This window comes from Kogia breviceps, chromosome 9, assembly GCF_026419965.1.
Source record: "Kogia breviceps isolate mKogBre1 chromosome 9, mKogBre1 haplotype 1, whole genome shotgun sequence".
NCBI classification, from domain to species: domain Eukaryota; kingdom Metazoa; phylum Chordata; class Mammalia; order Artiodactyla; family Physeteridae; genus Kogia; species Kogia breviceps.
The window spans coordinates 84881721-84953809 of record NC_081318.1 but is presented as its reverse complement, the minus strand read 5'-3'; the positions used below and the strand labels follow the sequence as shown (position 1 = coordinate 84953809).

Genomic DNA, 72089 nt, shown 5'->3' with positions numbered 1-72089 from the left:
TAAAAGTAGACATTGAGTTAAAATTGAATGTTTTTTGTTTTTCTTTTTTTTTCAGTTTTTGCCACACCATGAGGCATGTGGGATCTTAGTTCCCTGACCAGGGATGGAAGTAGCGCCCCCTGCAGTGGAAGCAAGGAATCTTAACCGCGGGACCACCAGGGAAGTCCCAATTACTGACTTCCTGATGTTTTAAGAATGTAATGTTTTCATATGGAAATAAAATAAAATAAAATAAATCAGTCATCTTGTAAGACTGTTCAAGAATGTTATCATTTCAAATATTTTTAGAAAAAAAGGAATAACAAATTTGTAAGAAATGGATCAAAGTATGAATGAAATATTTATAGCACTCCTCTCTCTTACCCCTTTGTTTTGCACCAAAAGGGGTGATGAAGTTGAGACATTTGCCTCTAGCTAATGCAGTAAATGATGTGGTCAAGCAGGAGGCCCAAGGAAAACCATGTAACACTATCTATGGTTCTTGGAAGTGTCTACGTGTATAGGGTGATAAATACACAATTTCATCACAGCACTTTAGAAGAGAAAGAGAAATTAGAGAATCTGTTTCCACACCCTCATTTACCCATGAAGAAACTGAAGCCCAGAGCTAATAACAGGACTCTTTGTAGGTATCCTTTTCTCATATTTGCTTGTAGTATACATAGCACATCTGGTGTTACTTTCTCATGTGGTCTAGTATAAACTAGGGGAAAAATTGCTTGGGGGCTCTCAAAATTTCAGGGTGCTGGTATTTGCTGAACGTGCCCTGCACTCAGAGATTCAATTAAGTCTAAATGAAGCCTGGCTGTCTGCAATTTCAACAGTGATTGTGATGAAGTTATCTTTGGTTAGTTAGTCATTCTAAGAAATATAGAACCTAGGATGCAAAAGTTTTAAAAAGGGATGTTTTCCTTTCCAAACAAGTGAGCACACTTTCCAAACAAGTTATAGCTTTTTCATTAAAATATAACTGTTTTTCCCTTCCTTTGCAACTATAACAAAAAGGGAATGCTGTTTAAACAAGAAACTGGGGAAACCACAGAGCAATACTTGACTAACTTCCCACAAAAGCAGAATCACCTGGGATACTTGTGCAACTACAGATTCATGGGACCTTTTCCTGTAGAGTGTTATTTATAGGGAGATACTGGTGGGACCCAGGAATCTGTAGTTTTCAGAATCACTCCTGGTAGTTCTGATAACCAAACCGTTAGAAAACTCTGTCATGATCTGTTGTATTAAAACAGGCTTCAGCGGTTCTCACTCTGGTTTATAGAATCAACCAGGGACTCAGGAAAACACTTACCTCCAGAGCTTCTGAGCGGGTAGGTCTGGAGTAAGTCCAAGAATTCGCACTGTTTCAGGCTCCCGGGTGACGTTGACACATTGCAAACCTCTGGGCCAGACTGTGCTGTGCAAACTGAGGCAGAAGATTCACGGGAAAATGGCCAGAGGCTGCGGCAATCTCTCTGCTGGAACTCGTACCTCCGCCTCCTGCTGCCCGAAGAGCAAAACAGTGGCGTCCGCGGCTTTTTCAAACCTCAAGCAGGTGCTTCTAATTAGTGGAACCTAAACTGGAACCTCCTGCGAGAGAATCTGGCCCAGGTAGTTCCCAGGCGTCTAGGTGTTACACTGGGTGGGGTCAGCCCGGGATGGCCGTGGAGAGGGGTAAGGGGCGGGAAGTAGACGAGGGGAAATAGTGCTAACTCCCAACATGTAAGGTAGAGCAAATGTCAGGTAAGTTGTTTTTTTTTAACACCTTTATTAGAGTATAATTGCTTTACAATGGTGTGTTAGTTCCTGCTGTATAACAAAGTGAATCAGCTCTACGTATACATATATCCCCATATCTCCTCCCTCTTGCGTCTCACTCCCACCCTCCCTATCCCACCCCTCTAGGTGGTCGGTCACAAAGCACCGAGCTGACCTGATTTCCCTGTGCTATGCAGCTGCTTCCCACTAGCTATCCATTTTACACTTGGTAGTGTATATAAGTCCGCAGGGTAAATTTTAATAGTAGTTTTTCCCAAACCGTGGAATTCAGTTAATCTCTGAACATATTCAGAATTTGAAAGGTTAATAGGGTCCGAGGGCCTAGGAAAAGGAAAAAAGTAAGACACCTAAAAGAGAAAAATATTTGAAGATTTAGGTGATCAGGATGAGACCAGACTGTACAATTCAGAGAAGATCATTGCTGTTTTGGCAATGCACCGAATGTAGAATCCCACATGGACATCTGAAAACTATCCTTATATGTGTAAATGATCGATAGAAAGAGTAGGCTTTGGAGGCAAAAACAAAGAGATCATGAGGAGAGCCACAAATATGTGCTGGGAAAATAGAGGCTTACAGAGAATAAGGCATACTTCAAATGAAAATGCTAGGGAGAAACAAACACTAAAATCTGTTCTAATTATACAAAGGTAAGTCTCACACTCACTAGGCAACTGAATGCACTTACATGCAATGATAAAAATAAGAAGAAAAAAAGAACTTTAGGAACAGAGAAATAAATGAATATTAAAGGTATAACCATAGGGTAAAGCAGTAGCTAAAGCAAGAAGCATTGTGTTAAAAATTAGAGTTCAGAGAAGGGAAAGACGCAAGTTATTAAGACTGTAGTTAACTTGACTGCATTCTGCCAGGTCTGCATTTGTACAGACGCCACTGTAAAATCAGGCACTAAAACAGAGAATATCCTTGGTATAAAAGATTCAGTTTTACAAAATGACACTAAACAGGGACGTTGAAGCTGTCACAGATTTTGGGTGGCTCAAGATAATCAGATAATCACATTAGCACAGAAGCAGACTTTAAACACTATGTTCTTTTCAATTTCCTCTTGAATCCTTATTTTAGGGAAATGAAAAAGTAATATTCTTTGCTCTCAGTAAATTAAATACCCCACATTGCTGCAATATCTAAATGCATTTTAGGTTCCATTTACACATTTAGCAATGCTTAAATAGAAGAACTCATACAGATAATAAACCAACATTAAATTAAACATAATTTAATTTGAAAAAATTAAAACCTCTTTATGTAAAAAAATGTATATTGTAAATAAAGAGCGCCTAAGATAGATTACTGAATGAACAAAAAATTGCAGTGTAACATGCATGCTTATAAGCACATCTTATAAAATAAATAAATGAATAGGAAGAGAAATACAGTAAACTAGCAAAGTGGGAACATCTGATATACATTAAACTGGTACAGTAGGATTGAGGAAGGAAAGGGAAAAAAGGGAACATATATATATATATATATATATATATATATATATATATTTTTTTTTTTTTTTTTGGTACGCGGGCCTCTCACTGTTGTGCCGACGCACAGGCTCAGCGGCCATGGCTCACGGGCCCAGCCGCTCCACGGCATGTGGGAACTTATATTTTTTATTCAAAACTCAAATACACTAAAAAATGATAATGAACCTTCTGTTTTATAAACATAAAAGATTTAGCATTTAAATAGTAAAATACTGGATTTAGAAAAATTGATTACTTGCGCATTTTCTTGACTCCCCTGGCCTCAGAGATCTTCTCAGCAGCATTTTATACCAGAAATCAACGAAGTGATATCTGCTGAGTTGTGAGAAAAAAGTTCGTTTCACAAAAATATAATAATAATTTAAGGTGTCAGAAAGACATTCTCCAATGAGCAAGTGCCCAAGAATACATTCATGTCCTTCTAAGTACATACATGCATATATACATAAACTCATTAATCAGAAGTCACTGTGTAAAAGACCAGTTATGAATATGTAATCCATTGAAACACAGAATTAATGCTAAAATAATGTGGAATATGATTGCAGACAAGAACATAAATCTTGCAATTCTTGAAATAAAAGCTGCACAACAAAACTAAAAATCTCTCTATGAAAGACAAAAACAAAAATTCTGCAGTATATGCCCTAAATAGAAACGTAGAGATTGGGGGATTCATATATGCAAAAAACGTCCTTGTCCTTCATGGAAGTTGTGTAGTGAATTCTGTAATGTGCTACCCAGATCCCTCTTCAGGACAGGTACACTTACTTCCTTGCTGCTGGTGAGGGTGCCAGGAGCACTGCCCGGTCAACAGCCCTCAGCGCTCAGCTCTCTTCAGGAACTGCATCATTTGATGTGAGTCACCTGGCCTAAGCCCCTGCCCCCTTCAGGAACCGCCAGCAACCCGTGACTGGACATCCGGGGTCCCTGCCAAAACTCTGAAGGATCTTGTAAGCTTTAGAGCTCCATGTGGGTTGCAAAGGAATATTTTGGTTGCATAACAACCCACCTTCTCTATTATCTGCCCAATCTCGTTTCCTTCTCTTCCCTCTCACAGGTATTGACTCTAAGAGAACTACTCCCAAATCTTCCTGCATTCAAACGTTCATCTCAGAGGATAGTACGGTAGGTTCTAGCTAATAAGGTTAACAAGAAATAAATTAGATATAAATTGTTGAAAAAAGAAAAATTGCTATCTGAAAAAAACCCTAAAGAAAATGAAATGCAAAAACTCATAAAAATTCCATAAAGGAATTAATAAAAGATCAATACAATAAAATCTGTAACCTTCCTCATCTCAACAAACACAAATTTGAAAATACAATGTAAAAATTCTGACTAGCAACAAAAAGATAAAATATCCTGGAAATAAACCTAAAAAGCAAATTAAAGTTTGTGATATATATGAAATATATTTTGAAATATTTGAAAAGGAGAGCACTGAGGAGGAAGGTTTGTCCTACCATTTATCAAAATGTTGTATAAACTATAATAATTGTATCAATCTAATATTAGATGAGGAATAAAGTTATGAAATAGGAGTCTAAAACCAGGCTCATGAATATATGAAGATTTATTTTGTGATAAAAGTAGCAATTTATGTAGGTGGGAAAAGAATGAATTAGTCAAAAATAGTGTTGAAATGAGTGACTATTTGCAAAACCTTAAGTCAGATTTATGTCATACTGTATACGAAAATAAGGTTAATTCTTTTTTTTCTTTACATTAGAAAAAAATTCTTTTTTTATACAGCAGGTTCTTATTAGTCATCAATTGTATACACATCAGTGTATACACATCAATCCCAATTGCCCAATTCATCACACCACCACCACCACCACCCAATGGCTTTCCTCCTTTGGTGTGCATACGTTTGTTCTCTACATCGGGGTCTCAATTTCTGCCCTGCAAACCGGTTCATCTGTACCATTTTTCTAGGTTCCACATATACGTGTTAATATATAATATTTGTTTTTCTCTTTCTGACTTACTTCACTCTGTATGACAGTCTCCAGATCCATCCACGTCTCAACAAATGACCAAATTTTGTTCCTTTTTATGGCCGAGTAATATTCCACTGTATATATGGACCACATCTTCTTTATCCATTCATCTGCCGATAGGAATTTAGGTTGCTTCCATGCCCTGGCTATTGTAAATAGTGCTGCAATGAACATTGGGGTGCTTGTGTCTTTTTGAATTATGGTTTTCTCTGGGTATATGCCCAGTAGTGGGATGGCTGGATCATATGGTAATTCTATTTTTAGTTTTTTAAGGAACCTCCATACCATTCTCCATAGTGGCTGTATCAATTTACATTCCCACCACAGTGCAAGAGAGTTCCCTTTTCTCCACACCCTGTCCAGCATTTGTTGTTTGTAGATTTTCTGATGATGCCCATTTTAATTGGTGTGAAGTCATACCTCATTGTAGTTTTGATTTACATTTCTCTAATAATTAGTGACGTTGAGCAGCTTTTCATGCGCTTCTTGGCCATCTGTATGTCTTCTTCAGAGAAATGTCTGTTTAGGTCTTCTGCCCATTTTTGGATTGGGTTGTTTGTTTTTTAAATATTGAGATGCATGAACTGTGAGATTAATCCTTTCTCCATTGATTCGTTTGCAAATATTTTCTCCCATTCTGGGGGTTGTCTTTTGGTCTTGTTTATGGGTTCCTTTGCTGTGCAAAAGCTTTTAAGTTTCATTAGGTCCCATTTGTTTGTTTTTATTTCCATTACTCTAGGAGGTGGATCAAAAAAGGTCTGGCTGTGATTTATGTCAAAGAGTGTTCTTCCTATGTTTTCCTCTTAGAGTTTTATAGTGTCCGGTCTTATGCTTAGGTCTCTAATCCATTTTGAGTTTATTTTTGTGTATGGTGTTAGGGAGTGTTCTAATTTCATTCCTTTACATGTAGCTGTCCAGTTTTCCCAGCACCACTTATTGAAGAGACTGTCTTTTCTCCATTGTATATCCTTGCCTCCTTTGTCATAGGTTAGTTGACCGTAGGTGTGTGGGTTTATCTCTGGGCTTTCTATCTTGTTCCACTGATCTATGTTTCTGTTGTTGTGCCAGTACCATATTGTCTTGATGACTGTAGCTTTGTAGTACAGTGTGAAGTCAGGGAGTCTGATTCCTCCAGCTCCATTTTATTCCCTCAAGACTGCTTTGGCTATTTGGGGTCTTTTGTGTCTCCATACAAATTTTAATATTTTTGTTCTAATTCTGTAAAAAATGTCATTGGTAATTTGAAATGGATTGCATTGAACCTGTAGATTGCTTGGGTAGTATAGTCATTTTCACAATATTGATTCTTCCAATCCAAGAACATGGTATATCTCTCCATCTGTTGGTATCATCTTTAATTTCTGTCATCAGTGTCTTATTGTATTCTGCATACAGGTCTTTTGTCTCCCTAGGTATTTTATTCTTTTTGTTGCAGTGGTAAATGGGAGTGTTTCCTTAATTTCCCTTTCAGATTTTTCATCATTAGTGTATAGGAATGCAAGAGATTTCTGTGCATTAATTTTGTATCCTGCAACTTTACCAAATTCATGGATTAGTTCTAGTAGTTTTCTGGTGGCATTTTTAGGATTCTCTATGTATCGTATGATGTCATCTGCAAACAGTGACAGTTTTACTTCTTCTTTTCCAATTTGTATTCCTTTTATTTCTTTTTGTTCTCTGATTACCATGGCCAGGACTTCCAAAACTATGTTGAATAAACATGGTGAGAGTGGACATTCTTATCTTGTTCCTGATCTTAGGGGAAATGCTTTCAGTTTTTCAACATTGAGAATGATGTTTGCTGTGGTTTTGTTGTATATGGTCTTTATTATGTTGAGATAGGTTCCCTCTATGCCCACTTTCGGGAGAGTTTTTATCTTAAATGGGCATTGAATTTTTTCAAAGTTTTTTCTGCATCTATTGAGATGATCATATGGTTTTTCTTCTTCTATTTGTTATTATGATGTGTCACATTGATTGATTTGTGTACATTGAAGAATCCTTGCATCCCTGAGATAAATCCCAGTTGATCATGGTGTATGATCATTTTAATGTGTTGTTGGATTCTGTTTGCTAGTATTTTGTTGAGGATTTTTGCATCTATATTCATCAGTAATATTGGCCTGTAATTTTCTTTTTTTGTAGTATCTTTGTCTGGTTTTGGTATCAGGGTGATTTTGGCCTCACAGAATGAGTTTGGGAGTGTTCCTTCCTCTGCAATTTCTTGGAAGAGTTTGAAAAGGATGGGTGTTAGCTCTTCTCTAAATGTTTGATAGAATTCACCTGTGAAGCCATCTAGTCTTGCACTTTTGTTGGAATATTTTTAATCACAGTTTCAATTTCATTATTTGTGATTGGTCTGTTCATATTTTCTATTTCTTCCTGATTCAGTCCTGGAAGGTTATACCTTTCTAATAATTTGCCCATTTCTTCCTCATTGTCCATTTTATTGGCATAGAGTAGCTTGTAGTAATCTCTTCTGATTCTTTCTATTTCTGTGGTGTCTGTTGTAACTTCTGTTTCTTTTCTAATTTTATTGATTTGAGTCCTCTCCCTGTTTTTCTTGATGAGTGTGGCTAATGTTTTTTCAATTTTTTTTATCTTCTCAAAGAACCAACTTTTAGTTTTATTGATCCTTGCTATTTCTTTTGTTTCTATTTCATTTATTTCTGCTCTGATCTTTATGATTTCTTTCCTTCTGCTAACTTTGGGTTTTGTTTGTTCTTCTTTCTCTAGCTCCTTGAGGTGTAAGGTTAGATTGTTTGAGATTTTTCCTTGTTTCTTGAGGTAGGCTGTATAGCTATAAACTTCCCTCTTAGAACTGCTTTTGCTGCATCCCATAGGTTTTTGGACGGTCATGTTTTCATTGTCATTTGTCTCTAGGTATTTTTTGATTTCCTCTTTTATTTCTTCAATGATCTCTTGGTTATTTAGTAATGTATTGTTTAGCCTCCATGTGTTTGTTTTTTTACGTTTTTCTCCCTGTAATTGATGTCTAATCTCATAGCATTGTGGTCAGAAAATATCCTTGATATGATTTAAATTTTCTTAAATTTACTGAGGCTTGATCTGTGACGCAAGATGTGATCTATCCTGGAGAATTCGTGCACACTTGAGAAAAAAGTGTAATCTCCTGTTTTTGGATGGAATGTCCTATAAATATCAATTAAATCTATCTGATTTATTGTGTTATTTAAAGCTTCTGTTTCCTTATTTATTTTCATTTTGGATGATCTGCTCATTGGTGTAAGTGAGGTGTTAAAGTCCCCCACTCTTATTGTGTTACTGTTGATTTGTCCTCTTTTATAGCTGTTAGCAGTTTCCTTATGTATTGAGGTGCTCCTGTGTTGGCTGCATATATATTTATAATTGTTATATCTTCTTCTTGGATTGATCCTTTGATCATTATGTAGTGTCCTTCCTTGTCTCTTGTAACATCCTTTATTTTAAAGTCTTTATTATCTGATACGTTTATTGCTACTCCAGCTTTCTTCTGATTTCAATTTGCATGGAATATCTTTTTCCATACCCTCACTTCAGTCTGTATGTGTCCTTAGTTCTGAATTGGGTCTCTTGTAGACAGCATACATATGGGTCTTGTTTTTGTATCCATTCAGCAAGCCTGTTTCTTTCGGTTGAAACATTTAATCCGTTCACGTTTAAGGTAATTATCAATATGTATGTTCCTATGACTATTTTCTTAAGTGTTTGGGTTTGTTTTTGTAGGTCCTTTTCTTCTCTTGTGTTTCCCCCTTAAAGAAGCATTTTTTGTAGAGCTGGTTTGGTGGTGCTGAATTCTCTTAGCTTTTGCTTGTCTGTAAAGCTTTTGATTTCTCCATTGAATCTGAATGAGATCCTTGCTGGTTAGGGTAACCTTATTTGTAGGTTCTTCCCTTTCATCACTTTAAGTATGTCATGCCACTCCCTTCTGGCTTGTAGAGTTTCTGTTGAGAAATCAGCTCTTATCTTTATGGGAGTTCCCTTGTATGCCACTCCCTTCTGGCTTGTAGAGTTTCTGTTGAGAAATCAGCTCTTATCTTTATGAGAGTTCCCTTGTATGTTATTTGTCATTTTCCCCTTGCTGCTTTCAATAATTTTTCTTTGTCTTTAATTTTTGCCAGTTTGATTACCATGTGTCTTGCCATGTTTCTCCTTGGGTTAATCCTGTATGGGACTTTGTGCACTTTCTGGACTTGGGTGGCTATTTCCTTTCCCATGTTAGGGTTTTCGACTATAATCTCTTCAAATATTTTCTCGGGTCCTTTCTGTCTCTTCTCCTTCTGGGATCCCGAAAATGCTAATGTTGTTGCATTTAATGTTGTCCCAGAGGTCTCTTAGGCTGTCTTCATTTATTTTCATTATTTTTTCTTTCTTCTGTTCCACAGCAGTGCATTCCACCATTCTGTCTTCCAGGTCATTTATCCGTTTTTCTGCCTCAGCTATTCTGCTATCGATTCCTTCTAGTGTTGTTTTCATTTCAGTTATTGTATTGTTCATCTCTGTTTGTTTGTTCTTTAATTCTTCTAGGTCTTTGTTGAACATTTCTTGCATCTTCTCAATCTTTGCCTCCATTCGTTTTCTTAGTCCTGGATCATCTTCACTATCATTATTCTGAATTCTTTTTCTGGAAGGTTGCCTATCTCCACTTCATTTAGTTGTTTTTCTGGGGTTTTATCTTGTTCCTTCATCTGGTACATACTCTCTGCCTTTTCATCTTGTCTTTCTTTCTGTGAATGTAGTTTTTGTTTCACAGGCTGCAGGACTGTAGTTCTTCTTGCTTCTGCTGTCTGCCCTCTGGTGGATGAGGCTGTCTAAGAGGCTTGTGTAAGTTTTCTGATGGGAGGGACTGGTGGTGGGTAGAGCTGACTGTTGCTCTGGTGGGCAGAGCTCAGTAATAGTTTAATCTGCTTGAGTGCTTATGGGTGGGACTGTGTTCCCTCCCTGTTGGTTGTTTGGCCTGAGGCAACGCAACACTGGAGCCTACCTGGGCTCTTTGGTGGGGCTAATGACAGACTCTTGGAGGGCTCACGCCAAGGAATACTTCCCAGAACTTCTGCTGTCAGTGTCCTTGTCCCCACGGTGAGCCACAGCCACTCTCGCCTCTGCAGGAAACCCTAACACTGGCAGGTGGGTTTAGTTCAGTCTCCTCTGGGGTCACTGCTCCTTCCCCTGGGGCGCAGTGTGCACACTACTTCGTGTGTGCCTTCCAAGAGTGGAGTCTCTGTTTCCCCCAGTCCTGTCAAAGTCCTGCAATCAAATCCCACTAGCCTTCAAAGTCTGATTCTCTAGGAATTCCTCCTCCCGTTGCCAGACCCCCAGGCTGGGAAGCCTGATGTGGGGCTCAGAGCTTTCCTTCCAGTGGGTGGACTTCTGTGGTCTAAGTGTTCTCCAGTCTGTGAGTCATCCACTCAGCAGTTATGGGGTTTGATTTTACTGTGATTGCACCCCTCCTACCATCTCATTGTGGCTTTTTCTTTGTCTTTGGGGTATGTTTTTTGGTGAGTTCCAGTGTATTCCTGTCGATGATGGTCCAGCAGCTAGTTGTGATTCTGGTGTTCTCAGAAGAGGGAGTGAGAGCATGTCCTTCTACTCCACCATCTTGGTTCAGGGCCTCCAGGTTAACTCTTAACTTGCTACTTAAGCCTTTGATACCCATCCTTCCTTTCACCTCCACAAATTCATTCTGTTGATTTTCCTCATGTCTTATATATGTTCCTCCTCTTCCTCTCTGTTCTGTCAACAATGAAGGATATGTAAGTCTATCCTGTCTTAAACAAACAGCCAGTAGCAACAAAAGAAAAACTCTCAACACCACCGGCTTCTTGGAGCTACCACCATGTTTCTTTCCTCTTGATTGAAAGTGCTACCCCTGGTACTGTGTGTGCTTCGGCCTCTCCCCCTTGCCCTCCTACAGCAGCCTGCCTTCAGACCCAGGCCTCACACTGGGTCTCTGGAAACAGAGTCTGGGACCAGAGAATTCTGGACTGAAGGGGTTTGAGGACATTCTCTCAGGAGATACACTAGTAAGGAAGTGAAGGGGCAGGATTAAGCAGAAGGAGAAAGTGACCTACAGAATAGTTCCTGCTGAGGCCCCAGTTGATCCTGATGGGAGCACAGGAATCCTTCCAACTGAAACAAGGGGGCTGGGCCTTTAACCCCCACATCAGACAGTCACTGGCCTGGGCTGCCTGTGCGAGGCAGTGCCCTGCAACTGAGGACAACTGCCTATGGGGATGGTGACTCTTGGCTGAGGATGGAGTAACTGGCCCTACAGAAGGGATCTGGGTGGAGCCATAATATCTGCTACATCTCTGCTCTGAGGGCCTCACAACCACTTGCTTCTTAGCCAATTTCTCCCCATCAGGGAAAAACTTTGCCAGGATTCTGGTTGGCCTTTTTTCCTGGAGGGAATTTGTTTTTCCCACCCATACCGTTGTAGATTCTACAGATCTAGAGACTCTGGCTCCCCGTGACAGTAGCACTGACATTTAGACTCCTGCTGCCACCAGGTCTTCCAGGATCCTCATGCCAAGAGACCAGCAGGAAGAAGAGGAGCCGCCATCCCAGCAGCAGTGATCGAGCCCATCTTCAGGAGGAGGCAGGGCAGCTGCTGCCCAGTGTGGGGAGGGATAAACATGTTTGGTTCCCAGGTGGATCCACTGGGTTGCCCGGGGCACTGCCATGCCAGGTTTAAATGGTGTGTGGAGAAGCAGCTGCAGCTTGGAAATGGCACAGTCACCAGGGGCTCCGACCCTTCAGGAATGACGGTGTAGGTCATCCAAGGAGGTAAAATGCCTGGACCAGCAGAGGTGTGGGCCGAGGGAAGTCTAGAATGGGTGGTGGAGGAGAGAGATGGTGAGTATCAGTTGTAGTTCTGAGATCAGGCACAGCAACGGGGGCTGTAGTTCATTCTACCAACCCTTCTCTCACAATTTTCCCCAGGAAGTCAGGCCAACCAGAATCCTGGCCAAGCCTTTCCCTGATGGGGAGAAATTGGCTAAGAAGCAAGTGGTTGTGAGGCCCTCAGAGCAGAGATGTAGCAGATATTGTGGCTCCACTCATATCCCTTCTGTAGGGCCAGTTACTCCATCCTCAGCCAAGAGTCACCATCCCCATAGGCAGTTGTCCTCAGCTGCAGGGCACCACTACACACAAGGCCGCCCAGGCTGGCGACTACGGGTTATGGTCCACCCTTATGGGAGGACATAATTCTCAGTAGGGCAGTTCCCTGTGGCTGAGTGCAATTCCCACTGAGGGGCACAACTGAGAACTAATAACCAGAGATATTTGGAGCAGGTGGGGATGGATGTTTTGGCCTTGGAAGGGGATCTGGGTGGAGAACTTTACTCCTCACTGGTTTTCACTAAATCTATGCCTGTCTTGTCCAAATCAATGAACACTTTTTAGACTTTAATGTGATTTTATTTCAGCATTAGATTCTTTGGTCACCACTCCCTTCTTGAAACACTCTTTCTCTGGCTTCCTTGAGGTTATTCCCCTGATACAAGAATCTCTTGTTTTCCCTGTTTGGCCACTGCTCAGTCTCTACTGCAGGTTCTGTTTCCCTGCCCATCCTTTAGAAGTTGGTTTTCCTCAGGGTTCTTCCCAAGGACTTTCTCATCCCCAGCCAGCATCACACAATTGTGTAGGATCAATTACAGTCCATGTAATGATAGTTTGTTAATATAGGTCATATCTATATGCTGATTTTATCCTAAATTTTTGGATATTTGGAATGGCCACATCTAAGCTTGACATGTCAAAAAAGGAAACTATGTTCTCTTCTTAAAAATGGGCTTCTCCTCTCAGGTTTCCTATCTTGGAGAATGACATCACCTTTCAACAGAGTCAGAACCTAGTAGACTCCTTTCTCACTCTTTCTCATGTTCAGTATTCGATGTCACCAGCTGCAGTTGACTTTACTTCAAATTCATCTACTTTACCTCTTTTGCCCCATTTTTGATCAGACCATATCAACAGCCTTCTAATGGCTTCCCATTGCTATCATGCTGAAACGCAAACTTCTTGTAGGATTCATCGGTCCCTTTATTATCTGACCACTCCTCCTTGCAGGCTCATTTTTCACCACTCCTCAAATTCTATCTTTTCTATTGGCACTTGGCCTTGGACTAGATAATCTCTTTGCAGCTCCAATATCTTGGCTGATACAAACTATTGAGGAAGTGCTATCAAATGTAATGAAATAATCTAGTGTATTGTTTAATAGAGTATGTTCTGAAGCCAGACACCCATAGGTCTGGGTGTTGGCTGTGAATCCTTGAACAAATTACTAAATCTCTTTGTGCTTCAGTTTCCTCCCCTGTAAAATGGGTACAAGTTTTTCCTTCATAGTTTTGTGGTGAGAATTAAATGAGATAACACACATAAAGTATTTAGAATATATGAGACACAAAACACTGAATAGATATTAACTATTTAAAAACTTTCCTAAGTTCTATAATTACTCCTACCAGGCTTTGCATATGGTATTGCAATCACCTACTTTTTCCCTTACATACTTCTCTAGATTATAAATTCCTTGGGAGTCTAATATATTCTCTGTTCTATCACAGATTCTAGTAATGATTACACAAAGTTTGTGCAGAACACAATGGCAATGATATGAGGGTGTATAAATCATTCTGCGGGGTTAGGGCGTGTTCAGGGAAAGAAGAGGGGACAACTTGAACTCAGTCCTGAAGAATAAACAAGAGAGATCCAAGTGGACAAGGAAGAAAAGGGCAATTTCTGTAGAGAAGACAGGATTGGAGAAGGTTTAGACTAGGTAACTGGCATCACAGCAAGTAGCTGATAAGACTGCTGCAAAAGGGTGAGCAAGGAAGTGGTGGGAGGCAAGGCCAGCGACTGGTAGTGAAGAGATGATTACACAAGTAAAGCCCTTGTTTCCCAGGTACCGTAAACTTCCTCAGTTCACTGTGACCCTGGGAACCATGGAGCCCTTAGAAAAGCAAAGATTGGATTTCCCAACATCCTGGTGGTTGGAGACTTAGAATTGTATGTACTCATCCTTGAGCCTATCTTACACCCAAAAGTTTGTACCTTCTTCTCCCCCTCTCCCCACTGGTAACCACTAGTTAGTTCTCTATATCTGTGAATATGCTTCTTTTTTGTTATATGCACTAGTTTGTTGTATTTTTTTAGATTCCACATAAGTGATAAACAGTATTTGTCTTTCTCTGACTTATTTTACTTAGCACAGTGTCCTACAAGCCCATCCATGTTGCTGCAAAGTGGCAAAATTTCATTATTTTTTATGGCTGATTAGTATTCCATTACGTATGTACCACATCTTCTTTATCCACTAATCTGTTGATGGACACAGGTTGTTTCCATGCCTTGTCAGTTGTAAATAATGCTGCTATGAATATCGGGGTGCATGTATCTTTTTGAATTAGTGTTTTTGGGTTTTTTTTGATATATGCCCAGGAGTGGAATTTCTGGGTCATATGGTGGTTCTATTTTTAGTTTTTTGAGGAACCTCCATACTGTTCTCCATAGTGGCTGCACCAGTTTACATTCCCACCAACAGTGCAGAGGGTTCCCTTTTCTCCACATCCTCGCCAACATTTGTTGTTTGTGTTCTTTTTGATGATAGCCATCTGACAAGTGTATTACTCTTACTGACAGAAAATAAGAAATGTTACCATTTTTCCATGTGTGTGTCTAGGCATAAAGTCACACCTGCTGGGAGTTTCAGTGAAGTATTATTAGCTACATTTTCTTGGGTTCTAGATTAAACTTAAGTTGATCTAGTGATGATAATAGCCAATATTACTTCTTCAGGAAGGTGTATAGTAAAATATAGAAGAGAGATAAGCAGTTAACTAAGGATTAAGATGGGATGAAGGCAAGCGTTTTTTGTTTAAGAAGGCCAGGTCCTGTCAGTGTTTCTATGTTGCACAAAGAGGAAACTAGAGATCACTGATGAATCACAGTTTCTGATGAGCACAAAGCAATAAATCTAAAGAACAGGAGGAAGAGTTAGACTTGATCTGAAAGCGAGAGGCACTTCTTCCATTAAGAGGGAAGCAAAAAAGGAAGTGTACAAATTCAATTAATTTTTTACCTGGGGTAGAGGAAATTTAAGCACCTGAGAGAAGGAGGTGGATGTTAGTGGAGGGAGGGCATTCACCAAGAAGAGAAAAACCTGGAAAATCACCTGAAGGGAAAAGAGAAATGAGTGGACTGGGGATATTTAGAATTATACCTAGGTAGCCTTGAGGGTAGGCATAATATATTAGCACAGTACACATCTTAAAGAAAGAGATTTTTTTTGAGACTGGGAGAGTGATGGTCTTAAACCGGAGTGGAAGGCAAAGAATCATGGTGTCAATTATTATTCCCTTTAACCTCATTACATTAACATTATCTACTTATTTTCTGTCCCACTTAATGGCCAGGCTGTAAAATCTTCAGAGATAATGAGCACGTCCTTTCATATTTTTGTGTCCTCAGCACCAGAACAGTATCTTCCACATAGTAAATGGTGAAATGAACTGACCTTTTGAGAGCTCTGCCTGCGAAGGGAACACAGTGTTTAAAAAAAAGGTTGAGGGTACATTTCCAGTAAAATAGGGGTTTCAGGAGACAAGATGGAAAAGATGTAATAAGAAAGGTAAGTTGTGGGGACTGGGATGGGGGGGAAAAGGAAGAGCAAAGGTACAACAAAAGTACGGTGTAGGAGAGAGGGATGGCGGGATTGGCATTGAGGACAGTTCAGTAGGACAAGGACAAGAAGCAAAGTGGGTTGACGCTACCTCAAGCTGAAATTCAGGCCTCAAAGTTGTTCCCATAATAAAGCAGTTAAAGACTCTTGAGCTCTTTAATGATAGATTGTGTGTTTTGTTTGGGGCGTAATCAGGAATGTGCAGGCTTTGCTTAGGAGTACAAACAGAATAGTGGGGACAATTTTTATACACTGATCTCTCAGTGTATAAACCATTATCCTAGATTATAGTGAGTTTATTTAATTCTGAGTACTTCAGTGTCATCTCTGCCTGTACCCTCCCCGTCCTTCACTTTTTCTTTTCCCTTTTCCCTGTCATTCTCTCCCCCATCCCTTTTTTCTGTTATACCTCTCTCTTGTATTTCCTTGCTTTACTATCGACCCTTTCTTTTTCTCTCCCTAACCATTTCTCATTTGTGAGGAAGGGGGAACGTTTATCAAATGGGAATTAAAACAGAAAAATCAAGATGAAGGAAAGAGAGGGGTTTGGAAGTACAGTGAGCATGTCTTCCTCTTCCCTGTTATAGAGAAAAATGTTGTGTTTGATTATGCATCATTTGTCCAAGGTGAACAGTGGGCAGGAATGTAGGTATTTCAGGGTCAAGGGCAGTACTGAGCCTAACACAAACACACTTGGCCTTTCATTCTAGCTTTGCCATTTATGATCTGTGTCATTTATGGCAAGTTCTTTATCCTTTCTAAGTCTCAACTTTCTTATTTCTAAAATGGGAAAGTTATTATCTAACTGTGGTAAGCAGAAATGTAGCCCTCATGATTTTTGCTCCCTGGTGTTGCACCTTTTACATGACAAAAGGGACTTTGTGGGACTTAACGTGACTAATATGTTGAGTTCAAGATTGGGAGATTATCCTGAATCATCTAGCTTGGGCCACTGTACTCACGTGGAGCCTTAAAAGAAAAAGAAAAAGGCAAAAGAGTGAGTCAGAGGGATTTGAAGCCTGAGAAGTGTTTGATGTGCTGTTGCTGGCTTGAAGATGGAGGGCCCACTTGGGAAACAAGAGAAGGAAAGAGTTCCAGCAATGATCAGTTATCTTCCTAGAGGACCTGGAGTGCAAGGTGAGGACTGTAGCCCCAGTCAGTACTTTGATTTCAGCCACTGAGACGCTGAGCAGAAAATCCAGCCACATCATGCTATGCTTGTGACCTACAGAAACGATGAGATAATCAATTTGTGTTGTTGAAAGGTGCTGTGTTTGTGGTAATTTGTATAACAGCAATGAAAAGTAACACGGATACCAATAACATTGCAAGAGTTAAAGGAACTGACACATGGATTAGGGCTGTAGGGAGTACATAAATCACATCCCTTTCATCTCTAAACATAGAAGTGACTGAGAAATAAGACACGAAAGACAAATGGAAAATGAAATGCTAGTATTATTACTGATAAAGGCTGAATTGGATGATATGACCTCAATGTGCGGCCACCATGGGCTTTCTAATACTTCACTCAAGGAAATAAATTCACACTTTTAGTTATCCACTCAGTAGAATGATCTTAGCCCCTACCCACCCACCCCCGCTTTGTAGGCACACACCACTTAACCACGCAGTTGAGATCACAGAGTAGCTCTCTCCAAAAGTAGGTAGACCTGCGAGACAGAGACCCCATGTTTTTTGGGCTGAGCATGATTATTTCCTCCTTACAAACTTACTAATCATACAAGTCATACTTGTCCAATTGGTAGAAGGAGATTAGAAGGGCTAGTCCAACTAAAATACTTCCACACTGAAAGACAGCTCAGGAGCATGAGATCCTTGACAAAGAATCTGGCATGAAATAAATGCCTCCTATATAGCTGCCAAAAGGTGGCAAGGATTTGGCTTTCCTGACACATCCCATTCCAGGATGGCTCTTCTTCCAGAATCTGACGCTACTCTCTGCACTGAGTCAAGGCCCAGAGGTCTTCATTTTGGTGCCCGGCTGAGGTTGACATCTCTTGCTTGTACACTGTCATGTAACTGCCCAGCTCCTGTTCTGCTGCCCTTTTGCACTGGCTGGTTGAATGTCATGATCTTGGGGCCATCAGATTCTCCATGCTTCTGTGAGTATTAACTTATAAAATATATAATGCAGTCACTGTGGATGGGCTCTCAGTAAAGAGAGACAGAGTAGGACTCTCTTCTCTCCCCATTCCAGATTTCCTGCATCCACCCTGGGAACTTCAAAGATCTCCCACTGAACTTGACTGTTCCTGGAATTAATACAATAGTGGCAGCCTTTTTCTAATTTTAAGAGGCAAATGAAACTGATAAATCAAATTTTATATTTTTAACCCTTTTTCTTAAAACCCTTCTAAGGATATGTCCTAATCTAGTAAGCACAGAATCACTGGACAAAATCATTGCTGTAATTTCATGGTTAATATTAATCAATAATTCATGGTGCTACACAATGAGTGTGATTTCTATGTATTTTATCAAAACAAATTTGATAAAAAAATGATATAACATAGAAGTGATGTTGGTGGGAATTTAAGATTAGGTAATAAAAGGTGTAGGTGTAGTTCTCTGGTGAAGGATTCTGAGGAAGGAGCCTCAGAAACCACAAGCTTAAATAGTCACTAACTTTAAATCTAGTCTGGCTCTGACTGTAATACTATTTTATGCTCCTCTTTCCCAGCCAATTAAAATTCCAGCAATTACATGGCATTCCAGTTGGCTATTTTTGCTATCTGCGTAAAGGCAGGCAATCATCTTAGAGTCATAGGATTTGGAAGAGAAGTGAGAATAGTACAAACTCCACTTAGCTAAATCAAATGCATTTTTTTGAGCTTCATAAAAAGAAAAATGTATATTTATGTCATAGCACTATCAAGATGCAGGGTCAATTCTAAAATATTTGTGAATATTGGTATGTTCATTAAAAAAAATCTTTTGTTCTTGACACATGTCTGCAAAATACCTGTGAAAAATTTATGGGATCTTTGACAGGTTATTTAACTTCTATGTGCCTCAGCTTCCTCATCTGAAAAAGATCAATTTCATAGAGTGTTTTTGGGTATTTAGTGAATGTTTCTTTTTCTCTCTCTCCCTACACACACACACACACACACACACACACACACACACAGACACACACAGCTTAGAATAAAGCCAAATAAATAAAACTATATAAACTACTGTTGTTTTTCTTGTTATCTCTTAATACTATTTAAATTGAATGTCATATTTATATAGTATTTATCATTTTCTGTTTGTGAACTGCTTTTATATTGATAGTTTACAAAATCTAATCTTGTCTTACATAATCAGGCCAGGTAGAATTATACCCATTTAACAGATGAAAAAATTGAATCCTTAAATTATAAGAATAAAAAAAAGTTAGATTAGGGATGAAAACTTATATTTTCAAGCTCCAGCCAGGATTATTGTTATTATATAGCTATAATGAAAACTATGAATCTTAGAACAAATGTTTTGAGTTTTTTTCTTCTACACAGAAGTTCTACTTACAATAGTAAATGTACAGTTATTTTCAAAAGAGAAAAATTTAATTTCAATTTGCTCTGAAGATGTTTCCTTCTCAGTAGTCAATATTTTTGACAGAGTAAAAGGAAACACATTTCTGTGTTCTCTGAGACACTGAAGCAGTAAATATTTATTTTTCAACTTAAAACAGGACTCCTTGGCAACTGGTTACTAATGAAAATGTTTACCAATCCCCAAGCTAAGAGGAAGGATTCTTCAGAGGAGCAGAATTTAAGTTGTCTCAGTAGAGCAGTGATTAGACTGACCTTTGCAAAATGCTCTGAAGTTGATTATAAGAAGCTAGACACTTCAACAAAATAAATAAACAAGCTTTAAATGGTAACAGGAAATTCACAAGAAAGCACAGACAAATCAGAGCAAATTGTACACTGAAGGCCAAAGAAATCACATATTGTTCAAGAAATCACTCAGTGAGGTAAATATGAAGGAAATATGAAGTACATGATGACACAGGGGACCATCCAGATGTGGCTCTTTTCTTTCAAAGCCAAATAGACGCAGATGTGTTCACGAAATAGAATTCTAGTTCCTTAGATCTGTTTAACAGGACTCTGTTTCGCTTGTAAAAAAATTGCAAATTCCCGGGCTTCTCCCATGCTTTACTTTTTGGTAAGTGTGGTCTCTGAGACCCCACTTTTCACATACACAGTGTCAGATTCTAAGAATACTAAGTTTAAGAATAGCTGCTCTAGCTTTGGCTTCACACTGCTCTTAATAATCTTTGTATCCTGAGGGGAGGTTCTGAATTGGAGGAAAAGTGTAAGGCATCTTGGTGTTTGGGGCTATGGTTGGGGGAACCATGCACCTTGGGAAGCCAGCAGAGACTTTCACTGAAGGCGTTAACAGGACTGAGCAGAGTTAGCTTGGAGGGAGTTTGCACACCACGGAAAACAGATTAAATATTTCCTGGGTCAGTGGTAATCACATTTCTGGCGTTTGAGTGTTAGCACCAAATTCTGGCTATTCTAAGCAAAAAAAGAAATTTTATTAGAGGGGTGTTGGATGCTCTAAAAATTCATGACAGCCTGAAGGATTTGATTTGGGCAATGGGCAAAGACCAAGGGAGCTCTAGAAAGCTAGTTAATGGAAGTAGGACAAGGTTTATGCAGCAATAAGAGGCTGGTCCAGACTGCCACTTAACGTCAAAACGGCCAATCCTAAATCATGTGCTATCTCCCGGCTATGCTGGAATGGAGTGAGAAACATCACCCCCTTTGGTATCTATGGGCTGGCACTATCTTACATGAAAGCTGCACAAATGAGGGCTTTGACAACAGGGAGATAAGGTGCTAATAGGAAGTAGAAACTTAAATGCTAGGCAACCACAAGAAAGAACAGCATTAAATATCTACCATGAGCTCCAGTGGGGTGATCATTTGAGGCCACCTACATCCCATTGAGCTGAGTTTAATAACCGTTGATGCTAGAGAGCATACTTTTCCCAGCTCTTCCTAATTTACCCCTGCTCCCATTCGCTTTTGGGCTCACATGTCTCTGATATATTTTTTCTAATCAGAACTTTCTCCTTCCTTGCTAGTCAGTATTTCCCACTTATTACCTACTAGGATTATGTAATTTTCTGAACAGGTTAGAACAGATTGAATGCAACCTGGCTCACTTCTGTTATTGAATACTATCTGTTTTTGTTAGCGGTACCTTCTAAGGACAGATATTGTCCCAAAATAAATTGTCCAAATTCTCTGTTTTGCTTCCTGGGCTACTGCAATAGTTTTAGTTTTCAGCAGGAGTACACATTCAGCACATAAATGACATAAAACTGGAATATTTTTATATTTTGTTAAATGTGAGCCAAATTTGTTTAAGATTGTATGTCCAGCTAGCTCATGTCAAATGGATCAATCAAATATTTACCAAATTCCACCTCGGTTGCCCATTAATCTTTTAGACCTTATTCTAAATGAAATTTGAATTTAGTGGTGAGATAAAAATAATTATTACACACATTTAATAATACAATATTGCACTCTGTGATAATCTTCGTAAACACAAGAGAAGCCTTCATATAGGAAGTGAGACCTGACTTTAATCTTAAAAGCAGAGGGGATTTATAGATACAGGCATGCCTCAGAGATACTGTAGATTAGGTTCCAGACCATCACAATAAAGCAAATATTGCAATACAGTGAGTCACATGAATTTTTTTGTTTCCCAACGCATTTAAAAGTTATGTTTGCACTATAGTGTAGTCTATTAAGTATGCAATAGCATTATGTCTATAAAACAATGTACATACCTTAATTTAAAAATACTTCTTTGCTAAAAAGTGCTGATCATTAACTGAGCCTTCAGCCAGTCATATCCTTTTTTAAAAGTAATTAATTAATTAATTTTTGGCAGCTTTGGGTCTTCATTGCTGCGCTCAGGCTTTCTCTAGTTGCGGCGAGCGGGGGCTACTCTTTGTTGCGGTGCACGGGCTTCAGTGGTTATGACGTGCAGGCTCAGTAGTTGCGGCTCACTGGCTTAGTTGCTCTGCGGCATGTGGGATCTTCCCGGACCAGGGCTTGAACTCGTGTGCCCTGTATTGGCAGGTGGATTCTTAACCACTGCGCCACCAGGGAAGCCCAATCTTTTTGCCACAATAACATCAAACATCACTAATCACAGATCACCATAACAAATATAGTAATAGCGAAAAAGTTTGAAATATTCTAAGAACCACCAAAATGTGACAGACACACAAAGTGAGCAAGTGCTTTTGGAAAAATGGTGCCGATAGATTTGCTTGATACAGGGTTGCCACAAACCTTCAATTTGTTAACAGCATATTATCTGCAAAAAGAAGCCCAAGAAACTGAAACCCAATAAAATGAATTATGCCTAGTTGCTGAAAGTAGTTGAAAGGGAGTAAATCAGACTTGGGGAAGCTATGCTGTGTTCTTCATATAAAGACAAAATTGCCCTGGTTAATGCATTTGTAATTTAGGCATTGTTTCAGCCTTATTATTTCTTTGTCTAATAAACTGGTCTACCCAGTTGTAATGGAACTTCCTCTTATCCTAGAAGATTTTTCCCTCTGGTCTGTCTCCTTGCATATATACCTTTGGAATGTTTGGTAGTCATTTGATTTCCGATGTTGAATGTGGGATACTCTGCAGCCAACACCTTTGGTGCTGTCAACAGAACAAGGGTCTACCTAGAACCTTCTTGATAATCATTAGCAGATATTAAAAGCCACTTTATTCCAAAACTCATAATGTTTTTCCAGAACCTACCTCTGAAATAGGAGCAATGGGAGAACAGATATGCTGCCTTCCCCCTTCTCTATGGAGGGAACAGAGTAATCTTGACATGGAAATTGGATGTCAACCCTGTGTGCTAAAATCCTCTAGTGGCCTCTCATTTTACTTTCAATAAAATGCAAATTCCATACTTTGGTCTACAAGGTCTGGATGCTTGGTCCCTGCCTCCTTCGAACTTGTGCCATTTTCTCCCTTCCTCACTATGCTGCAACCACACAGTACCCTCTTGTTACCCCAATATACTTTCAACCTCAGGAGTTTTGTTCTTGTTGGTCCCACTATCTGGAATCTTCTTTCCCAAGCTCCTGAAATGCTGTGTCTTTTTATCAGGCCTCAGCTCACATTGCACAATATCAGAAAATCTGCCCTGATGACTCAATCTATAGTTGTCTCTCGTTTGTCCAATTTACTGTCAGATCATCCTGTTTTTTGATAGCATTTATAACCTTGAAACTATCTCATTTATGTATTAATTCTCTTCATTAAGATAGAAGTTCTAAAAGAACAGGGAAGATCACCAATGAGTTGTCAGTGTCTTAAGATCACCTGGCATATAAAAACTATGGATAAATGTTTTGAATGACTAGTGCTGACTCGTTTGTAATAGATGAGATATTACAGAGGCAAATACAGAGGGCTCACCTGTGATGGCAATAAAAAAAAGTTGTCGGGCTTCCCTGGTGGCGCAGTGCTTGAGAGTCCGCCTGCCGATGCAGGGGACGCGGGTTTGTGCCCCGGTCCGGGAGGATCCCACGTGCCGCGGAGCGGCTGGGCCCGTGAGCTATGGCCGCTGAGCCTGCGCGTCCGGAGCCTGTCCTCCGCAACGTGAGAGGCCACAACAGGGAGAGGGCCGCGTACCGAAAAAAAAAAAAAAAACAGTTGTCTTTATGCCTTATAAAGGTGTGTTTAAGCTATAGCTGGGTCATAGTACCAACTGTGTTGCAACATCTCTTGATGGTGACAGTCATCATGAGATCAATTAAATTATCGAATTCTGGAAGCCAGACTTATGTCTTCATTTTCTTTCTTTATCCCATGACTGAAAGGGCCTATAGTCACTGAGAAGGGAAAGTTTTTATAGTGGTAACATATTTAGAGGTAGGAAGGAAAAAAAACATTCAACGCAGAGAAAGCAGCATTACCCTGAGTCTGTAGACATAAAAAGAAGAGAGTTAAAACTCTCTGACCAAAATGGATATTGTTTAGGGCAGTTGTAAAACATAAGATTCTTTGGCAGCAAGGTTAGAGTATTGTTAAGGTATGGTTAAAGAGTAGATCATAAATCCTGGAATAAGACTATAGAGCTGATACTAAAAACTCTTGGGGACAAATGTAAGTCCTGGTACAGAAAAGTAGCCCAAAGATAGCAATATTTATGAAGCATAACCTGTCGGTTATAAATATGGCAAATTCCAAAAGGGAGGAAAGAGAGGTTAGAAGGATACTTAAGATGCCCAATTAATGTTTCCATATCTGCCAAGAAGCTAATTACTTTTACTTTGATAAGTCTAAATTTTAATATAGGTTTCAGATCCTTTGCCAGAAGAACATAGATTTTTCTCTTAACTGCATAAATTATTGGGATTTTGTTACTTAGAGAAAAAGCAAATAGCTCTTCACAACTGTGTAGAGAGAGAACAGCAGATGTGTTGGTCTGAATTATTTTTTTCTTCTTTTCTTTCCTCTTTCCCTCTCACATGTTCCATCTCCCATCCTCATTGTCTTTCTCTTTAAAAAGACATTTATTTTAGAGAGTTTTTAATGTGTGTTCAACAAGATGCTAGATGCCGTGGGGATACATGAGAAAAAGAAATCTAGACTCAGTTTAGGAATTTGGAGGAGGAAGTGATGCGTGTGGGCAGGAGATGGAGAAGGAGCCACAAATGTGTGACTGACTACAGGTCTGCTTTGACTCACTCACAGGCGCCTTTCACTTTTTAAGGGCAGTGATTTCTCTCATCTCCTCCCAGTCTGAATTTATTAGCCCCAAGAAACTATACCTCAGAATAGTTTAGAAGAGAGAGGAGACAGAATTTACCTACTCAGTTTCCTTCCATCTCTCGATTCCCATTAGTCAAGAGGATACAACGTCCTGCTTTACTGTATGTTATTGTTCAGCTCCTTGGTGGTCAATAAGGAAGACAAATCCCACACCCCATTTTTTTCATTGAGGTTTGCAAGTGGACGGGGATTGGTCTGTGGGACATGAGAGGCGTGAAGGTCTAGGACTTCACCTTGACCTCCAGCCAGTTGAGGAAACTTGGCAAGGGCACTGGCAAAGGCAGCAGCAGTGTAGCCCACAAGGAAGAAAGCATTTCTGTAAATAAAGAGGTGGCCAAGGGAATTTGAGGAAGCACAGAAGATTTTTGTCTAATGATACAGCAGTGAGTGATTAGGACACTGGATATATGAGTCCAGTTTAGGAGAGTGATCTGATCTGGAGCCAGGTATCTTGGAGTTATCAGCCTACAGATGCTGTTTAAAGCTGTGAGCCATCTGTGATAATTAAGAAGGTGACAGGGGCTGAGCCTGGGGCTACTCCAACCTTACAGGATCAGCAAAGAGAGAAAACAACAGTGACGAGTGAGGAGTGAATAGTGACAAAGGAGAAAAAACAATAGCGTGTGATGTCCTTGAAGGCCAATAAACAAGTTACATTAAGGAACAGCAACCTATGAGTGTTTACTTTGACATGCATGAGTAGATCGCTAAAGGAGGTACCTAGAAACAGAAATACTAAGTTATAGAGCATGCACCTTTCATATTTGCAAAGACAGTCTCAAATTGCCCTGAAAACTGGCTGCCCCAATGTAAACATCAGAACTCTGAGAGTTTATGTTTCCCCAAACTTAAGCGACCTTTAAACCATTTTTAATTTTTTTCCTAATTTCATGAGGGAAATATGATGCATTTCTGTTCTTTCAAATCGCATTTGTTTAATTATTAGTGTTTGGATACTTTTTAATATATTTTTAAGACAATTTTTTCATTTTTTGAAAAACTGTCTTTTTCCAGTGTCCCACTTAGTTGTTTGTGCCTTTCTTGTTGACTTGTATTCTTTATGCTACATACTAGTCCTTTACTTTGTAATTTGTATTTTCTATATTTATAATATTTTATTTATATTTATACATAACTATTTCTTCCAGTTTTTCTCCACCTGTTAATTTTGTTGATGCTGTCTTTCGTCAAATGATTATTAGTACTTTGAGATAGCCACAACATTTGGCAATCTTTTTTTTGACTAATTTTACCTTGGAAAAATGTTTAATTAAAAGGCTTCCCTACCTCAGTATCATAGAGACAGTTTTCTTTATTAAAAAGTCATGTTTCTGTTTTTATTTAGGTCTGTTCTCCATCTGGAATTTGTGTTTGTGTTTGAGGTAAGTAATAACAAATATACATTCTATTTAAATATATTTCTGTGGAGAACCAGAGCCAATATTGATTAGTTGGTCACTCCAACCGCTAATTTGTCATACAACCTCCAAATATATCAAATTCCCACTTACGATTGATCTTCTTCAGAATTTACTATTGTCTGTCTTTACTACCTTGAACTTCCCTGATGCCGTCTGTGTTGCAGAAGCAGAACTCTCCCTCAGTAATTTGGAAGTATTGCTCTATTGATGTCATGTATCTAATGAACCTGATAAAATAGCTCATGAAAAGTGAGTTTTACACTTTATTACATTGTTTTTTCCCCTCTGATGGCTTTTGAAGTTTCACTTTATCCTTAGCATGCGGAAGCTGCTTTGCAATGTGTTCAGGTGTGAAGTTTTTTTGTTTCTTGCTTTTTAAATGTTATGATATTGCTTTGCATTAAGTGGACTTTTGTAATATGTGGAATCATATATTTCCATAATTCTGAGGTATTATTTCCCATTATTTCTTTAAATATTGGCTTTCTTTTATTTTCTCTATTACTTTTTTCTGGAATTACACTGAAATAAAAATTTGAACTTCTGGATTTATTCTCCGTGCTTCTGAACGTCCCTTTGATACTTTCTAGAGTCGACTCTTGTTATCTTGTTTTTCCTTTAATTTTCTTTCTTTTCACACATTAAAAAATGCACCATACTATACAAATGGTTTTTCATAGCATATTACACGTGGGTCCGTTCAGATCTGCTCTCTAGGTGTTGCTGGCCTCCGAGGGGCCGCCCAGCCGGCAGCTGTTATTCACGTGGCCAATGGGTTGATTCGGATGCAGAAGCATGCAGCCCTCAGCATGGAAGGTTCCATTCCCTCTGGTCTTAAATTAGGGTAAATGGCATCAGTGTCCGTATTTACAGACTTGAAGTGTGGCGATCCTGAGCAGTTCTGATCACCCCGAGCCCTCAGTGGGAGCCAGGGGGCCGAGCAGGAGGCATGGGGGCCGTAGCTGCCGCGGTGAACTCATCTCCATCCTTTCCACGGGACGAGGGGCTGCGCCCGCGGTCAGACCCTTCCAGAAGGGTTACGCCAAGTAACTGTAGGTGTCCTGTTCACCATCCACTCGCTCCAAATATATATATATATATATTTTGGCGGTACGTGGGCCTCTCACTGTTGTGGCCTCTCCCGTTGCGGAGCACAGGCTCCGGACGCGCAGGCTCAGCGGCCATGGCTCACAGGCCCAGCCGCTCTGCGGCACGTGGGATCTTCCCGGACCGGGGCACGAACCCGCGTCCCCTGCATCGGCAGGCGGACTCTCAACCACTGCGCCACCAGGGAAGCCCTGCGTAGAACTTCTGAAACACGTCCTTGTCCTCTTATACTTGAAGACCGCTATCACTTGGTAGAACATGTCTTCTAGTTCTGCTTCTTCTGGGTCCCTGCTTCAACAAGGAGTCACAGTATCCAGCCAGCAACTCGGAAGATTTACTGGACGACTGAGCCATTTTGGTAACTGCATTGTTGTTTATGAAGCGACTGCAAGCCTTTTCCAGCGCGGCCACGAAGCCAGCATTGTTGTTGAATGCCAACATCACCAGGGTGTTGTATTTTTTATGAACATCCAGCACTGTCTGTATATACATTTTGGGGTCATTTAAAGCAGCTTCTCCACACTTTTCAATTGCTGCAATACACTGATTATGAATGTGTGTCTCCAGGAGTTTTTTCCCCAGGCCCTCCTGGATTCTAGATACAAGATTATACATGCGACCCAAATCTTCACTTTTTCCGGCATCCAATAAATTCTGAAATTCCCTGTGGAAGATCTCCAAGTGTTTCTCAATGAGCACCTGCCTGCACTTCCTGGCTAGCTCTTCTTGGTGCTCTCGTGAAGGTACTGGACTCTCCGCTATTCCTCCAGCAGATGAGTCTTTGCCTTTTTCATATATTCAGTAACTGGGTTCTACTGCAAGAATTTGGTACTCTCTCTGGTATAAAATCTCTCTGTGTCAGCTAAAAACTGAGACTCAAAGGATTCTTTGTACACCTTTAGCATAGGGCCCATCGCAAAGGCATCATCTTCATTCAGGCCCAGTTCCACATAAGATTGTACAACTCCATTCATCAGTCTTGTATTGATGGTTTCACCATTTTTTTCCTTTTCAGTCAGTTTTAAAACAGCATGTTACCTGTTTATTCAATGGCCTGAAAAGACAATCTCTCCAAGTCACCAATGCAAGAGAATAGATTTCGTATATTCCTTTTTGGTCCTCTGTAATATTCTCGGAGAACCCAATACCTATTGAGGTAGGCACAAATGCCATTCAGCACTTTACCTGAAAACCGGTAATCTTCCCATTGTTGAATGTAAAACTTCAGCACACTCTCATCTATCAAATCTTCTCCGTCCATAAGAAGATTTGTCAAGTAATTCTTCAAAAATTCTTTAAGCTGTTTGTATAATTCCAAGCCAACTAACTGAACTCCCCCCAGCGTCTCCCCCTTTTTTGATTGAGAAGGAGGTACACCAGCCTCCTGAGCTTGGTTTGACTGGTGAACACTCGTGCAGTAGTTATAAACATGAGTGTAGAGTTCCATGTAGCTGGATTTCACCATACTTTGTCTGGTATACACTTACTGGATTCCAGCTCTGAGGTTGTCCCAGATCTGGTCAAGGCCAATCTGCTTCAGTCCATGGGGATCCTGGCTCCTGTTGGATGACATTGTGAGTGATATTCTGAAGTCGATCAGTGCAGCAATCCTTATTCAAGGTACAGCTAATTCTCCATTAGATGAAGATTTCAAATATCATTCCAGATTTATTCACAGCAGCTCAGAAAGGATGTCCTTTAAATTTAGAGAGTGAAATCTCATTGCAGGCAAACCTGGAAAGGGACCTGCGAGTAAAGCAAACACCAAAGTGATTCCAGCACTGAAGTGAGTGAGCAGAAACATCTTGCTCAGAAGCAGGCTCACGGCTTCTATTGTCTTTTGTCTTCATAAGGTAATCCACTGCATTATTTGCATTATATATTTCCGTAACGTGTTATGGAAAAACCCGAGTCAACTTTTTGGCCAACCCAAAAAATACACGTGCACCACATTTCGTGGTTGCCTAAATGGCTCCGGCGACCTCTCTACCTTGGTCGTTGGGCCTGGCCCCAGTCAAATCCTCATCCCACCAAGGTCTTGAAGTGTCCCTCAGCCTCCAGGGCTGCCCCACCTGGAGTTGCGTGCAACACGGCTCCCTCCTGTCCTCCCTGCCCGCCCGCCCAACTCTTGTTATTCTTGGTAGTTATAATCTATAAAGTCTCTGGGAACCTTGAATGAGCAAATACTGAGCAATTGTTCCTGGGGGGAAAGATGCACGTTTCATGTATACGAATTATTTTGTTCTTTAGCTATTTTCAGTTTGTTATTTAACCTGACTATAATGAGTTTCTTTTTTACTAATTTCAAACAAGTTGCTATTTCTATGATCTCTAACTTCTTTTTCCACAAGTGTACATTTTTATTTTATAGCTATTTACTTCTGTGTCATGGGTGTTTTTTATTGATCTCTTTGTGAATAGTAACTATATGTATTCCAACTCCCTTTGATATTTTTATATTATCTCTAAGTTATTGGGTATAAATTCTTTGGTTCATGAATTTGTCGCCTCCTTTTCCAGCATTTCTCCAATGCCTGATGATTCTTAGTTTTGAATCTATGTCCTCAATTATGACCACCTGTTGACACCATGGCCTTTCCTTGCAGTCACCTTCTTGGTGATGTCATTGGTTTAAGTCCAGGAGTAGTGGCGGCCTTTGTTCATTGCTTCACTGATATCAGAACATTTTATCCCATCTCCCCCTCTTAATGTAGTTATATATTAATACTTATTTACTTTTATAAACTTTCTACAGTATCTGTATTAAACATAAACCAGAATGTCAGTTTTGAATAGGAGTCAGAAATTTTGGCGTGCATGTTCAGTCCATCTTGAAACTAGAAGTTCCATTGTGTTGTTAGAACTTGATAGAAGATACAGCCAGGGGAATAAATCTCCCTGACAGAAGCTAGACCATAAAAAAAGTACAGGCATAATCAAACAGTATCTCAGAGTGGAAGGGGTCAAGGGAATAAACGCTCTGGACTCCTTCCTTCCTCTCATATCCTGCTAGTGCCTTTTTGGACCAGATCCAATCATAAACCAGAGAGTAGGTGAGCACAGGAATGCAATCCATTGAAAATTTTAAAGCAGCAGCTACAGGAAAAGTTAAATGGAGAAAAACCAGTACATCAAACTAGTTTTAAGGACTAGTTGCCCACATCCTGCCTTAATGCATACAATACAGTGTTCAATTGATTATGAATTTATAATTGCGGTCCAACTTCTTATGTTAGCCAAAAGTAATGTGCCTGTTACAGTATAATCTATACCTCCAATTATGCTTTTTTTTCCTTAGTTAAAATTTTCATGAATTTATCAACATCCATAATTTAGAATATATATTTATATATAGATATAAATTTTATACATAAATCTATTTTATTAGAAACATTAATAAATTACATACATAAACACACAACTATTTTATCTGTGTCTTATCTAAGAAGTTATATATATATTGTAGTCCACTAGTGATCTGAAAATCAAGAGATTGGGAATGGGGATGCTCTGAACAGAATAATTTAAATTATTTTTCTTATTAGGCCTTCTTAGTGCATCATTTATTTTTTTTTAAAGGCAGGAAAGCAAAGGAGTTAAGGCAAATATTTGTCATGCTCAATAAACAATGTTCTGATGCGTGAATTGATTCTCATCAGGACAGCCAATGTCAGCTACATTAATACACCATTAGGCAGAAGATAGACGTATCATCAGGAATACAACCTCCTAATTTGCTGATCATGATTGAACATTAGCCAGTAGGTAGTAACTAATGGCACCACAAACAGATATTAACTGAACTATATTAAGTAGACACTGTGCAATTCTTTTTCTTTTCAACTCTATACTTGATGGTAATATATCATTTTGGGGTTTTATTATTACTGCTTATAACAAAGATTATTATGATAAAAATTACATAAAACATATATATTTTCCCAGAATCAAATTTGCTCCAAAATCTTTTCATTTTTTAACTATAATGCAATGTAAGTGATTCCTTTCCTCAAATTAACTTAATTTCAATTTAATGAATATTTATAGATGCACCATGTGCCAGGCACTGTGATAGGGACTGAGAATATGATGATGAAAAATCATATTTACTATGCTTAAAGAGTCATTATATGCTAGAGGAAAAAGTCATGTAAGTGAATAATAATGTGCAGGACGACAGGTAAATCAAAGTCCATAGATGAAGTAGGTGACATAGTAATAAGTCAGAGAGAATGTGATTGTATCTGAGAGGTTTATAGGTCCCTTAGAGAAGTTGGGATCTAAACTGTGTTTTATAGTAGATTCAATAGCCTCCTTCAAGATGTGTACTTGTATGAGTCGGTGGTGGATTGGGGCATACCAGGGCAAGAAAGGTGTCCCCTTTTGTTGAGCATTTCTCTTAGTGCAGCATTATATATAAGTTTTATATATATATATAATATGTAATATATATGAGTATATCATTTATACTCTGATTGCTGAATTAAAATTTTTTTAATGGAACAGTTCATAACTCCAAATCCAAGTATTAGAATCAATCATGTTTTATTTATTGCATTTATTGCCCTATCAACATCACTGAGGACTGCTCAGTGCAAGGTGCCAACTATACCTACTGGTAGAGGATACATAGATGAACAGTGAATCCTTCTTTAAGGTACTGACAAGCTAGTAAAAAGGCAATATGTACGTATGCTGGAGGTACACAAAATGGTAACGATATAATAGTTACACTAATACAACAAATGGTAACTTAAATAATTATAATAAAGTATAACAGAATATGAATTGTATAATTTATGTTTTTGTAGTGTTTAATCACTTATACATGTTTCCCACATTAATTTCATTTAATGTTCACAAATACTCTCTGAGATTGATATTGGTATTCCTATTTTACTGATGAAGCAAAATAGGTACAGAGAAGTAATAAATACATAGGAAGTAAATGAAAGAAAAAATTCAGGGCCAGAGATGAAAAAGAAAATAGAGTATAAAAGATAGATTGAACTTAAAACTCTTGAGAAGAGGCCAGGGAAGGCATGTGGAGTTAGTGGAAAGGAAAAGACTATGCAGAAACCAGCTTGGCTAGATCACGCATATGAAGAAAAATAGTATATACAAACATGTGAAAGCTTTAACATAAAAAATTAGGAAAAAATGTTCAACAATAGAGAAATGATTAAATAAACTATTGTGTGTATATATATATATATATATATATATATGAATTCTAAGAAGTATTAAAAATGATGTAAATGAATATCTAAAGTCATAGTAATGATGAAAATAATTGACTTTTAGGTAACCAGTTTTTAAAAATAATGAATAAATGTATAAGGTACAAAATCCAGAAAATATGAAAGGGTTTGTAGTGAAAAGTAATCATTCCTTTTCAGTACCCATTTCATCCCCTGTCAAGAGGCAACATGATTATAGATAATTTATGTATCTCTCTAGATAATCTATGCATATAGAAGCAAATATACACGTAAGCACTATATACACATATTCATTTTAAAATTCTTGGTTTTTAACCCTGTTTTTGAAAATTTAACAATGTGTCTTGGAAATGGTTTCATAGTTTATGTAGAACTACCACTGTGTATACGCACTATAATTTATTGATGATGGAAATCTTTTCACATTTAAAAGACATTTATATTTCTGTTTTTTGGTGAATGATTGGTTAATATCCCTGCTTATTTTAATTGGGCTATTGATTTTTTCTGTTAATTTTAGAAGCTCTTTTAAATCTAATTATTCCTATAATTGTCTGTGTTACAATTTTTGTTTTACAATCTTTTCTTTTATCCTGAATGTATTTATGATATTTGTGCTCTGTAGTTATATTTTATTTTTGTGTAGTTGAGTTGATCAATCTTTTTTCTAGTTCATTTATATTATTTCATATTTTCTTCCATTACATTTATCATTTTCATATCCTACATTTACATCTGTGATCCCTTTAGCATTTTAAAAATAATAGAGGAAAGAGGTAGGGATCCTCTTTAGTTATCTTATCATTTGTTGAAAAATTTTGTCTTTTCCCCAATTACATGAAATAGCTTTATCTTGTGGTAAGTTGACATAATTTTAAATCTATTTCTGGTATGTTTTATTCATTGATCTGTGTAAATATTCTTTGCCTGTCATTATCTTATTTTTAAAATGGGTAACTATTTAACTCTCACTATCACTTATCATCAATCACTCTAACTATTTGAAAGATTGTATTGGCTGACCATCCATTACATTTATTTTTCAAAAACTTTCTAGGATACATGCAATGACTTAATATGCAAATATTAATGGAACGATGTGCTGTCTCCACTGCTGCAGCTAGTCCAAAAGGTACAAGTAATATTTATTTTCTCCTTCGTCTATCACCAATTTTATAATTTTCTTACCATTGACTAGAACTTCAGTCTAGATGGCTTGAGTCTGGAATCTGAGTTTAAGAGTTTGGAGTTCTCAGTTGCTTTAATGTTGCCGGTTTGGGTTTATTGCAACTGCCTATTAGACTCATCAGCAGGCATGAAAATGCCAAGAGATGCTCCAGTGAACTCCTAGGTTCTAGATACACTCCTGTCTTCCCACATTGTATTGCAGCAACCATTCCTTATGGTATTTGGGATCGTGTCCAACGATATGGTAATTCTTTTCCTGGCCCACTGTTCCACTGGTATGAGGGAACCTTGACTAGCTTCTGCTTTAATGGAACCCTTACAGTGTACACAGGAAGAAGCTTCCCCTTGTTGCTTCCCTTCCCCAGTCCCATTTGGCTTCATGCCCTCTAATCCAGCAGAACCTAAATTTGTAGGGTCAGGAAGTAGAAATTCTGCAAAATGGTCACTGTGAGGAGTGATGCAGTGGGCCAATTCTACTTCTACCCCTCATTTCACGGTCCCAGGTAAGTCTAGAGATTGGGGCCATTGAGATGCATATCAGGCATTAGTTCAATGCATATTTCTCATCTTAGCAGATACCCAAAGATGATGCTTTAGACATTTTAACAGGTGCTTCAAAAATTTATTATGCTAGCTGCTTCCAAGATGGCACCCTGTATGGTAGGACCAGAGAGTGAATTCTGGAGTCTGGCACTCAGTGTCATACCTTCTCTCTTAGAATGGCCCCTTGGTCTGAGGTTATATTATGGAAGATTCTATGTAACTTAATCAGGTATAAGCTTTTGAGCTGTGCTCCTGGCAGAGGCACTGAAGGCAGAAAAGGCAAACTTGTATCCAGAGATAATTTCAAGTCTGAGAAGAGAAAATTGCTGCCCTTCCAGGGTAAAGTGGCCCAATGTCATCAACCTGCCATAAAGTGAAAGGCTGGGTCCTAGTGGTGCAAGGCTTGGTATTGGTTTCTGCTGCTGGCAGTTCAGGAATTCTACAGTTACAATGGGTAGATAAGCAGTTTCAATGGAAATTTTGTACTTTGTTTTGCATTGACTTAGGGTTATCCCACGGAGGTTAACTCCCTGATGTATCCATGCTCGCACAGGCATCAGAAAGACTGAATGGGTTCGTGCACGTGTCCCACATAGTGGTGGCAGAGAAACCCTGGGTCAGAAGAGAAGATAGAGTGGAGAGAAGGCAAGGTGTTGGGTTACATCTGCATGTAGCTGGTTACTGTAGCAATGGCCAGAGCAACAAGTTGGACTGAGAGGATATGAACCAGGGCATGTGAGTCATCTGATCCTGTGACCCTCATCAGGACACTAGTCTTTGGGATGTTATTTTGCTTTCAGTCAAATCAAATAGAGCATGACCACAGAAGAATACATCAAATACTAAGGCTAGGAATTTGTCTCTTTATATCTAGGCAGGACTAAGGAGAGAAAGCCTCTACTTGTGAATGGCAAATCTTCTATGTTCCTGAGTGGACATCTACTGTATGACTATTTTCAGGTCCTTGATACAGATTTCTAAATGATTTTTAAAACATTATGAGAGTACACTGTATAAGAGTATCCATTTCACCGTATCTCTGATAAAATTGGGAATGAGAATTTTTAGTCTCACAATTCAACAGTTGAAAAATAGCATCGTATTTTAAATTTGCAATTCTTAGTTTACTAGTATGGTTATATTTTTGAAATATATATAAACTTATTCTTCTCTGGGTGCCCAGTTCAAATCATTTGCCCATTTTTAAACTAGACCTCTTTACCTAAGAACGCTTTATATCTGAGACCTCTTTATAAGTTAGGAAGACTGACCTATTGTCCATCAAATACAATGCAAATATTTTCTCACTTTTTTATTTGCCTTCTAATATTGATCATGATTTTAAATATTCAACCCCTCCGTGTTTTTCTTGTGTTTTTTTTTTTTTCCATAAAAACTGACATTTGAGTAGTCTCTTTCAAGGAGAGCTTTTTGGTTTTTGCCAGGCTTGTTAGTGAAAGCTAAATAAAGTCTGCCAGTCACAGTTAGTTGTCACTTGTCTTTACTTATCTGTTATAATCTTCACTTGTGTATCATCATTTTTTATTTTTCCAGTTATTGATAGTTATGGAAAGAGCTTAAAATTTGCCCTGTGAGGCAAATGGATGATAAACTTGTTTTTTAAAAAATTATAACTTATCTCTGTTTAGTGACTCAAAACAATTTTATTTATCCCTTACCTCAAGCAGTGTGGAGTATATTAAGATGTTCAATCTTCAAACTGTGGTTTGCATACATTAGCATCAGCATTGCCTACATGCTTGCAGAATCTCAGGCCTTAGATAAGATGTACTAAATTAGGATCTACATTTTAACAAGATCCCCTAGTAGTTCATCTGTCCATTATTGTTTGAGAAAAATCATTTTAGATGCTCTAGTCTATTTTCAGGGAGACATAAAACTAATCAATTAATTTATCAGTTTCCTGGATGATGAGATTCATAAAAATTAAAATTGTAGAATGTCATAATAGAAATATATATTATTGCTAATTTCTTCTACTCCCATCTCAAGATTTTAATGTTACATATTGAACACATGAATTGGCATCTGAGCTTTAGACAACTTTCATTCTTGATAATCACAACTAAACTCTGAGATTCTCAGCATCGTATATATAGAATAGTCAATCTGCAGTCAAAGGAAAAATTATGAAATCTAATCCCTGTATTTCTAGATATAGTGACAGTCATGACTATTTGTCTTTAACGACCAAAATCAAAGAAGAAGGAAGAAAATATGTAACTTAGGTATATCCATTCTTAGGTGTTATATATAGTTGTATCATAATTATATTCATTAATTCATGTATTTATTCTGTACTTAAGTACAAGGCAATACTGGGGATAATTAAAGAATAGGCAAGAAAAGTAGGGTAATATTGTTATCAACAACAAGCACTTTTTGAATGCTTGCAGTGTGTTGGACATTTTCCTGGCACTTCTGCTCTGCAATCCTCATAGCCACCCTCAAGGTTGGGACTATTATTAACCCAGTCGTATAGAATTAGCCTCAGAGTCTAGGAAAATAAAGCAAACTTTTACAAGGTCACATAGTGAGTGGTGGGGCTGGAATTCCAACCATGTTTGCCTGAACCCCTAGCTCCATCATACATTTCTGAGTACCTGCTTTGATTCTATCAGTAGATGACAGTTTGAAAATGGACGAAATCATTCATTTGCATTTTGTATTTCTTTTCTTTAAAGTTTCAGCTAATGGAACTTTAGCTTTTTTTTTTTTTTTTTTTTCTATTGGTATGGGTGCTGCTCACCCAGCTTATTCCTAGTGCCTTCAAAACCCTGAGGGGATACATCATGAAGGCATAAAGCTGTGTGCTTTCACCTTGCAGCAGGTGGGAGACACTCATAAATAAAGTGAGCAGTGCTGGACGGAAGGCGCGGCATTCTTACTTCTTCCCTTCCCAAGTAAAACTGGATAAAAACTTGTTCCTCTACCTTGTAAAGGGCATAGTCCATTACATGGTACTGAAGGCAGAGCTGTTATTTCAGAGAAGAATAAAATAATTTACTAAGAGAGGAGGGAACGTTTGTGTGTGTGTGTGCTCAGATAAGAAGATGTATACGGTATTTTTCTTGATATTATTTTCAAAATGTGTAGTAGAATAAATCTAACTATGGAGAACATTTAAGTAAATTTGGTTAAACATGCAAATGTCATGTGATCCCATCCTGGAGGCAGAATTGCCTCTTTGGTTTACTTTGATTCTGTAAAATCCCAACTCTTTGTTCTAAACAACTATATGAGAATATGGAGTATTTGCAATACAAATGACTTACTAATTATATGTAGATGATTTCTAAAGGCATGAGACATTTTCTTTCAAATTCTAGCAGTGGGAAAGATGTGAAAGCATCCCAGCAATTGACTTCATGCCAGAAAAACTCCAATTGACTCATTCTCCTTAATTGCTTAATCTAAATGATTTTGCTACAGTAGTTTCCTAAACATGGTGTTGAGTCTTTTTCTTAAGGATGAAAACAAATTTTAATGGCCTATTCTAGTTTCACAAATTAGGAAAAAGAGAATATAAGCTGCCTCGTGTAATAATAACATTCAATGATATTACTTTAAAACAAACATTCTCAGGGCTTCCCTGGTGGTGTAGTGGTTAAGAATCCACCTGCCAATGCAGGGGACACGGGTTCAAGCCCCGGTCCGGGAAGATCCCGCATGCCGTGGAGCAACTAAGCCCATGCGCCACAACTACTGAGCCTGCGCTCTAAAGCCTGCGAGCCACAACTACTGAAGCTCACGCGCCTAGGGCCCGTGCTCCATAACAAGAGAAGCCACCGCAATGAGAAGCCCGCGCACCGCAGCGAAGAGTTAACCCCCGCTCGCCACAGCTAGAGAAAGCCCGCGCGCAGCAACAAAGACCCAATGCAACCAAAACTAAATAATAAATAAATTTAAAAAAATAACTAAATAAAACAAACATTCTCACTGGGAGCAAAATCTCCTTCAGTGGTTCTTGTGGGAGGAAAAATATCTTGCTCTTTTTGTGTGTAAATCAGAGACATGCATACCGTACATCATTAAATATACAGTATATATGTGGTATTAAAATTTCACAGGAAGAGGTTAGAGGAAAAATGGCTAAAAAGGTAATAATAAAAAAGATTGGCAAACACGGCTTTAAAGCATATTTCCTATATCTCAGCCAGCAAGGTTCTGCCAAGTTATTGTCACTAGGCGAAGAGCTTATTTTGTTTTCCTTTCCCAGCAGGATCCCTCCTGAAAGCCAGTGATAAAATTATCACCCGCTGCTGTCTCTAGTGAGGGTCTGGATACGAAATTACTGGCAATAAGGAACCTGACAGACTTGCCTTTCCTATGTCCTGGGTGATTTTTCAGCGCTCTGCTAAGGTAGTTGTGTGTGTTCTGTGACGAGACGCCAAGGAGGGAGTTCTATGAGTCAGAGAATACTGTGAAGTACATATTATTTACTCACCTTGCCATTTGCTCTATTCTTTTCAAACACTCCAATCAAGCATGAGAGAATGAAAAGAGAAACTTATTTCTTGTGGACTTATTTCTTGGTGGCACTTGGCATGTTGTAGAACTTGAGGATTTGGGGGTAGGGCCTACCCTGGACAAATCATGAGGTTTCTGTGGACTTATTAGGCTCTGCTGTGATGCCTCTATTCATTCTTCAGCACAGAAACCCCTCGACCACACAACATATCTTTTTCATCTCCCTATAATTATCAGAAGATCTGATATTACTTTATTATAACTTGTATGAATTTTTATTCAATACTTAATTTTCCCAAGGGGTGTGCTTCTAATTATAAAATGAAGAGTGTTTTTTTCTCCTGTTAGAAACATTTCAGACATTTCACATTTCAGTATATGAAAGAAATGTTTTAGGGGAGATCTCCTAGCACCCCCAAACTAATTTCATGTAGACTACTCACTATTCTCTATTCTGCTTAAGTGTAATGCCAAGCTTGCTTTTAAGAATTACTTCTTTATCAAGTTGATAGTCTAAAAGCTGAAAATTATTAAAGGATCAAACACAGTACATTTTCTTTTTTTGCATCTTTTTCAAGTTTCTCTCTTTCTCTTCTTTATTCCTCTGGAATCCTTTTCCTCCAAGTTTTTAACATAATTGCCTTAATTTACTCTTTTGAAGAGGGATCTTATAATTCATATTTTATCCCAATCAATGGAGAGTTAGGACCTAAACTCTGGACAACCCCATTCTTATATTTTCAATTTTTAAAAATGAAAAGTTGGAGTAACCATTGTTCTTCATTAACATGAAGATTAAGAAATCTATAGAGGGAGGAAACCCTTTTTGTGGGTGAGAACTGAGACTCAGAAGCCTATTTTCCTTTCTAAACCTTCATTTTTCATTTGTCTTCTTGCTCTTTCCCTTTATCTGATATTTTAGGTGTCCAATTATGGATCCAATATTACTAACACATCCCAGTTTTGTTCTTTTTATATAATATTGAAAATAACAAGAAATTTCAAATTCAATATAATAATGATTTTAGTAAGTGACATATTTCAACATAAAAATATATAAAGAAGAAGCTGACTATATCCCCTCCCACCACCTTCATTTCTGCCTTTAAAGCCAACAGTTCTCCAATTTGGCTGTATGTGGGAATCTATTGGGGAACTTTAAATATAAAATCTGTTGTAAATAGAACTAAGGATGTGTTTGAGTATTCAGTGAGATTTTATAGTTTTTTTTAAATTTAAGATTTATGTTTTTCTAAAGCTTTATTTCTAGGCATTTTATATCATATTTCATTGATTCTAGGATGCCATGCATGCTACTTTCACATTTTAGTATCTCCAAAATCAGGTGCATAGTGCCAACCTAGGTGAAATGAATTATCATACTTTTTGTCATTACTGTGAATGGAATATTTTCCCCCTAAATTTACTAAAATTTAATTTAGAATATTTGTACCTATAATCAAAATCAAGTTAGTCCACAAGTTTTCCTGTTTGTATTGCTCTTAGCTTAAGATATTATAATAAAGTTAAATTAGGAATCATTCCGTTCATTAAACGATCTGGTTGATTTAAATGGTATTGCAATTATATTTTTGTTAGAAGTTATATTGCACTTAGCTTTGAATACAGCTGGTCCAGCTTTTATTATTATTAATTATTTTATTGAGGTATAATTGACCTATAACATTGTATTAGTTTCAGGTGTACAACACTATGATTCGATACTTGTGTGTATTCTGAAATGATCATCACAATAAGTCTAACATGGTAACATCTGTTACCATATATAGCTACAAAATTTCTTTTTCTTGTGATGAGGATTTTTAAGATCTACTTGCTTAACATCTTTCAAATATACAATATAGTTTATTAACTATAGTTGCCATGTTGTACATTACATCCCCAGGACTTACTTATTTTATAACTGGAAGTTTGTAACTTTTGACCCCCCCCCCCCCTTTTTTTTTGCGGTACGCGGGCCTCGCATTATTGTGGCCTCTCCGGTTGCGGAGCACAGGCTCCGGACGCGCAGGCTCAGCGGCCATGGCTCACGGGCCCAGCCGCTCCGCGGCATGTGGGATCTTCCCGGACGGGGGCACGAACCTGTGTGCCCTGCATCGGCAGGCGGGCTCTCAACCACTGCGGCACCAGGGAAGCCCTTGACCCCCTTTGACCCAGCTTTTTAAAAAAAATGGTAGATCTTTAATTATCTCTTCGATCTCCTCTATGAATTTTAGCTCTTCCACTGCTTAGATAAATTTTGAATAATTTATATTTAGCTGATATGTTGTTTGGTGAATATGTTTATGAAACTTACTTCAAACTATTTCTTTATTATTGCTGTAATTTATTCTTATTGCTTCTTTTAAGTTAATATTCTACCTTTTCTGACATTAATATTACCACTCCTGCTCTCTTTTTGTTTGAAATTACAGAGTATCTCTTGGCCCATCCCAGTATTTTCAACCATTATATATCAATTGCTTTAAGCACGTTTATTGTTTGATAATCCAAAATGCCAATCTATGTATTTCAGGGAGATAATTCATCCCTTTTACATTTTAGTGTGAATTCTTTAGGATTTTATTCCTATTATATTATCTCATGTTATTTGTTTTACTTTGAGATTTCTTCCTTTTCTCCCTCTTTTTACTCTTTTTTGTGAGTTTGATCTGCTATTCATTCCTCCATTTTAATGTGAGTGTCCTTCTGGTTTTCATTACTGTTTATCTTCCCTTTCCTAGGGCTCATAATCACATGTGCGTTTTCTGAAAACATGATATCAATTTTTAACCACATCAAAATGCTTTATTCCTCCCTGTCTCCCCATAACATGATGATGAGACCTTCAGAAGACTGACTTTCCAAAGCCTATTTTCTGAAACTATCTCCTTACCATCAAAATGCAAACTATACTGTACCTAGTGACTTCTCAGGGAATTTATAAAAAGAGAAATACATCAAGTCTCATTATTATGCTAAAGAGAGAGATAACACCCATGTCACAAACTAATTACAGTGTAATATACATCACTACCTATTGTGGTTTTGCAATCATAAATCCAAAGCTAAGATATTTGAATCTATATAATCATGTCATATTAAAATAGTATATTTGGTATTTATTTGATTTCACTGAACTTATTCACAAAATACAATGTAGCCATATAGCTAATTTAGAGTTTTATTATAGCTGGATATTGGGGAACTGAAAAGTTTTATGTGAAAAGGAAGATTTATGACTATAAAGAAATATACTGATTTTTCAGGGAAATAATAACAAAATAGTCATATATGTTTAGTTAAAGAGGAGGTGGCTATTAGTCCATTATATCCCCATATCCTAAGCAAATAATTCAGTACCCATTAAATTAATTAAGGTACTTTTATAATCTTATTTTTCAGGAAAATAATTTATTTTAGGTAAGCTATCCTATATTTTTCTAAGCCATTAGCATCTATATGTGAATGATAATGGGTCTGAAAACCACAAAGGTAACAGAACATCAGAGGATTATATTTTATGAATTGGAAAATCCCCTAATAAATTTTCCGTGTAGTACTTTTTATTCTGGAAAAATATATTTCTAAAAATTCTAAATAATTATACTTAAAAGTGTTTGTTCTTTTTAGGAAATAAAATATTAAACAATACATAGAGTGTGGGGTTATTTTCTAATAGGTTTGACAATTTTTCTGTGGTATTACAGGATTATATATTTGTTAGCAAATATTAATTGATCACTTATTATGTGCTAACAATGTGTATAGAAATGAATACAATGAAGTTTCCTACTCCAGGGAGTTTACAATATTTAGAGAGAGAGAAGAAAAAAAATAAATGTCCAAAGAACAGAGCAGAGTGGTCACATGGAAAGAGGTCAGATCTGAAACATTTGGGACTTGAGTCAAGTTTTAAAGGAGTTTTGGCATATCAAGAAGAGGGAGGAAAGCAATGGGACGTTCGTTCCAGGTAGAAACATCAACAGATGAGAAGCCTCGGAGGTTTGGAAGAGCTTGAAACATTGAAAAAACTGCAAGTAATTTTTTACGATCAATGTGAAAAGAATGTTGTGTGATGATCAGTTTGGAGAATGTGGACAGAAAAGTCGACCAGACCCATCAATGAAGGGCATCATGTATTAGACCAACAGTTCACATTTTGGTCTCAGGATCCCTTTATTGGTTACATGGATTATATATCTTTGATATTTACCATACTGGAATTGAAGCTAGGAATTTTTTAAAAAATTATTAATCTATTGGAAAATAATGAGAAACCCATTTAATATTACATAAATAATATTTTGTGAAAAATAATTTTATTTCCCCAAACCAAAAAAATAGCAGGTAAGTTTTACATTTTTGCAAATCTCCTTAATGTCTAGCTTAACAGAATACAGCTGGATTCTCATATATGTTTCTACAATCACTACTTTATTTTAGCTGAAATAATGGAGAAAATTTAGCCTCACAAGATAAATATTTGGAAAAGGGAGGAGTTTTTATGAGTCTTTTCACAATTATCCCAGATAATTGTGGATATTCTTTTTTGGGACTATATAAAAAACTCAAGAAGTGAATGGGTGACCCTTAGAATGGGAGAAAATACTTGCAATGAAGCAACGGACAAGGGATTAATCTCCAACATATAGAAACAGCTCATGTAGCTCAATATCAAAAAAATGAACAACCCAATCAAAAAATGGACAGAAGACTTAGACATTTCTCCAAAGAAGATATACAGATGGTCAAGAGGCACATGAAAAGATGCTCAACATCGCTAATTATTAGAGAAATGCAAATCAAAACTACAATGAGGTATCACCTCACACCAGTTAGAATGGGCATCAATCAGAAAATCTACAAACAACAAATGCTGGAGAGGGTGTGGAGAAAAGGGAACCCTCTTGCACTCTTGGTTGGAATGTAAATTGATACAGCCACTATGGAGAACAGTATGGAGGTTCCTTAAAAAACTAACTACCATACGACCCAGCAATCCTACTACTGGGCATATACCATGAGAAAACCATAATTCAAAAAGAGTCATGTACCAAAATGTTCATTGCAGCTCTATTTACAATAGCCAGGACATGGAAGCAACCTAAGTGTCCATCAATAGATGAATGGATAAAGAAGATGTGGTACATATATACAATGGAGTATTACTCAGCCATAAAAAGAAATGAAATTGTGTCATTTGCAGAGACGTGGATGAACCTAGAGACTGTCATACAGAGTGAAGTCAGAAAGAGAAAAGAAATATTGTATATTAACGCATATATGTGGAATCTAGAAAAATGGTACAGATATACCTATTTGCAAAGCAGAAATAGAGACAAAGATGTAGAGAACAAATGTATGGACAACAAGGGGGGAAGGGGAGGTGGGATGAACTGGGAGATTGGGATTGACATGTATACAGTACTATGTATAAAATAGATAAATAATGAGAACCTACTGTATAGCACAGGAAACTCTACTCAATGCTCTATGGTGACCTAAATAGGAAGGATATCCAAAAAAAAGGGGATGTATGTATACATATAGCTGATTCACTTCACTGTATAGCAGAAACTAACACAACATTGTAAAGCAACTACACACACACATACCCAAAAAATAAGAAGTGAATTGGAGGACTTAACATTTTTAAGATGGCAGTACTTCCCAAATTGATCTACAGATTCCACTCAATTCCTATAGGAATCACAGCTAGGTTCTTTGTTAAAATTGACAAGCTGATTCTAAAATTCACTTGGATTTGCAAGGGACCCAAACTAGCCAAAACAATCTTGAAAACAAAGTTGGAAGTCTGACACTTCCTGAGTGCAATACTTAACTACAAAGCACCAGTAATGAAGACAGAGTGATACTGGCATGAGATAGACATAGAAATCAATGGAACAGAATTAACAATCTAGAAATAAACCCATGTGTCTATGGTCAACTGACATTTAACAAGAGGGCCATGATCAATTCAGTGAGAGAAAGAACAGCCTTTTCAACAAATGGTGCTGAGACAAGTGGATAGTCACATGCAAAAAAAAAAAAAAGAGAGATTAGGCTCTTGCCATACCATATACAGAAAATTAACTCGTATCGTAAATGTATCAAACATTTAAATGGAAGCACTAGACTATCAAACTCTCTTAGGAAAAAAATAGGGGTAAATCTTCATGGCTTTAGGTTTGCCATGAATATATGACATCAAAATACGAGTAACACAAGAAAAACTGCAAAAACAGGACTTCATCAAAATTTTAAAAATTTGTGCTTCAAAGGACACTATCAAAAAAGTGAAAAGGCAACCCACAGAATGAAAGAAATTTTTTCAAATCATATATCTGATAAGGCCTTGTATCCAGAATATATAAATAACTCTTACAACTAAATAATAAAAGGAAAATTGACTCAAGTTAGAAATGGGCAAAAGATTTGAGCAGACATGTCTCCAAATAAGAAATAGAAATTGGCTATAAACACATGAAGAGATTCTTGACATTATTAGTCATCAGGGAAATGCAAATCAAAATCACAATGAGATACTACTTCACATCCACTAGCTGTAATCAAAAAGACACATAATGACAAGTGTTGACAAAATGTAGAGAAATTGGAACCCTCATATCTTGCTTGTGGAAATCTAAAATGATACAGCCACTTTGAAAAACAGTCTGGCAATTCCTCAAATAATTAAGCATAGAGTTACCACATGATCCAGCAATTCTACTCCTAGTGATATACCCAAGAGAAAAGAAAACATGTCTGCATAAAAACTTGTATATGAATGTTTATAGCAGCATTATTCATAATAGCTAAAGGTAGAAACAACCCAAACGTCCATCAATGTATGAATGTATAAGCAAAATGTGGCATATCCATACAATGCAATATTATTTGACCATAAAAGGGAATGAGGTACTAATACATGCTACAACATGGATTAACCTTGAAAACATTGTTCTAAGTGAACAAAAAAGGTCACATTTTGTATGGTTCCATTTATATGAAATTTATATGAAATGTCCACAATAGGTAAATCTATTGAGACAGAAAGCACATTAGTGGTTGTTTAGGGCTGGGGGGAATGGAACAATAGGGGGATAATAGCTGAAAGATGTGAGATTTCTTCTTGTGGTGATTGAAAGCATTCTAAAATTTACTAAAGAGATGGCTTCACTTATTTGTTAATACACAAAAAGCCACTGAATTGTACACATTAAATATTTGAATTATATAGTATGTGAAGTATATCTGTGAATAAATCTGTTTAAAAAACTCAACAAGCGGTAGTTCCTTAAAGGTTAGTTGTAATGTGGAATTTGAAATCATTTCAGTAAACATTTCTTACTTTGTAACATAAAATCCATTGGTCTATCTAGTACTCTGAATAGATCTTCTACCTATGCATGATTTTGATCTTGCAGATACCCTGAAATTCTCAGAGATAGCCAAGTGTCCCTAGACTAAAGTTGGAGAACTGCTGTTAGGTTAGAGTCTGAACGTCAGAGAGGTGCAATTTAGTTTAAAAAAAGCCACCCCTCGAATTTTGTGAGCTTTGGGAGTAAACCACATTTGGCTAGGGTCAAACCAATATACAAACATTTTATAGACAGAGTACATAAACATTTACAATTTGGTTGGCCTAGTAATAACAATGACAAATGCATGTGAGACTCAGGTCAATTAAGAAGACTAGTGAGGCTGGAAAGGAAGATTTTCGGGAAAAGTAATTGGCTGCTTTTATAGAAATTATGAGGATACACAGGAGATAAAGAAGTTAATAACATGAAGAAGCTGTCTGAGTACAGGTACCTTTGGAAATCTGAAGAATAGTGTCAGAGAAAGGAAAAGAGAGTACAGTGCAATTCTGCAAGCAGAACCCAGGGAGCTCCAAGTTCATGTTCAGTAAGCACAAGGGAAACAGTTTTTTTCCAGAAATGAAGGAAGAGGTTTGGGGCCCAAGTGAGTAGGTTTGCCATAATGAATGTTCTTTCTTACCCAAAACATAGAAATAAATAGTTCCTACTTATAGCCAAAGTCTAAATGAATTTGGGCAACTTTTAATATAGTAAGTTATCTATTTTTATGTGTGTATATGATGAAATTGGCATAACAAAATGGGTATATGAATACATTTTCTTGGGCAGACAGGGCAAGGGATGTGTGGTATAAGGAAGCTACAGATGTTTGGAGTAGCCATTGTAGGCCAAGACTTGATCACTCAAGGGCAAACTCCCCCAACACCTTTGCCAGAAACCCAGTGTCCCAGGTGCCATGTCACTGTTCCCACACTCTCCTGTCTCAAAGCTGACCTTACTCAGCTTGATGATATTCACTCTTTCAAGTCACTCTGTATTACCCAATGACTAGGCCTTCAAAGTACATTCAAACTTATTTCTAGTATGTGCTTATTTGATGCTGGCACAAATAACTTAAAGGTTAATTTAGATTTTCATCTTGTTACTTGAGTTTTTTTCTTAGTGAGTCATTCTTTCAGCAAATATTTATGGCCTATTTACAGAGTGTTACCATAAACAGCAAACTTGCTCTTCTTCCCTTAATAAAACACACTTGTAAAACTTTTGTATTAGGGTAAGACTATGATGTGTGGATATACATACCACAAATAGGTATGCGTAACAATTTTTAACTTCAAAGATAATTGCTAGATAAAAGGATAGTTTTGTTGAAGAAGAGCAGCACACTGACCTCTTTTTAGAACACACTGATTCCTATAAAATAACTTTTAGTATGAGATCAGTTATTCTTGGGCCACAATACAGAAAGGTTTAATTATTAAAGTAATCAAAGATATTTTTTACATAGAACTCTCATTTATAAAGGTGAGGACCAGAGCTTGGGCCTAAAGTCTAATGTACTACCTTTCAAACCTGATTCATAGTTTTTCCAAGGTAAGAAATAAGATTTTGCAATATTAAACAATATTCTTTAGCTTCTGTAGGTTTTAATTTCTTGTTTGAACTCCATATGCTGGCTTTCAATAGCTAGATTAACTATTTCTAAGTTTGTTTCCAGCTTTTACATTTGGTACTTCTGATGTCAAAGTGGAGACAGAATTATTTAATTCAAACAACAACAAAACAAAACAAAAAACATGTTAAATGTGTTTTTGTGAAATTAAATATTACTCTTTTCTGAAAAGTAAACTTATTGGGAAGTGACTGAATGTGTTATTATAGTTATGATTTATTACTATTGTTGAGTTTTCTCTAAGAATGCAATTTCAGGTTTTTTATGGATATTATTCTTTAGAAGTGTGTATTTGGTATATTTTTTGGAAGTGTGCATCTGGTTTGTTTACTTATCTACTTGGTCTGATGATAATATTAGAGAGACATTGTAAAAGGTTTTGATAACAAGATTTTAATGAAAAGAAAATAGAGATACTTCAGGAAGTAGATCAATTTTTCTTTGGTTTACATAGTCAAAACTAAAAAGAGGACTACAAAACAGAATCTAGGCTAGTGAAATGTCAGACAGAAATATACACTCCAAACACCAACAGTAACTTATGTGGAAGGAGTAAACAGCACCGTAAAATGGTCTGTCTCTTTCATTTGTTTTTTGATATATTCCCATTATTTTGAATAAATATGCAAAGTGGAATGTAAACTAGAATCAGAATATCATGAACTTCAGATCTGGAACATTTTAATTTTCATAATGGGAACCCTAGACTAATTGGTCAATGCCCACATTTTCCTCAGGTAAATTTATGAAATTTTAAGTTCCATTATACAGACATGTAATTTTACTGATCTTCTTAGTGTGCTGTACAGCATGGTACCAAATTGAATTTCTTCTCTAATAAAAATGTTTATCGACCCTTTAATTTTTACCTTAGGAAGGAAATGATTTATAAAACTATCTGAGTTAATATTTTGCCCTTTGGTAACTATGTTATTGATATTGTTTTGTCCCATAGGGAGGGAACAAACTACTATCTTAGTCTTTTTTCCTGTTTTCCCATTAAATGATTAGATTAGCCATCACCAAAGCATGATTATCAATTGCTTGTTGAAGAGTTATCGTCTAGACTAGTTAGTAAGATTAAGTACTGAAAGTTAGAACTGCAGCTGATGCAAATCTTGCCTCTGAAGATGCCGGCCAGAAAATGTGCTCAAGGTTGTTCCATAAATAGTAAACCTTTTTCCTGTGTAGTCTTTAATAATAGCTTAAAATGGATCTTTAGAAGGCTGTGTGTATTGAACAATTGGAAATTTTAACCGAGTCATTAATAACTAATGAAGTAAACTGTAGGCCACTACCCATGATCAGTCATAGGAATAAGAAGAGAGAAAGGCCGGATCAAGCAAGAGGATGAGACAGCTTTGACTGCAGCAACTTCTCACTTCTTTCTTCATGTGTTTTTTATTCCAATGATAGACATAATTTACTGGCTTAATGACTTTTCTTTTGGTTTCTTTGTATACACATATACACAAATACATATATGTATCTATAAATTTATATTTATATATTATTTCTAATAAACACTTCTGAATTTATTGTTTTTTTCTCTGTTTTGTATTATTTTAAATAAATATAAAATATTCTAAATATTTCTCTTTCCACTTAGGCAGGCAAATATTTGTTTAAATATACCCTACCAAGAATCACATATCTGATAAACAACTTTTAACTGGAATATATAAAGAACTCTCAAAACTCAATAATAAGAAAACAAATAACTCAATAGAAATAGTCAAAAGATTTGAAAAGACACGTCACCAAAGAAACACATGAAAATATGCTCAATATCATTAGCCATGGGAAAATGGAGACTAAAACCACAAAGAGATATCAGTAGACATCTATTAGCATGTTTAAAATTTAAAAGATTGATCAAATGTTAGGGAGAGTGTGGAAGAAGTGGAACTCACATATACTGCTGGTGGGAATGTGAAACAGTACAACTTTGCAAAATAGTTTGTCAGTTTCTTAAAAATATTAAACATATACCTATAATATCATCTAGTCATTCCATTCTAGGTATTTAACCCAAGAGAAATGAAAGCGTATATCTATACAAATACTTGTACAAGAATGGTCATAGCAGCTTTATTTTTAATTGTCTTAAACTGGAAACAACTGAAGAACTCTTCAAAGGTGAATGCATAAACACATCATAGTATATCCATGCAACTGACTACTGCTCAGCAATAAAAAGGAATGAACTACTGATACCTGCAACAACTTAAATAGCAATTCAGAATAATTATTTCAAGTGAAAAACATATAGTAGTGTGTACTGTATGATTCTGTTTATATAAAATTCTGGAAAATGCAAATGAATCTATAGAAAGCAGATTGTTTGTTGCCTGGCAACAAGGGTGAGGGATGTAGGGAAAGGCAGGGGTAAAGTATTACAGTGGGACACTAAGACTTTTTGGGGGCATTAACTTGGTTGTGTTGATGGCTTCATGGATGAATATACAGGTTAAAACTCATCAAATTGTATACCTACAAGTGTCTAAGTAATTGTATTTATGTCAACTATACCTTATAAAGTTTTTAAAAAATATAGGCTTCTTAATCCTACAAAAAACATATTTTTGTGAATAAACACATCTAGACGATCAAGAATCTGAAAGAGATTAAAGGCTCTCATGTTTGGATTTTGTCCTCAGATTGATTTGTATCAAGGCTATCTTTGAGATGTCTCCTCCTCTACCCTTTCTCCTTTCTTCTCCTTTTCTTCTTCCTCCTTCTTCCCTTCTCCTCCTCCTGTTTCTCCTATCTTTCTCTTCCTCCTCTTCTTTTCTCCTCCCCCACCTCCTCTTTCTCCTCCTTCTTCATCTAAAATACTTCCAATTGAATCTCTCATATATCCCTTAGTGATATTTCCTTCCTTCCTTCCTTCCTCCCTCCCTTCCTCTCTCTCTCTCTTCCTTCCTTCCTACCTCTCTTCGTCTCTCTCTTTCTTTCCTTCTTTCTTTCTTTTGCTCTTTCTTTTTCTCAGCATAAACTTTGCCCAAAGACATTCTTGTATTTCTTGGATTTCTGTAGCCATATGAACTGTGTTGCATCTGGTGTTACTGCACATCAGATTTGAATCAAAATGCTAAGAATACTCACTATTGGATTTCAGGTTACACGTCACATCTTCAAGGAGCTTTTTTATCACCTGACACACTATGGTTTCACAGTTCTCTGTTCCACTAAACCCTCTACTCCATCTAATATAATACTTTTAATTCTTTATTGTAATTACTTGTTAAATATCAGTCTCCGCTTTTGGTTTGTAAGATCCTTGAGGGCAGAAACTATTTTACTTTATTTCCTCCTGCTGTAAGATAGACACTGGTATCTTATTTGAATGAACTGAAAGAACATCTATTAGATTAGAACAGTCTTACCTAGACATCATCTAATGTAGATTATAAACAGAAACCCAGGGAAAAATCTTCCTATTTCAGTATTCACCTACTATAATTGTAATCAGGTAATAAAAATATATATTTCATTCACTTATTAAATATTTATTACAAGATACTACATTTTGCCCTGAGGAATCACGAGAATGAATAAACATTTTACCTTTTCTTAGGTTATTTATAGTATAGTTGAAGAACTAAAATTTACACATGAAAAGGTAACTAATAATGCAAAGACTACAGAAGGGTATGTGAGATACTCTTTGAAAAATGAGTATCAAGAAGGATGAGTTTTGGTTACTAGTTTCAGAGACTCAAAGAGGTTTAAACACAGAAGAGTTTATGGTGAAAGAAGTTTAGAAGTTGTGACACATGTGGTTGGGATTATGGATCAAGTTAATGTTTCATGAAGTCATTAAAGACCGTGATTTCTGTTCTTTTCTTCTTCTCTGCACACATGATTTCTATCCTAAAATTTACTTTCTGATGTGATATGACTGCTGGAGCTCTAGTCATTGCATTAAATTCTAAAAAGCACTAGGATATAAGCTGAATGGGAGCACTAGGTTTATATTATTGTGCTCTGTCTTCTGTCTCTAGCATATAGGACAATGCCTAGAACAGAATGAAGGAAAGAAGGATAGAAAAAGAAAATGCAAGAGTGCAAAAGGGATACATTTATCAATTGAATCTAATTTCTTTGTATAACTATTCTTTAAAGACCTGTCACAGACATCCCACGCCACTCTCCTGCTAACAACTCACTGGACAGAATTTAATCTCATGGCCACATCTAGTTACAGAAGTGACTGGGAGATGTAGTAATTATACCAGGTGACAAAGTGCTTAGACAAAATATAGCAAAGCAAAGGGGGAAGATGGATATTAGGAAGCTATCAAAAGTCTCTGCCATATGTAGGAAGAAATGAGAAACAACATTTGAAAGACAGGTTTATTTCAGATTTTGAAGGACCTGGAATGCCAATCTAAGGAGTTGTGACACAGCTACTACAAATCTAGTGTAATATTTTTTTTGGGGGGGTAGTGAAATGAAGAAAATAATGTTTTGAGAATATTAATTTTGTCTTGTTCTGCATATAAGGAGCTTGGAAGTCACCACTCCAACCTAACAAGTAAAAAGCTGAAGAGAGTGAAAAATCAGTTTTCCTAGGAACCATAAGAGAGGGGAGAACATGTGGAAAACTGCTGCCCCCAAGATTAGAGAGGCAGACAGGTGAATACAGGGAGTCACAGCTTACCAGACCAGAGACTCAGGGGCAGAAACTGCTATATAAGCCAGTGTCAGAGTAGGAAAACCTGGACTGTGATTGATAAATTGCTGGTGGCTCAGTATGGACAAATCTGAGAGCTAATAACTCCAGGGGGATCCAGACAGGAGGCTGCCACAGTATTGTGAGATTTATCTCCAGGAGCTCAACCAGATTCCCACAGTAAATATCTGAGAAAAAATCCCCTCCTGCTTCCTGCAGTGGGGGGAGGGAAAAATAACCATTTGAAATACACCAAAGCACTCTGTTCTTCTAAACAAGGCCTGCGCTCAGGAGAAACCAGATAACCAGAGCTTAACCTACTGGTATATTATCAGAGTCTGACTGACCTAGAGAAGGAAATTACCCCAACTGTAACTCACTCTAGCCTTCTTGTTCCACACCTGAAGGACAGGTAGGAGGGAAAAAAACTGAAAAACACTTAAGTTCACATTCACTAAATGTGATGAGGCATGGTTTCACTAAAAGACTGAAGCCTAATCATAAGACAACAAAATGCTTCCCCTTTCCTCACACCCGACCATCACATTACTAAAGGCCTATTTACCTACTAAAGGTCTTTTATCTAGTACACCATGCCTGGCTATCAAAAAAAAAAAAAAAAAAAAATTACAAGGCACACCAAAAGACAAAAACACAGTTGGAAGAGCCAAAGCAAGCATCAAATCCAGACATAGCAGGGATGTTGGAATTATCAGATTGGGAATTTAAAACAACTATGATTAATATGCTAAATGCTCTAATGAATAACATAGATAGTATGTAAGAACAGAAGGCAGAAAAAGAGTGGAAGACAAATAGGATGAAAAAACAAGGTATCAAATAGAAAACAGTAACAAATATGGTAGATATTAATCCAACTATATCAATAATCACTTAGAATGTCAGTGGTATAAATGCACCAATTAAAAGACAGATTATCAGAGTGGATTAAAAAAAAAAGAAAAGACCCTAACATATGCTGTCTACAAGAAACTCACATTAAATATAAAGACACATATAGATTAAAGGTAAAGATATAGAGAAAAATATATCACACTATCAATGATAAAAATAAAGTATCACAAGGTTTATTAATTTCAGACAGAACAGGCTTCAAAGTAAGACAAGTTATCAGGGATAAAGAAGTACATTACCTAAGGACAAAAGGCTCAATTCTCCAAGAAGATGTAACAATTCTTAATGTGTATCACCTAACAATAGAGAATCATACTTCGTGAGGCAAAAACTGATAGAACTGCAAGGAGAAAAAGTTTAATCCACTATTATGGTTGGAAACTTCAATACCCTCTATCAGAAGTGGACAGATCTAGTGAGCAGAAAATTAGTAAGGACATAGTGAACACACCATCAGTCAACTGGATATAATGGATATCTATAGACTACTACATTCTAAAACAGAAGAATACACATTTTTCTCAAACTCACATGGAATGTTTGCCAAAATAGACCACATTCTGGGCCATAAAACACACCTTAACAAAAATAAAAAAAGAATAGAAATCATACAATGTCTGTTCTCAGACCACAATGGAATTAAACTAGAAATCAATAACAGAAAGAGGAGAAACCTTCAAGTTGGCAGAGGAGTAAGACGTGGTCATCACCTTCCTCCCTACAAATACATCAGAAATACATCCACATGTGGAACAACTCCTACAGAACACCTACTGAATGCTGGCAGAAGACCTCAGACCTGCCAAGAGGCAAGAAACTCCCCATGTACCTGGGTAGGGCAAAAGAAAAAAGAATAAACAGAGACAAAAGAATAGGGACAGGACCTGCACCTCTGGGAATGAGGTTTGAAGGAGGAAAAGTTTCCACACACTAGGAAACTCCTTCACTGGCAGAGACAGGGAGTGGGCGGGGGGGGGGAGCTTAGGAGCCACGGAGGAGAGCGCAGCCACAGGGGTGCAGAGGGCAAAGCAGAGAGATTCCCACACAGAGGACCGGTGCCGACCAGCACTCACCAGCCCAAGAAGCTTGTCTGCTGATCCACCAGGATGGATGGGGGATGGGAACTGAGGCTCGGGCTTCACAGATCAGATCACAGGGAGAGGACTGGGGTTGGCTGCGTGAACACAGCCTGAAGGGGGCTAGTGCGCCACAGCTAGCCAGGAAGGAGTCCGGGAAAAAGTCTGGAACTGTCTAAGAGGCAAGAGACCATTGTTTATGGGTGTGCGAGGAGAGGGGATACAGAGCACCGCCTAAACGAGCTCCAGAGACAGGCGCAAGCTGTGGCTATCAGCGTGGACACCAGAGACAGGCATGAAATGCTAAGGCTACTGCTGCAGCCACCAAGAAGCCTGTGTGCAAGCACAGGTCACTATCCACACCTCTCCTCCCAGGAGCCTGTGCAGCTCGCCACTGCCAGGGTCCCGTGATCCAGGGACAACTTCCCCAGGCAAACACACGGTGTGCCTCAGGCTGTTGCAACGTCATTCTGGCTTCTGCTGTAGCAGGCTCGCGCTGCATTCTGCACTCCTCCCTCCCCTCAGCCTGAGTGAGCCAGAGCCCCCTAATCAGCTGTTACTTTAACCCTGTCCTGCCTGAGGAAAGAACAGATGCCCTCACGTGATTTATATGCAGAGGCAGGACCAAATCCAAAGCTGAAACCCAGGAGCTGTGTGAACAAAGAAGAGAAAGGGAAATTTCTCCCAGCAGCCTCAGGAACATCAGATTAAATCTTCACAATCAACTTGATGTACCCTGCATCTCTGGAATACCTGAATAGACAATGATTCATCCCCAAATTGAGGCAGTGGACTCTGGGAGCAACTGTAGACTTGGTGTGTGTCTTCTGCATCTAATTTATTTCTGGGTGTTTGTTCATCTTAGTCTTACTTTTGTCCTTAGAGTTTATTATCATTGGTAGATTTGTTTAGTGATTTGGTTGCTCTCTTCCTTTGTTTTCATTTATATATGTAGAGATATATATATTTTTCCTTTTCTCTTTTTGTGAGTGGGTATGTTTATACTTCTCTGTGTGATATTGTCTGTATAACTTTGCTTTTACCATTTGTCCCGGGGTTCTGTCTGTTTTTTTTTTTTTTTTTTTTTTTTTTTTCTGTATAGTTTTTAGCGCTTGTTATCATTGGTGGATTTGTTTTTTGGTTTGGTTGCTCTCTTCTTTTTTTATTACTTAAAAATTTTTAATAATTTTTAAAATTTTAATAACTTTGTTTTATTTTATTCTTTCTTTCTTTCTTTTTCTCCCTTTTCTTCTGCCATGTAGCTGACAGGGTCTTGGTGCTCTGACCGGGTGTCAGGCCTGTGCCTCTGAGGTGGGAGAGCTGAGTCCAGGACACTGGTCCACCAGAGACCTCCCTACTCCATGTAATATCAAACAGCAAAAGCCCTCCCAGAGATCTCCATCTCAATGCTAAGACCCAGCTCCACTCAATGACCAGCAAGCTACAGTGCTGTACACCTATGCCAAATAACTAGCAAGACAAGAACACAACCCCACCCATTAGCAGAGAGGCTGCCTAAATTAAGAATAAAGTCATAGACACCCCAAAACACACCACAGGATGTGGTCCTGCCCATCAGAAAGACAAGATCCAGCCTCATCCACCAGGACCCAGGCACCTGTCCCCTCCACCAGGAGCCTACACAACCCACTGAACCAACCTCACCCACTGGGGGCAGACACCAAAAACAATGGGAACTATGAACCTGCAGACTGCGAAAAGGAGACCCCAAATACAGTAAGTTAAGCAAAATGAGAAGACAGAGAAACACACAGCAGATGAAGGAGCAAGGTAAAAACCCACCAGACCAAACAAATGAAGAGGAAATAGTCTACCTGAAAAAGCATTCAGAGTAATGATAGTAAAGATAATATAAAATCTTGGAAACAGAATGGAGAGAATACAAGAAACGTTTAACAAGGAACTAGAAGAACTAAAGAGAAAACAAATAATGATGAAAAATAAATGAAATAAATAAATGAAATTAAAAATTCTCTAGAAGGAATCAACAGCAGAATACCTGAGGCAGAAGAACGGATAAGTGACCTGGAAGATTAAACAGTGGAAATAACTACTGCAGAGCAGAAAAATGAAAAAAGAATGAAAAGAAGAGAGGAGAGTCTCAGAGACCTCTGAGACAACATTAAACACACCAACATTCAAATTATAGGGGTCTCAGAAGAAGAAGAGAAAAAGAAAGGGTCTAGGAAAATATTTGAAGAGATTATAGTTGAAAACTTCCTTAACATGGGAAAGGAAATAGTCAATCAAGTCCAGGAGGCCCATACAGGATAAATCCAAGGAGAAACACGCCAAGACACATATTAATCAAACTACCAAAAATTAAATACAAAGAAAATTATTAAAAGCAGCAAGGGAAAAATAACAAATAAGATGCAAGGGAATCCCTATAAGGTTAACAGCTGATCTTTCAGCAGAAGCTCTGTAAGCCAGAAGGGAATGTCAAGACATATTTAAAGTGATGAAAGGGAAGAACCTAAAACCCAGATTACTCTACCCAGCAAAGATCTCATTCAGATTTGATGGAGAAATTAAAACCTTTATAGACAAGCAAGAGCTAAGAGAATTCAGCACCACAAAACCAGCTTTACAACAAATGCTAAAGCAATTTCTCTAGGCAGGAAACACAAGAGATGGAAAAGACCCTCAATAACAAAACCAAAACAATTAAGAAAATGGTAATTGGAACATACATATCGATAATTACCTTAAATGTAAATGGATTAAATACTCCAACAAAAGACACAGACTGGCTGAATGGATGCAAAAACAAGACCCATATATATGCTATCTACAAGAGACCCACTTCAGACCTAGAGACACACAGAGACTGAAAGTGAGGGCATGGAAGAAGATATTCCATGCAAATGGAAATCAAAAGAAAGCTGGAGTATCAATTCTCGTATCAGACAAAACAGACTTTAAAATAAAGACTATTACAAGAGACAAAGAAGGACACTACATAATGATCAAGGGATCAATCCAAGAAGAAGATATAACAACTGTAAATATTTATGCACTGAACATAGAATTACCTCAATACATAAGGCAAATGCTAACAGCCATAAAAGGAGAAATCAACAGTAACCAATCATAGTAGGGGATTTTAACACCCCACTTTCATCAATGGACAGATCATACAAAATGGAAATAAATAAGGAAACACAAGCTTTAAATGATACATTAAACAAGATGGACTTAATTGATGTTTATAGGACATTTAATCCAAAAAGAACAGAATACACTTTCTTTTCAAGTGCTCATGGAACATTCTCTAGGACAGATCATATCTTGGGTCACAAATCAAGCCTTGATAAATTTAAGAAAATTGAAATCATATCAAGTATCTTTTCTGACCACAACACTATGAAACTAGATATTAATTACAGAAAAAAATCTGTAAAAAATACAAACACATGGAGGCTAAATGATAAAGTACTAAATAACCAAGAGATCACTGAAAAAAGTCAAAGAGGAAATCAAAATATACCTAGAAACAAATGACAGTGAAAACATGATGACCCAAAACCTATGGTATGCAGCAAAAGCAGTTCTAAGAGGGAAGTTTATAGAAATACAATCCTACCTCAAGAAACTAGAAACATCTCAAATAAACAACCTAACCTTCCACCGAAAGCAATTAGGGAAAGAATTTAAAAAACCCTGAAGTTAACAGAAGGAAAGAAATCATAAAGATCAGATCAGAAATAAATAAACAAGGAATGAAGGAAACAATAGCAAAGATCAATAAAACTAAAATCTGGTATTTTGAGAAGATAAACAAAATTGATAAACCATTAGCCAGACTCATCAAGAAAAAATGGGAGAAGACTCAAATCAGTAGAATTAAAAATGAAAAAGGAGAAGTAACAACTAACACTGCAGAAATACAAAAGATCATGACAGATTACTACAAGCAGCTATATGCCAATAAAATGGACAACCTGGAAGAAATGGACACATTCTTAGAAAAGAACAACCTTCCGAGACTGAACCAGGAAGAAATAGAAAACATAAACAGACCAATCACAAGCACTGAAATTGAAACTGTGATTAAAAATCTTCCAACAAACAAAAGCCCAGGACCAGATGGCTTCACAGGCGAATTCTATCAAACATTTAGAGAAGACCTAACACCTATTCTTCTGAAAGTATTCCAAAAGATAGCAGAGGGAGGAACACTGCCAAACTCATTCTACCAGGCCACCATCACCCTGATACCAAAACCAGACAAAGATGTCACAAAGAAAGAAAACTATAGGCCAATATCAGTGATGAACATAGATGCAAAAACCCTCAACAAAATACTAGCAAACAGAATCCAGCACAGTAAAAAGATCATAGACCATGATCAAGTGGGGTTTTTCCTAGGAATGCAAGGATTTTTCAATATATGCAAATCAATCAATGTGATACACCATATTAACAAATTGAAGGAGAAAAACCATATGATCATCTCAATAGATGCAGAAAAATGTTTCAGCAACATTCAACATCCATTTATGGTAAAAAACCCTCCAGAAAATAGGCATAGAGGGAACTTACCTCAGTATAATAAAGGCCATATATGACAAACCAACAGCCAACATCATTCTCAATGGTGAAAACCTGAAAGCATTTCCTCTAAGATCAGGAATAAGACAACGTTGCCCACTCTCACCACTATTATTCAACATAGTTTTGGAAGTTTTAGCCACTGCAATCAGAGAAGAACAAGAAATAAAAGGAATCCAAATATGAAAAGAAGAAATAAAGCTCTCACTGTTTGCAGATGACATGGTACTATACATAGAGAACCCTAAAGATGCTACCAGAAAACTACTAGAGCTAATCAATGAATTTGGTAAACTAGCAGGATACAAAATTAATGCACAGAATTCTCTTGCATTCCTATACATTAATGATGAAAATCTGAAAGAGAAATTAATGAAACACTCCCATTTACCATTGCAACAAAAGAATAAAATATTTAGGAATAAACCTACCTAAGGAGACAAAAGACCTGTAGGCAGAAAACTATAAGACACTGATGAAAGAAATTAAAGATGATACAAACAAATGGAGAGATATACCATGTTCTTGGATTGGAAGAATCAACACTGTGAAAATGACTATACTACCCAAAGCAATGTACAGATTCAATGCAATCCCTATCAAACTACCAATGGCGTTTTTGAAAGAACTAGAACAAAAAATTTCACAGTTTATATGGAAACACAAAAGATCTGAAGAGCCAAAGAAATCTTGAGAAAGAAAAACGGAGCTGGAGGAATCAGGCTCCTAGACTTCAGGCTATACTACAAAGCTTCAGTAATCAAGATAGTATGGTACTGACACAAAAACAGAAATATAGATCAAAGGAACAGGATAGAAAGCCCAGAGATAAACCCATGCACATATGGTCATCTTATCTTTGATAAAAGAGGCAAGAATATACAATGGAGAAAAGACAGCCTCTTCAATAAGTGGTGCTGGGAGAACTGGACAGCTATATGGAAAAGAATGAAATTAGAACACTCTCTACCACCATACACAAAAATAAACTGAAAATGGATTGAAGGCCTAATTGTAAGGTCAGACACTATAAAACTCTTAGAGGAAAACGTAGGCAGAACACATTACGACATAAATCACAGTAAGATCCTTTTTGACCCACCTCCTAGAGAGATGGAAATAAAAACAAAAATAGGGCTTCCATGGTGGTGCAGCGGTTGAGAGTCCGCCTGCCGATGCAGGGGACATGGGTTCATGCCCCGGTCCAGGTAGATCCCACATGTCACAGAGCAGCTGGGCCCATGAGCCATGGCCACTGAGCCTGCACGTCCGGAGCCTGTGCTGTGCAATGGGAGAGGCCACAGCAGTGACAGGCCCGCATACCACAAAACAAAAACAAAAATAAACAAATGGTACCTAATGAAACTTAAAGGTTTTGCACAGCAAAGGAAACCATAAACAAGACAAAAAGACAACTCTCAGAATGGAAGAAAATAGTTGCAAATGAAGCAACTGACAAAAGATTAATCTCCAAAATATATAAGCAGCTCATGCAGCTCAATATTAAAAAAACAAACAACCCCATCCAAAAATGGGCAGAGGACCTAAACAGACATTTCTCCAAAGAAGATATACAGATTGCCAACAAGCACATGAAAGGATGCTCAACGTCAGTAATCATTAGAGAAATGCAAATCAAAACTACAATGAAGTGTCACCTCACACTGGTCAGAATGGCCATCATTTAAAAACAAACAATAAATGCTGGAGAGGGTGTGGAGAAAAGGGAACCCTCTTGCACTGATTGTGGGAATGTAAATTGATAAGCCAGTATGGCAAATAGTATGGGGGTTCCTTACAACACTAAAAGTAGAACTACCATACGACCCAGCAATCCCACTACTGGGCATATACCCTGAGAAAACCATAATTCAAAAAGAGTCATGTACCACAATGTTCATTGCAGCTCTATTTACAATAGCCAGGACATGGAAGCCATGTAACTGTCCATTGATGTCCATCGACAGATGAATGGATAAAGAAGATGTGGCACATATATACAATGGCATATTACTTAGCCATAAAAAGAAAGGAAATTGAGTTATTTGTATTGAGGTGAATGGACCTAAAGTCTGTCATACAGAGTGAAGTAAGTCAGAAAGAGAAAAACAAATACTGTATGCTAACACATATATATGGATTCTAAAAAAAAAATGTTCTGACGACCCTAGGGGCAGGATAGGAATAAAGATGCAGACATAGAGAATGGACTTGAGGACACGGGGAGGGGGAAGCATAAGCTGGGACAAAGTGAGAGAGTGGCATGTACTTATATACACTACCCAATGTAAAATAGACAGCTAGTGGGAAGCAGCCACATAGCACAGGGAGATTAGCTCAGTGGGCACCTAGAGTGGTGGGATAGGGAAGGTGCGAGGGAGATGCAAGAGGGAGGGGATATGGTGATATATATATATGTATAGCTGATTCTCTTTGTTATAAAATAGAAACTAACACATCATTGTGAAGCAATTATACTCCAATAAAGATGTTTAAAAAAATATCAGAAAGATAAATAGAAAATCCCTAAATACAAAAGTTTAACAACACAGTTTTAAATAACATATGGGTGAAAGAACATACCTTGGGAGAAATTTAAAACTATTTTGAACTAAATGAAAATACAACTTATCAAAATTTGTGGAATGCATCAAAAGCAGTTCTTAGATGGAAATGTATAGCACTGAATGCATATTTTAGAAAACATTTTTAAAATCAATAATGTTTCTATTTTATGGAACTAGAGAAAAAGAGCAAATTAAATCTAAAGCAGAAGAAATCATTAGAGCAGAAAGTGATGAAAGTGAAAACATAAAGTCAATAGAGAAATCAATGAAACCAAAATCTATTCTGATAAAATCAATAAAATTGATAAGACTTTAGACAGGGTACCTAAGGAAAAAAGAAAGAGGACACACATTACTAATATCAGAAATGAAAGAGGAGACATCATTACAGTTCCCATAGTAATTAAAAGGATAATAAGGGCATACTGTGAACAACTCTATACCCACAAATTTAATAACTTAGATAAAATGGACCAATTTCCTGATGGGCATAATCTGCCCAAACTCAGGCAAGAAGAAATAAATGATAGCAATAAGCCTATATCTATTAAAGAATTTGAATCAATAATTAATTACCTTCCAAAACAGAAATCACCAGGCCCAGATGAGATCATTGGTGAATTCTACCAAACATCTAAGGAAGAAATTATACCAGTTCTCTATAATCTCTTTCAGAGGATAGAAGCAGAGGGAATACTTCCTAACTCATTTTATGAGGCAAGCATCCCTCTGATAGAAAAGCCAAACAAAGACAGTACAAGGAAATTATAAACCAATATTTTTCATGAACACGTGTGCAAAAATGCTCAAGAAAATAGTAGCAAATCAATCCAAAAAACTAAAAAATAATTATATACCATAACCAAGTAGAATTTATCCCAGGTATGCAAGGCTGATTCATCATTCTAAAATCATTTAATGTAATCCATTATATCAACAAGTGAAAAAAGAAAAATCACATGATCATGCTAAATAGATGCAGAAAAAATATTTAACAAAGTTCAACACCCATTCATGATAAATCCTCAGCAAACTAGGAACAGAGGCGAACTTTTTCAACTTCGTAAAGACTATCTACAAAAACCTTACAGTGAACATCATACTTAATGGTGAGACACCTGAAGCTTACCCACTAAGATCAGGTACAAAGCAAGGATGTCTCCTCTCACCTCAGCTTTTCAACATTGTACTAAAAGTCCTTGCTAATTAAGTAGGGCAAAAAAGGAAACAAAAAGTATACAGAGTGGGGGGAAAAACATAAAACTGTCCCTGTTTACATGATCATCTGATTTTTAAAATCTGAAAGAATCTACAAAAATACTCCTGAAATTAATGAGCAATTATAGCAAAGTTGTAGGATACAAGGTTAATATACAAACATCAATTGCTTTCCTATATACCAATAATGAACAAATAGAATTTGAAATTAAAAATACAATGCCATTTACATTAGCACCCCAAAATTGAAATACTTAGGTATACATGTAACAAAATATATATAAATCTATATGAGAAAAACTGTAAAACATTGAGAAAGAAATCAGGAAAGAACTAAATAATTGGAGAGATATTCCATGTTGATGGATATGAAGACCCAATACTGTCAAGATGTCAGTTTTTCCCAAATTGATCTATGGATTAAGTTGTAATTCCAATAAACATTCCAGCAATTTATTTTATGGATATTGAAAAACTGATTCTAGGGTTTATATATAGAGGCAAAAGACCCAGAATAGCCAACACAATATTAAAGGAGAAAAAACCAAGTTGGATGACTGATGACACCCACTTTAAGACTTATTATAAAGCTACAGTATTCAAGACAGTGTGGTCCTGACAAAAAAAAATAGATTAATAGATTAACAGCACAGAATAGAGAGCTCAGACATAAACCCTCATAAATATAGTCAACTAATCCTGACAAAGAAGCAAAGGCAATAAAATGGAACAAAGACAGTCTCTTGAACAAATGGTGCTAGAATAACTAGACATCCACATGCAAAAAAAAAAAAAAAAAATCTAGCCAAGGACCTTACTCCCTTCACAAAAATTAACTCAAAATGGACCATATATCTAAATAGAAAACGCAGAACTATACAACTTCTACAGCATAACATAGGAGAAAACCTAGATGACGTTGGGTATGGAAATGACTTTTTAGATAAAATACCAAAGGCATAATCCATGAAAGAAATAATTAATGAACTGGACTTCATTAAAATTAAAAACTTCTGCTCTATGAAAGAAAATATCAAGAGAATTAGAAGACAAGCCACAGACTAGGAGAAAAAATTTGCAAAAGACATATCTGATAAAGGATTCTTATCCCTAATATATAGAGAACTTTTAAAAGTCAACAAAAAGAAAATGAACAACCCAATTTAAAAAATGGGTCAAAAAAAAAAAAATGGGTCAAAGACCTTAACAGACACCTCACCAGATAGCAAATAAGCACATGAAAAGTTGCTCCACATCTTATGTCATCAGGAAAATACAAGTTAAAACAATGAGATGCTTCTATGTACCTATTAGAATGGCCCAAATTTAGGATACTGACAATACCAAACGCTAGCAAGGATGTGGAACAACAGGAACTCTCATACATTGCTGGTGGGAATGCAAAATGGTTCAGCCACTTTGGAAGACATTTAGCAGTTTCTTACAAAACTAAACTTACTCAGCACAAGATCCAGCAGTCATGCTCCTTGGTATTTACTCAAAAGAGTTGAATACTTACATCCACACAAAAACCTAACTAAACACAGATGTTCAGAGCAGTTTTATTCATAATTGCCAAAACTTGGAAGTAACCTAAGTGTCTTTAAGTAGGTGAATGTATAAATAAGCTCTGTTATACCCAGATAATGGAATATTATTCAGTGCTAAAGAAATGAACTATTAAGCCATGAAAAGACATTTAAGTATGAAAAGTGAAGGAAGCCCATCTGAAAAGGCTACATACTGTATGATTCCAACTATATGACATTCTGTAAGAGGCAAAACTGTGGAGACAATAAAAAGATTAGTGGTTGACAGGAATGGAAAAGGAGGGGAAGGATGCCTAGGCAAAACAAAGAGGATTTTAGGGCAATTAAAATACTCTGTATAATATCCATAATGATGGATGTGTGTCATCAGACATTTGCTCAAACTCATAGAATGTACAGCACCAAGAATGAACCCTAATGGACTTTGGATGATAATGACGTGTCAATGCACATTCAGCCTTGATAACAAATGTACCAGTTTTGTGAGTGATGTTGATAACAGAGGAGGTTATGCATGTGTGGGGCAGGGAGTATACAGGAAATCTCTATAACATATTCTCAGTTTTGTTGTAAACCTAAAACTGCTCTAAAAAATAGTCTTTTTTAAAAAAAATATTAATCTTGCATTGGCATGCAGTATACAGTTTGTAAGAAAAGACTAAGATAATCAGGGAGATAATTACAGAAAGTTGTGGGGGTCTAAACATGAGATAACAGGATCACCCTCAGGAAGAAGAGATGATATGGAACAAAAGTTAAAGTTACATTATATAAAATGAAGAACCAACTAACTTTAAGACTCGGTTAGGAGTCATAGGAAGTCATAGGAAGGAGCCTGTAGAACTGTATAATTTAAATTGATTTTTCATCTTGGACAAACTAGTCAGTTATATTTATTAAAAGGGGCTTCAAAACCTATCAACCAAATTTTTCTTTAATTAACCAGTAATTTGACCAAACTAACTATGAATTTTGTTAAACTGTACAAAGGCACTTGAAAAGACTTCTGTTTCTGCTTTTACTTTTACCAGAGTGTGGAAACAACTTGAATTTCCCAATTTTATCCAAAATAATAATAATTTTCCCCAAAATTATCCCAGTAATTTTGTATTTTCAAATCAGAATAATATGCAAATGATGGAGAGGGTGTGGAGAAAAGGGAACCTTCTTGCACTGTTGGTGGGAATGTAAACTGATACAGCCACTATGGACAACAGTATGGAGGTTCCTTCAAAAACTAAAAACAGAACTACCATATGACCAGCAATTCCACTACTGGGCATATACCCTAGAAAACCATAATTCAAAAAGAGTCATGTACCACAATGTTCATTGCAGCTCTATTTACAATAGCCAGGACATGGAAGCAACCTAAGTGTCCATCAACAGATGAATGGATAAAGAAGATGTGGCACATATATACAATGGAATATTACTCAGCCATAAAAAGGAATGAAACTGAGTTATTTGTAGTGAGGTGGATGGACCTAGAGACTGTCATACAGAGTGAAGTAAGTCAGAAAGAGAAAAATAAATACTGTATGCTAACATATATATATGGAATCTAAAAAACAAAAAAAAGGGAAAATGGTCAGAAGAACCTAGGGGCAAGACGGGAATAAAGATGCAGACCTACTAGAGAATGGACCTTAGGATATGGGGAAGGGGAGGGGGAAGGGTAAGCTGGGACAAAGTGAGAGACTGGCATGGACATATATACGCTACCAAATGTAAATTAGATAGCTAGTGGGAAGCAGCTGCATAGCACAGGGAGATCAGCTCGGTGCTTTGTGACCACCTAGAGGGGTGGGATAGGGAGAGTGGGAGGGAGGGAGATGTAAGAGGGAAGAGATATGGGGACATATGTATATGTATAACTGATTCACTTTGTTATACAGCAGAAACTAACACACCACTGTAAAGCAATTATACTCTAATAAAGATATTTTAAAATATGCAAATGAAAAAAATTTAGAATGAAAAAATTAGGAAGTCTGTAGTCATTTGGTAAACAACTTAATGTAATAGTTACATGGCCAAAGTAATAGAATTAATTATTTATATATCAACTATACCGATAAAATTTGAACAAAATCTGAATTTAAATCCTGAATGTTTCTTGTAACTTAAGCATTCTTTGGTAGAATACCCCCACACAGCAATAATTGTACATCAATGGAGAATTTTCATATTTCTTTTACTGTTCCTATTCTCTTGTTATGTAGGTACAAATATTTTTGTGTGTGTAGCATCCTTTTGTTATTTTTTAAAGTAATAAGTCAATTACTTTGATTAATTGAGCCTAATGTTTGTCAGAGCATTATTTTTAACAGAGCATTTTTTTTTAACATCTTTATTGGAGTATAATTGCTTTACAATGTTGTGTTAATTTCTGCTGTATAACAAAGTGAATCAGTTATACGTATACTGTCAGAGCATTTTTGCTGTTTATTTTCTTTGGTTAGGACACAGGATAGAAAATAGTGAACAGTATCCCTTTTACTTTGAGTAGAGCTTCACTGCATTAAATAGTGTCTTCAAAGGCAAAACTAGACTGTAAGCTCAATTCAATTTCAAACTCTTTCATGTCACTGTGTTCTTTTCTATGTTGGGCAATTGACCCAGCAGTGGCCAGATAAAAGGGCTTAGCATCTGAGTAATTTAGATCACATCTGTGCAACTCAGATGTACACTCTGCATGCATCATAAGCTTTTCCCAAAGTAGAAAATGAAATACACAGAGATAATTATTGCTGCTGAAAAATTCAATGCTCTGCAAGACAGATTTTATTTTGACTAGTGCATATTACAGTACATTTGTGGAACAAAAGACAAGCTTAGTTTTTAGAGCTTGTTTCCACATTCTGTGTGCCTTGAATATTTTCCGATCTAGGCACAGTCATATGCGTTTGGGTGTTTCTCTCCCCTACCTTCACTTCTCTCTCTTAAAGATTAGCAATAAAGGAAAGCATCAGGGCTATTCTAATTTACTTATCAAACATTTGACCATTGATTTTAGTTATTTAACATTTGCTGAAGAAATACAGTGACATATAAGGAAAAAAGAAAGTCAAAACAGGGCAGAATCCTTTTTTTAAAAACCCACGACAGTGGCAAAGCTTAGCTTGATCATACCCAGCGTTGATGACAGTGTGGGTAAACAGGCATGCTCATACAGTCCTGGTAGAAATGTAAATTGTTTCAACCCTTTTAGACAGAAATTTAGCAATCTCATCAAATTTTTAAACGCATATAAAATTTGACCCAGAAAATACACCGCTAGCAATTTGCACAAGTATTCAAAGATACCAGGCTGTTTACTGCTGTACTGATGGTGTTAACAAAACAATGAAACAAAACTAAATGTGCACTTGTAGGAGAATGGTTAAGTCAAGCTATTTTTTGTAGAAATCAGTTCATGATGTAGTTGTCTATGTGCTAATAAGGATAGATGACCATGATGGATATACCTACATACATATACACTGATGAGGCTCCAAACAAGCTACCCAAAATATAACACCTTGGCATATTAAATACCTTTAGCTGAAGGAGTTTGAGAAAATGGCAGAGGCAGAAACCATCCATTACACTTCTTCCCTGAAACAGGCCAAGAAACACTCATGTGAGAGGCACTTTCCCTAAACCCAGAGAAAGGGAGCATCCTTATCTCTGACAACGATGGGATGCTGAGAAGAATCCTAACAGGCCTTGCTGTTTCCCCGAGTTTACTGCCATTACCTCATACTCCTTAACCTATCAGATTCCTCCACTGCCGTACACTTCACCAAACCTGGCATAAAACACTCAGGTCTAACTGTTTCTTTGGGTCTTTCTTTCCTTATGAAGGCTCTCATGTCACATAAAACTTATATTAAATATATTTGTATGCTTTTCTCCTGTTAATCTGTTTTTGTCAGTTTAATTTTCAGATCCAGCCAGATACCCTAAGATTGTTGAGGAGAACTTTACCCTCTCCTACAATACCCATACTTACGTACTGGTCAACTCATTGAAATTTTCCTAAGGGTACCTGTGGAACAGTTAACATTGGATATTCTTAGAGACAAAGAAATTATGGAGATGAAGCCTTTTACTTTTCTCATTATTAATAAATTATTTTTGTTTACCATGAGCATGTATTACTTTAAAATCACAATAAAATATTCATTAAAAGAATATTAAAAAGACATAAGACTATTCATTTTTTGGAAATGTTTGAAAGCAAAAGTATTTCAGGTTTCAAGATTCTACGTTTTCTTAGTTTAAAATTTCATAATTGAAATTGCTATCATGGAATATATGAAGAAGCAAAATATTGACATAAACCATTTATATAAATTTCTACAAAACAATAACATCATCTATTTCAATGATTAGGGTGTCCTATATGTCAAAATGTTGGTTTTAAGACAATAGAAATGATTGATCTATTGCATTTAGGTGTCCATCGTGATAAGTATCTCTGGGACATGACAACAGCTCAGTAATAAACTCCTTGGCAGCAACTACAAGCTTGACAGTGATGTATGTCTCGGGCACCTTAGGAGGAGCCCAGCTCCATTTACTTCAGGTGATACCTGGTTTCCATTTTTCTCCAAGGCAAGAATTTAATTGGTTGTATCTGGTAGAGATGGTGGAGTGGAATGATAGGGGAAGGACAGAGGAAAGGGGCGGGGGATACACAATCATGAAAAATGTTTCAGAAAGTTCCTTCAACAAATCAGGAAAGGAAGGAAGGTAGGAAGGTAGGCTTTCACTTGAAAAGGGAGCTAACTGAAAAGGGGCTCTAATACTAGCAACTCAGCCATAGGGAAAAATCAAGAGAAATAGTTGTAGAAACTTGAGCAATCAGTTTAAAAAACTGATTTGAAGATTATTTATTTTGAAATTTATCTGTTTATTAATTATGATACTTGGGATTGTCAAATGACAAAACCAACACATTTAGTAACGAGTTTGCTGTTCTTTATTCAAGGGAAAACAGCTCATGGATGCAGGGAGTTCAGAACTTCACAAGCAGTGAAACGCTCTTCCCTGGGGATTTTGGGTGAAAGCGAGTTCTACAGAAGAGCTCGTTAGAAGAGGCAGCCTGGAAACAGGGCATGATTGGTCAAGAGGTCAGGCATTTCCTTGTAAGACTATCAGGTCCTATTTTCTAGGGTAAGGTGAGCTAGTTTAGCTGAGAGGGAGGATGGTGATTGACGTATGTTAGGATTCCTTGACAGGTGTTTCCTGTCAGTGCAGGCTGATTTAGGTTTAGATTTGTGATAAGGGGCCAAACATGGAGTCACTGGAGCAGGCTCCATTTTGTAAGCTCAATACATGAATTAACTTTATCAAGATTAATATTAGAATAACATGAAGTTTTACCTTTCTTACTGGTAGAGACAAAATAATTTACAGACATAATTTCTTACCCATAATAGATGTTCATTAAACATATGTTGGCTATTAAATAAGCCTATATAAAGATATTTAGTTCTAAAATTAACATCTGACTCATGACTTTCTACTAGTAAAAGCTAGGGAGACAACTATCAAAGCTTTCAGTTGAGACAATGCTCAAACCACTATTAAAAGGACATTCAACTTAAAAGGTAGGTACAGGGAATGCTTTGTAACAGAATATGTTGAACCGATTTATGTGGTATTCAAGTGCTTAGGTTACAGGTATTACGAGAGAGATTAGCATCTAACTGAGGCTTTTATTCCTGAGCTAATACAGAAAGCCAAATTTTGAGGAGAAATTTGGACCTTTCACTGGCTGTGTGGAACTGAAGCATGAGCAACTATGTTTAATTTTTCTTTAAAATGATGGATTTGTAGTTTAAATGATGAAATTAGTTTTCAGTCACAAGTCAGTCTTGAGTGCATCTGGGTTTCAGGAGCTTTTCCTGAGGCTTAACTGTTGCTTTTCCCAGGGCTCATCTACGAGAAACCAAGTGGATTGCCTTCGGAACAAATGATAGTTAATTCTTTTCCTTTTTTATGCATATCAACTACTATGCTTAAGTTAAGCAAAAAAAAAGTGGTTTACTGAAAGACTGGCATAGGGGCCCATGAGTCTGTGCCCTTCAGTTTATACCAATATACCAACAAACAAACAGTAAAAACCAAAAAACAAAACCAGTTTTTTCTTACCTTGCTCTTATCTATGTGAAGTAGACTAGCAAAGGGCTTTTCACCTGTGGCAAGTGAGAGTCTCCCTTTCTTCCTTCTTCCTTTCCTTTCTTCCTTTCCTGATTTGTTGAAGGAACTTTCTGAAACGGTTTTCATGATTGTGTATCCCCCCCCTTTCCTCTGTCCTTCCCCTATCATTCCACTCCACCATCTCTACCAGATACAACCAATTAAATTCTTGCCTTGGAGAAAAATGGAAACCAGGTATCACCTGAGTAAATGGAGCACCTCCTAAGGTGCCCGAGACATACATCACTGTCAAGCTTGTAGTTGCTGCCAAGGAGTTTATTACTGAGCTGTTGTCATGTCCCAGAGATACTTATCACAATGGACACCTAAATGCAATAGATCAATCATTTCATTTAGTGTCTTAAAACCAACATTTTGACATATAGGACACCCTAATCATTGAAATAGATGATATTGTTATAAACCATAACAAAACATGCAGAAATTTATGTAAATGGTCTTTGCTAACATAAAATTTATACTATAGATATATTTTGATTATTCTTAGTTATATGGGTGCTATGAAGAACAAAATATGATAATTTCAGCAGAAATAAATGTATCATGTTCCCCAGCTTAAGTTATCATTGACAAATAAAAATTGTATTTATTTAAGGTGTACAATGTGTTGTTTTGATATACATATACAATGTAAAATGAGTACCACAATCAAGATAATTAACACACTCCTCACACAACATAGTTACCATTTTTTGTGTGTGTTGTGAGAACACTTGGGATCTTCTCCATTAGCAAATACCAAGTATACAATACATTATTATTAACCATAGTCACCGAGCTGTACATTAGGTCTCCAGAACTTATTCTATAATTGAAAATTTGTAACTTTTGATCAACATCTCCCCATTTCCCCTACCCTTTACCACTCCCCCATCCCCTGGTAACCACCATTCTACTCTCTATTACTATGAATTCAAATTGTTTATATTCCACATATAAGTGAGATCATGCAATATTATCTTTCTGTATCTGGCTAAAAATAAATATATCTTATTTCCTTCTTGTTAGAATGTTGGTCACATTATTTCCCTTTGAAATAAATTTGACTTTAGAAAATTAATGTTGGCTCAGAATCTTTTGATCTTTATAAAGACAAATACTTGGTATTTGGGACATGATTTTACTAGTGCATTATGCAACGCTAAAGATAAACTGGAGAGAAATCAAGCTATTATTCATGGAGAGGTGGGGCATTCCATACTTGCAACCATGACTACAAATAATATGAACATCCCATAGCTTTGTCAATTTTCTTAATTTGACGATGAAACATTTAACTATAGTGATACTCAAGCATCACAGGGGAAATATAACAAATAAATTACTTTGGTCAGTACACATAAACAACATAAAAATAAAATGCCATGATTTCTTAACTGTAGTCCTTAAAAGTTAAAAAAGAGGTAACAGACCCATAATGGAGTCACTTGTACTAAGCTCACATCACTAAACCCAGACCTAATACCTAACCTCATTGCAGTGTCAGCCTCTCCCAGGAGTGTAATCATAACCAGTCAGTGTGG

The 72089-nt window shown here is 37.1% G+C and overlaps 1 pseudogene; it reads right to left on the bottom strand.

The window, feature by feature from the left end:
- Positions 1-27495: 27495 nt before the first annotated feature.
- LOC131762900 (cullin-1 pseudogene) lies at positions 27496-28903 on the bottom strand (annotated as a pseudogene).
- Between the last annotated feature and the right edge of the window lie 43186 nt (positions 28904-72089).